The sequence below is a fragment of the Triticum aestivum genome, chromosome 1D (genome assembly GCF_018294505.1).
Source record: "Triticum aestivum cultivar Chinese Spring chromosome 1D, IWGSC CS RefSeq v2.1, whole genome shotgun sequence".
Classification (NCBI taxonomy): domain Eukaryota; kingdom Viridiplantae; phylum Streptophyta; class Magnoliopsida; order Poales; family Poaceae; genus Triticum; species Triticum aestivum.
In genome coordinates, this window is record NC_057796.1 from 369,343,798 (window position 1) to 369,415,886 (window position 72,089).

Below are 72,089 nucleotides of genomic sequence, written 5' to 3' on the forward strand. Positions count from 1 at the left end.
CATAACTGCTGGACAAACACCTGCAGCTGGCATTTTCCTTCATTTTCAGTATAATATTTCCATGATGGGAAGATACGCACATAGGATTTAACAACATCAAATGTGATAGATGCTAAACTACGACTGGCTGGCTGTGCTTCCTCCACAGGAATAGGTGTACTAACTGGTGGAGTTGGGGTTCGCTGTGGTAGTACTGGCGCTTTGGGCACTGGAGCTGCCTTACTAACTGCTCTTGTTTGGGAGCTCTGTGGTGGAGATGGTGCTGTGTCAACAGGAACTGGGTTACTATCTGCTGGGGTTGGGGTTAGACTGGGTGAAGCTAGTTCTCTGTCCATCGCAATAGGGGTACAATCTGCGAGAGTTTGGGTTATGTGTGGTAGGGCTGGTTCTCGTGCATGTACAACCGGGGTGCTATCTCCACCAAGAGGTAGCACTGTTTTATTTGTAGACCGTGTTTTTACTCCGCTAGATACTGGCATCACCCGCTCCAATTCAAATGGCTGATAAACAGGAAACATAGTTGAATGTACAGACATTGTATGAGAGACAGATGCAATAGATAGTGTGGAAAAAAGAGGGCATGAAATAGTTGACATGTATATTGTTTAACTAAAACGGATAGCATGACATAATTTCACATATATGATGTCTATCTAAACTAGATAGCATAGCATAACATAATTCAAAGATATGATGAATAACTAAACAGGATCGCATGACATAATTCACATACATGTTATCTAAGTAATTAGGATCGCATGATTTAATTCACATATGTGATTTATATGCTAAGCAGAGGGCATTCGCATATATGATGTCTGAACTAAGAACATGGTGTTGAATATTGTGTATATGATGTCTAAACTATGCAATGAAAGACACCATATGCATGATATGAGCAGTATAACCGTGCCAATTTAGAGCATACACCTCGGTAGGGGAATAGGACTGGTCATCTGTCTCTGAATCCATCTCTGAGGAGCTATCGGGACCCAGCAAGAGATCTGCTTCGACAGGTAGCATTGTCTGCTCTGAAGGCCTTGTTTTCACTCCAGATTTTTCCATCACCCACTCAAATGGTTGATTCATAGGAAGAGTAGTTTAATGTACAAACCTTGTCGACAAATGGAAATGTAATGAAGAAAAGGATGGGCAAGATATCATTCAAATATATGATGCCTGGTTAAACAGGATAGCATTGCACATTTCACATATATTATGGCTGGCTAAAAGACATGAGTCTGCATAATTCCCATATATGATACAGAAACTAAACGGGTGGCATTATAGAACATGTCTAAACTAAGAAGATGACATATATGATGTCGAAAGTAGGCACTGCAAGGCAACATATGCATGATATGACTAACATTATCATGCCATGTTAGAGCAAACACCTTGGTGGGTAAATAGGAATGGTCAGCTGCGTTTGAATCTGCCTCAGAACAGATATCTTCCTCTGGATTACAATCTGGAGAGGGGGGAGGGTTTGCCATTGAACCCACCATGGAGCGATGTCTGCATGACATTGTATTGCCGCGCAAAACTCTTCTCTTTTTCTCTACATGTTCAGCATGACTGTGTACAATATCTAATATGCATACGAAAAAAAAATGGTGAGATTATGTAAGGAGAGCATGCAGAAATCTAGAGTGATGGTAACAACCAGTGGATGGATTCAAAAATAATGATAGCAGTCTGATGATTGCTTTAATTTAATAAAAAGACAGATGATGATTGCTTTACTATTTGTTTCCCACCCAAGATGAACAACATAGGCATACCCTAGGTGAACCAGATATTAGACAGAGATACTATTCATTGCTGCCTCGATATGTGCCCCACAACTAATTTAGAACTCAAGTTTGAACATTAATTTGGACTTGACTTGGAGTCTAAGAGGTGAACGGGACGATAAAGTAGCAGGTAATATTAAGCAATACATAACATAAGCAGAAACAAAAGAGTGCGACCTCTCTTGTGCACCCTTGTACTCCTCAAGTTCATCTGCTGAGTCGATGATGGTGATGCCGTTGCGGTGGGTGCCGGTGGCAGGGAAGGAGATCTTAGGCGGCGAAAGACGGCCAGGAGTCATGATGTCTGGTTTGGTCGATGCTTCTGTCGATGGAGCAGCTCAGGTGAGGTGGACGACGTCGCGGAAGGAGCAGGACAAACCACACAAAGTTTTCTTCGACACCTACCTGTAATTGAAGTAATTCTGTAAGGGTGCATGATTCTAAAAACGCAGTGAAAACACTGGAATAGGATAGGAATGCACATGGGAAATAGAGCATTTGTAAACACAAGATTTCTGTCAACTTGGATGTTTGGTTCACGGGAATTGGAAGAGCAAAGGAATGCAAAGAAACATGGCCAAAATAAAGTGAAACCATATGAAAGCGTGTACAGTTAGAATGTTATTCTGCCACTAATGCACTTGGTCTTGTTCTTATGCATAGGATTTTGAAAAGTAGGTCCAGGTGGATGTTTTGCTCCATTCCTTTGAACAAAATGCATGAATAATTGAATAGTAGGGTGCCATAGGAAAATTTCCTATTGCTATGTGTCGCAGGATATCCACGGCCACCTATGGGACCAGGAGGCCCCTTGCTGGTTCGGCAGGGGGACGTCGCGTTGCGCAAAGAGCAGACTAGTGCACGGCAGCACGGCAGAGAGCACACAAGCAATTTACCCAGGTTCGGGCCGCCGCGAGGCGTAAGACCCTACTCCTGCTTTAGTGGATTGATGATGGAATGGGGATGGTGGAGTGCGGTACACTTGCCCGGCAGGGGTTGCCCTAGGGCAGGAGCGACTACGCGCGTATGGGGGTGTGGGTTCGTTAATTTTTCCAACCCTTCCTACGGGTGCCATGGGCCTCCTTTTATAGATCAAGGGGTCACCACAATGGCAAAGTAGTCATTATCCACTGATATGATAGGAAACAGTGCTATATACCTAACTCTGCGGGCTGACAGGGTGCATTAAATGCACCGCTTAGTGTCACATCACTGGTTGCCCGGCAAGGCTTGCCGGGCTATCTTGCCAGCTCCGCGCCTATTCTCTTGACACGTCGCAGGACGGGTGTCATTTGTTGGTTTCTTCTATAGGAAATGGCTGCCATGTGGCGAATGCCTGCCACTTAATCACCTTACGGCTCAACACCGCACTGATTGACGACGTGGGTCATGCTTGAGTGGTTGGTGGGGTGGTTCTGCCCCCGCGAGCCCTGGCAGACTTTGCCGGGGTGCCTGGGTTGCCTGCTTCTGGTGGTGGCCTTGCCCCTTGCCGGGCTTGCCTGCCCGGCAAGGGAGGCCCTTCTCTTGCTGATATCTTACTCCTCTGGCTTGATCTTTGTCCCTCTGAACTGCATGTTGGTTCTTTAAATTTCTTGGTCCCTCAATCTCTGACTTAGTCTTGGCCTGTCCGTGCACGAGTCACGGGAAAATGCATACCCCTGTATATTTTCCCCGACATAAGCCCCCGGGCCTGAGCCATATGTGTCGTGTGGCATGTTGGGTTAGGCCCCCAAACAGTGTGCAGACACGTGGCAGGAGAGGGTTGTGCACGCCGTTCCGTCATGGTGGCCAGTTAACCCAATGTCCACTTTGCGCAATTACTGCGCGTCGTGGGGTCGTGGCACTGTTGCAGTTATGGTAAAACGGTAACTTTCTGAAGCGTCGTGCCTCTGCCCCGCTTTCCCCCCCTTAAAAGTAGGGAAAAAACAGAGCGACATGATTCACTTGTCTCTCGCCCCGCTCCTCCATCTTCTTCCTCCGCAAGCCAAGCGACAGTTCCTCATCTCGCTGCTCCCTCCGCCGTCATCCTCCCCAACGAATCCCTCCCCTCCATGCGTTGCCGTGGGAATGGGAAAGAAACCCGCGAAGAAGAGAAAGCCGACGGCCGCGGCGAAGGAGGCCGCCGCCGAGGGGAGCAAGAGGTCGGCGGAGCTGAACAAGAAGCGGAGCAAGGAGGTCGTCTTTGTCCCGTCGACCTTGAGCGGCCCCGTTCTTCAGGCGAAGTACGAATATCTGTGGGGGTGGCCCGTTGAGAAAGGGCATGGGGCGCCCGTAGTCTACGAGGTGGGTGAGGTGGACCCCCCGACTCTTATTGGTTTTTTGTTGCTTACTTCATCTGCGACCTCTGTCCCCCCTTTTCTGGGTTCTTTGAGGCGATTATGAACTTCTATGGGTTCCATCTCCTTGATTTCATGCCCAATGTGATGGCGACTATGGACATCTTTGCGCATTTGTGCGAGAACTTCATCGGAGTGATGCCCAATGTGGATCTGTTTCGGCATTACTTCATCCTGAGGGTCGAGAGCAAAGTCAACCGCTCCGGGATCATCAGCTGGATGCCGCGCTCGCCAAGGAAGACGTGGGATTACCTCCCTGGGTACCAGCGCGAGAGGTGGGATGAGTGGAGAGGAGACTGGTGCTGGATCCTGGACAAGGAAGCCCTCGAGTTCTGCGAAGCTCGGCAGGAGTGCGTTGAGCGCGGCAAGGATTGGAGCTTAAGGGGCTCACTGAGGATAGGCTGCGCCCGACAATCAACAGGATCACCCGTCTGGCGGCTGCCGGGTTAACCATCGAGCATATGGGGGCAGATTTTCTTCTCCGCCACATTTCACCGCTGCAGGAAAGGGACACACGTGCGTGGCTATACGGAGATGCGGCAGATAGGATGAGGTTGCTGCCGGGGCTGGCCAACAACTTATCAGTTTATGGCCACGGTTGGTTGTGTGACCAACTGTTTGGCCGCTTCGAGTTGTTCAAACTCCCAGCAACCGTCATTCCCCCGAACATCAACTCTGCCCAGAATCAGATACTGAAGTGGATGCCGGACTGCAAAGTTGAGGGAGTATCGAGCACTTGGCGGCTCCCTTCCCTCGACGAAGAGCTTCAGTGGTCAAGCGGTCTGGTGGAGAGGGCCACCAGGACTGAGGGTGAGATGTATCAGTGCACTTCTGCTGTGGAGGTGGCGTATATTCTGAAGAGGGTCGAGGAGGACAAGGTGGCCCGCCGCGCAGAGATGGAGAAGGCCGCAAAGGCCAGGAAAGGCAAAGGGAAGGCTGGGGACGGGAGCTCTTCCCAGGGCGGCAGCAAGGCGTAAGCCACGGAAGATGCTGCTGGGGAAGAACTTGTCGGGGATAACTTTGCCAGACTGGACGCCCTAGCCACGGCAGCAACGGAGCTCCTAGAGGGAGAGGAGAAGGAGAGAGAGGAGGACGCGGCAGCGGCCCCTAAAGATGAGTGGATGGCGGCAGGTCCACAAGCCCCTGCACCGGATCCGGACCAGCTCACCCGTCGGTGCGCCATGGCCCGAGGGGCGATGACCTCCAACCCAGCGCCAGCCACCAAGACGGTGAAGAAGACCTCCACCGAATCTACCAAGGCCGAGGTGGCGTGTCGCCAATCCCTCGCCTTGCTCAGGCCAAGGCTCCTTCTTCCAAATGGCCGGTGGCCAAGGAGGCGGAGTCCAGTCCCCGCTCCAGCTCAAGCTCCTCGCAGAGCTCGTCTTCCCCGGAGGTCCTGACGTCACGGCAGGCGCCGAAGCTGCCGGAGAGTTCTACCCTTCTACCTCTGAAGAGAGGACGGGAGTCTCCCCCTCCCACAGAGTTCAACTTGAGCTCCATGCTCATTGCAGAAGAGTAAGGAAGATTTCTCTTTTTGTGGATAACTTGCACATGTCCAATTACTTTTGCCGACTGACCTCTTGTTTCTGTCGCTGTCGGTAGTGAAGTGGAGGAGGACACGGAGACCCTCATTCATCATTCCCGGAAGAGGCTCCAGCGCCTCGGGTCGCTAGAGGGTGCAGAGGGCTCGGCTTCAGCAGGGAAGGACGCAGAAGGCCTCATGCCGAGCCCCCGGCTTAGCCCTCGGCCCGGGAGCGAGGATTTGGCCCCGCCCGCCGGAGATGATGGAGGCAGCCCTTCCTCCCCCACACGGGGAGGTGGTAAGACGACGCAGGGCGAGCCCCTCCCAGAGGGGCATGCCTCCTCTGCCGCTCAAGCCGAAGAGGTCATCATGGAATCCTCCGCGACAGAGACTGTGCAGAAGGTTGCCGATCCCACCCCAGCAGAGGATGAAGCTCGCGACCCGGCAACAACTGATGCCGGGGAAACGGAGACCCCTGCCCGGCAGACTTCCCCGGGTATCTGGTTGAACCCTTCTTTTCTTTTATACTCTGGTTGCCTCCACTAGTTTCTTCATTAGCTCGAGATTTCTGTTTCTTCACTGTTTCCTCCCCCCCCCCCCCGCATGCAGCCCCTCAAACTGAAGAACGAGATTTGCTGGAGGTGGTGGCTGACATAGGGAGGTCTGCCGCAGACAAAGCCACGAGGCTCGCAGCTGCTAAGGGTCAGGATCTTGTCGTTGGGGAAGTTCAAAGTTCCTTGGCAGTGATGGAGCATTCTTTGGCGGACACCTCAACAGGGGGAGCAGCCATCAAAATGAGGATCCCACTCCAAACCATGGGTCCGCTTCCCACCGTCGGGACCGTTGCTGAGATTCCACCACCTTCCTTGAGTACACTGGCAATGGTGTTGTCATTGCCTGATATCGGAGCCCCCGGCCCGTCCTTGGCGGACGCAAAGCTTGACGAGGAGCTTCAGCGCCTTCTGGCGCCACTATATCTGGGAGGCGTTGAGGCCAGTGACTTAGCTGCCATCAATATGGATTTGTCCTTCATGGAATCCATGGCGGCAGGCGTGAAGGAAATGCAGGCCCGGCACCGCCAAAAATGGCAAGAGCTCAAGGAACGACGCGAATCCGCCGGCAAGGTGGATCAGAGGCTGAAGGACAAGTGCCTGGAGCTGCGTGAATGGCACGCCAAGCAGTTTAAGGCGCTCATGAGGCAGCAAGAGACCCTTGAGATGATGAGGGAAGATGTCATGGCTCGGGAGGGGCGTTTGGCGGATCATAAAGTATCTCTGGACGCCAGGGAGCAAGAGATCTCCCTTCGGGAGGAGAACCTTGAAGCTACCCTGTGCGCCAAGGATGAAAATTTGGAGGCCCTGGTGCAGCAACGCAACAAGGAATTGGAGGACAAACATGAGGTTGCTCTGGACACCCTTGCCATTGACCATGCTGCCCAGCTGAAGAAGCTTGTTGAAGATTTGGACGCCGCGTCTTCCGCCAAGGCTAAGCTCGATCGGCAGGTGGCCAAGCTGAACGAAGACCTTGCCGAAAGCGCCAAGAAGGTGGAGGCACTCAAAGAGGAAGCACGACATGCAGAGCTTCACCTGGCTGATGTGCAGTCGTAGCTCTCTTCCAAGACACAAAGCCTTGAGACCGCCAACGACAACATCTCTAACATGAAGGCAAGGATTGGTTCGCTGGAGCAGTCGGCGGAGTCCCTTGAATCCCGGTAGCAGCTGCTGTCCAAGGACTTGGAAACCGCCAAGCGTCTCCGGCAAGATGCAGAGGATAGGCTGAAGAATCGGGTCGACACGAGCAACCTCTGGATCAAGAGCCTGATTGACATTGCAGAACGTCTTGGCGCGCAATCTGCGGCGATGGGCATGGACGGCCCAGTCTACTTAGCCAGCGAGCAGGAGGTCCCGAGTGTCAAGCTGGGGATCTTCTTAAACGAGTTGATGGACAAGCTGAAGGTGCATGAAGAGGGCAGGGCCAAGCGTTTCGCGACCGAGTCATGGAGGCTCGCTCGCAAGGCCCTTTTCATGGTCTTGAGCAATATCGCCTGTCGCCACCCAGAGCTCGATCTTGACGACGACTCGAAGAAGCCGTTAGCTGGTGCTGACGTCGCTGCCGCTGACGAGAAGGCCGCTCCCCACACCGATAGGGTTCTTCGCGTTTAAGCTATTCCACCAGGCCACGGGATCAAGCATCGGGCCTCTGTCGTCACCACGGGGCCCTGTATGAAACATGACATATACTTTGTGTTTAGTCGTTTTATCTCTAGTGTTTGTGTGAAACTGATACTTCTAGCTGAATCTTTAAATGTACGTTTACCCCTTTAACTCTATATGCTCGTGTTCGTATGATCAATTCCTATCCACGCTTTGGATGCCTGCCGATATCATATTGCCGCGATTGTCGTAAGGGTCCGGCCCTTAGCAGTCATCTTGGCGTGGATGCGTCTCGGCAGGATATTCCTAGGTAGCTCTCGATGCAGCCTCTCGACCTGCGAGCATGGCTCTGGACAGGACGAGGGTGCGATCAAAGAAACTAGCCAAGGTTCCATCGCATGAGGAATTTCTTGATACAAACACTCACTAGAGTAAAGGGATAAACGACTGCAAAAATCTGAAACGCATCAACAAGAAGTGATAACGTGGGCTTAGCTTTCGTTTTAAGCCTCTTTTTCTTCTAACGGGCGGCGCGCATTCGATGTGTCTGCGGCGCCTGGAGGAGTAGAAGGCAATCAAACGGTTTCTTTGTTCCCAGCAGGGACCGACATGTATTTCTTGCAGCTGGCGGGCACCGGGACACGGTGTCGGGCTTCTCTGGTCCTCTTCCCTTTTTGCTCCCTTCCCCTCGAGTCAGTGCAGCGGCTGCCGCCGCATGGGTCATGCCAATGCAGGCAGCCTTGCCAAAGCATGCTTGCCAGGGTATCAATCGACTCATAACAGCGCTTTGCTCAGGATTACCCACAACGGAGGAAATACTGGACCGAGCACCGCGTGGTAATCATCGACGTCGACGGTGCCGAGGCTAAAGCAGCTCAACTGCTGACGAGGGGGAGGGACAGGAAGGAGGGAGCTCGCACCCGCACGTCTTGTGCCCCTTCCTCCGGACGGTGCATGAATGGCGAGAACGCCATACGAGCCGCCGGGATAAATCTACCGCCGTCAGCGGCAGTCTTGGCCGTAACCGTTGCTACGGTGGAGCTCAGAGAGCAATAGAACGGCACGGGGGAGGCCCCCCGCTTTGCTTCCGCGTCTCCGCGGGCGCCACAGTTGATGGTGTCGTCGAAGATGAAGATTATGATGAAGATGACGCGCTGCGCATGCTTTCAGGTTCGCGCAAGCGAGCCCCCCTACCTAGCGTGCCAAAGATGTCGCGGGTTATCCACGGCCACCTATGGGACCAGGAGGCCCCTTGCTAGTTCGGTAGGGGGACGTCACGTTGCGCAAAGAGCAGACCAGCGCACGACAGCATGTCAGAGAGCACACAAGCAATTTACCCAGGTTCGGGCCGCCGCGAGGCATAAGACCCTAATCCTGCTTTAGTGGATTGATGGTGGAATGGGGATGGTGGAGTGCGGTACACTTGCCCGGCAGGGGTTGCCGTAGGGCAGCAGCGACTACGCGCGTATGGGGGTGTGGGTTCGTCAATTTTTGCAACCCTTCCTGTGGGTGCCATGGGCCTCCTTTTATAGATCAAGGGGTCACCACAATGGCAAAGTAGTCATTATTCATTGATATGATAGGAAACAGTGCTATCATACCTAACTCTGCGGGCTGACATGGTGCATTAAATGCACCGCTTAGTGTCACATCACTGGTTGCCCGGCAAGGCTTGCTGTGCTATCTTGCCAGCTCCACGGCTGTTCTCTTGACACGTCGCAGGACGGGTGTCATCTGTGGGTTTCTTCTATAGGAAATGGCTGCCATGTGGCGAATGGATGCCATTTAATATAGGAAATGGCTGCCATGTGGCGAATGGCTGCCACTTAATCACCTTGCGGCTCGACACCGCACTGATTAATGACGTGGGTCATTCTTGAGTGGTTGGTGGGGTGGTTCTGCCCCCGCGAACCCCGGCAGACCTTGCCGGGGTGCCTGGGTTGGCTGCTTCTAGTGGTGGCCTTGCCCCTTGCCGAGCTCGCCTGCCCGGCAAGGGAGGCCCTTCTCTTGCTGATATCTTGCTCCTCTAGCTTGATCTTGGTCCCTCTGAACTGCATGTTGGTTCTTCAAATTTCTTGGTCCCTCAATCTCTGACTTAGTCTTGGCCTGTCCGTGCACGAGTCAGGGGAAAATGCATACCCCTGTATATTTTTCCCTGACACTATGTTTTTCCGTTGAACCAAAATAGCCCTAATGGATCGACATGAATGTTGAGTAATAAGTGATGTGACAAGTGTACAACCTCTTTGCCGTAGCCGTGTCGACCTCGGCATCATTGGGTTGGTCGCTGAAGAAGTTGTGGCTGAGGTGGCTGTTGGAGGTGTGGAGGAAGATCTGAGGAATCTGTAGACGGCGTCCATGGCACTGCTCTGTTGTGATGGATAGTTCCATCGTTGGAGCAGCTCCGGCGAGCCGTAAGACGTCGAGGCTGAAGCAGCACAAGACAGACATCGTTAATCTCAAGTTGGATTCCAATAGCATCTCCAATAGATGATGTAAAATACATTACCAAAAAGTGATAGATGTAAAATTTACATCACCAAAAAGCACCTGACTACAACAGATGAGGTAAAAAGTGTTGACTCTGAACTTAACTGTCGAAACTGAAATTTACTGTGGAATCTGAATGTTACTATCGAAACTGAACGCAATGGTAGCAGAGAAGCACTTCACATGTAGTTTAGGGAGGGCCTGCAGTTTATCTTCAACTTGCACCCCCCTGAGCCGCCAGCCACCACCGGCCGAACCGCCGGCCCCCGCTGCTCGCGACCGGCGGCAGTCCCGCCCCACCCCGAAACCACTCCCCACCGTCGGTTCGCCGCCGGTCCGGCCAGCCCTCTAGACCCCCCCTGCCTAGCTTTTTCTCCGGAGATCCCCACGCCACCGCCCCACCACCACGCCCCCACTGCCAGCGACCACCGCCCCCACCCTAAACCCTAAGATAGATAGTGGGGTACCTCTCCGGCAAGCCCCCCTCCTCGCTGCGGGTAGTTCTTCCTTAACTCCAGCGAGCCCCCACCCCCTGAATATCGACTGGCCCAAAATTCGATTCAGTCGACTGAAGTGTAGATAAATCAGAGCAGAGCAGCAGCACGAGCGAGGGGAAGAGCAGCAGCAGATCGCGAGCAAGCAAGCGAGAGCTGGAGCAGCAGCAACGCGAGCGAGCGAGCCAGAGTCAGAGCAGCAGCAGCGCGAGCGAGCGAGTGAGAGCCGGAGCAACAGCAGCAGATCCGGCTGGTATGGATGCCGCCGTCGAAGGGGCCTTGCACTGGGGGAGAGCCGTCGTGGAGATGTCGCCCACGGCGCTGGCTTCGAGGTAGCCGCGCCATGGGGCTGCGGGATGGAGCATCGTCGGCGCCGGTAGGTCGAGTTAAGGAGGAGGTGCGATGCGATGAGTGTACAACCTCTTTGGTGGCGCCGAGTAGGCCTCGGCTTCGTCCGAGGAGTCAGTGAGGATGTTGCGGTTCCAGTGGAGCAGATTAAGGCGGCGCTGTGGGAATGGAGCAACCGCGATAGACGAGGCGATCGTCGGAGCAGCTCCTTGGAGGTGGAGGACGGGGTGGCTGAACCGGCGGGACGATGAGATGGACGACGGATCGTCATCCGGGGAGGTGGACGAGGGACGTCGAGTTGTTGCGGTGGACGACATCATCGGGGAAGAGGCTCCGGCTGGGCAGCGGTGAGGTGGCGGACGGAGGAGGGTGGGGTTTCACGGCTGGAGCGGAGAGGTTATGGCGGCCTAGGATTTCGAATGGTGAAAAGGAGGCGATGGGAGGGGGGAACCATGACTTAGGGATGCGCTTGTCCAAAATGTAGGGTGTGTTACAATAGTACCCCCACCGATTTGAACTAGTGGCCCTTTCGGCTAAGGGTTAGAAGGGGGATTTCGCGTGTCGGGATTTGGCAGCTGGAGGGAGTTTTTGCGCGTGTTGTAATTTCGGGATAGCAAGGCGCGGGTTGTGAAGGCGCAAGTTTTGGGAGCTGAAAGGATCGAGATGGACCTAGAGGGGGGTGAATAGGTACAATTACAAATTTTAATTATTACTTAGCAATTTTAGGCAATAATGCGGAATATGAAAGTGAGCCTAGCAATTGCAAGTATGATGCTAAGAGCTAAGCAAGGTAAACAAGTAACACGACTATGTGAGTAAGCAAGCACAATATGATATAAGTAAGGACTAGGAGACAAGTAACCACAAGTAAAGAGTTAGGGTTAGGAATAATCGCAACTCCGAGAGACGAGGATGTATGCCGATGTTCACTTCCTTGGAGAGAAGCTACGTCACCGTTAGAGAGGTGGATGTTACCACGAAGGCACACCAACGCCATGAAGGCTCACCCTATTCTCCCTTTGAGACAACACCACGAAGGCGTTTCTCAACCACTAGTGGTAGACCTTGGGGTGATCTCCAAACCCTCACAAACTTTCCGGGGGTAATCACAATGATTGATTCCTCTCCAAATGACTCCTACCGCCTAGGAGTCTCCAACCTCCAAGAGTAACAAGAATGATGGTAAATGCTCAAGATCTTGCTCAAATCACGAATTCCTTTGGTGAGTAGAAGGAGAAGGAGTGGATCTATCACTTGATTGGAGAACTTCTCTTAGATGTTCCCAAATCCCTTAGGGATCTAGGATTTGGTGTAGGGGATAAAGAGAGGGAGTGTAATGTGTTCTTGGAAAGCTCAAAGTGAATGGTCAACCTTATCTCATAGAGGGAGGAGGCTATATATAGTAGTAGTGTAAAAACTGACCGTTGAGCCACTTAATGTACTGGAGTTGCCAGACGTCCGGATAATACCAGACGTCCGGTGGCACAGATTGGACCGGACGTCCGACCAGGCCGTCGGTCATCCGATGTCTGGGAATCCACCAGGCCACAAAGTAGCACGAGACACACAGCCACCGGACGTCCAAAATGAGCCGGTCATCCGGTGAGGACCGGAAATCCGTTAATAAGTGTTCTGCTGAGGCTGTACCGGATTTCCGGAGAGAAACGGACGTCCGGTGACCGGTCGTCCGGAGAGGACTGGACTTCCGCTATTTACTTTTTGTGAAGATGCACCGGACATCCGGAGAGATCCAGATGCCCGGTCGGCTGTGAGGGGTCGGACGTCCGTAGAGTTTCGGATGACCGGTGATAACAGAGCACACTAGCTCAGGATCACAACAGACTTTGTGCACAAGGTAGTGGAAGAACTAGAGATGAAGCAGAGATGTTGTGAGAGGATACTTTGTGGGTTTTGAGAAAGTCTTTCACGAAATCCGATGATCCCCTCTTAATAGTGCGGGATCCCTATACTCAAGAAGAAACTGAAAAAGAGCCAAATCTATTGTCTTGTATCTCCTCTCTTGAGTGATATGTATTTGTCTGTAGTCATGATACACACACGACCCTTGAGACTTAACCCTGAGATATACTTGATAAACATGATTAGTCCCCTATATGCATGTTGTCATCAACATCAAAATAAGGTTAAGGGCATGATTGCACTTTCAATCTCCCCTTTTTGGTAGTTGATGACAACATACATCCACTTCTCAATATATATATATAAACTTTGAATATCGAAAGGATTTGTTGCGGAGCTCCCCCTAAACATGTGCATAAATAAAATAAGCATGAGGAGAGCTCCCCCTCAATATGATACCAAGACAACCAAATCTCATAAAGTAAACAAGATACCATAGTACCATAATAGGCTCAATATATAGGTGCATTACTCAACCCATAAAGGTTCATCACTCATAGCATAGTACATAAAACGACAATAAACATAACATGGTTCGATACAAGCTAATATCACAACATTACATAGTAGATAAGTGCCTACTCCCCCTTGGCATCAAGTACCCAAAAGGGGTCAGAACATCATAAAACATCATCATCATCATCATCATGAGCACCACTGCCACCAGCCTCGTCAAGGAAATCATACCACTCAGGACCCGAGGGAAAGCCAAAGTCAGAAGGTGGTTCCTCAGGAAGACGATCATCATCACTCACATCGAAAACTCCGGAGTCTCTCAAACGAGCCTTCGGAGCATTCTTGGAAGTGATCAGGCGAGTGAAAACATCATGATTTTGGGAGCAGTGGAAAGTAAACACCTTCATCATGGCAGAGTGGGCCTTCCCAAGAAAGCGAGCAATGCGCCCAAATGATGCAGATCCGGAAGGAGCAGTACGAGCAGTAGGAGGAATGCTAGTAGCAGTTCGGCGAGCATTAGCAGAAGAGGAAGAGTCCTTGGGGACCCAATCATCCACCATGTGAGCGGGAATGACCCACCGCTCATGCAAGTGAGTGCGGACAATGGGAAACGGAGCCACACTCTCAATGAATGCCTGAAGAAAGGGAGCATGAGGAAAGGCCCGCTTGTGCTGAAGGCAAGTGAGACGGATCTCATGCCACAAAAAATGAGGGACATTGATCTTCCCTTTGGGAGATGCATAGAGGCGATGCATGAGATCGATGCAGTAGCTATTGCAAGACCCCTTGTCACCCATCTTGGGATAAATGGTGCGAATGACACACTGAAAGATAATGTAGAAAGGAGAGCGCTAAATGAAGACTTGGTTCAGACCCTTCTGTTTCTCCTCATTATTCATTTCATCTATGGGTTTGAGAAGATCCACACAAACCTCAATGCCCTTGGGCCTATGGTTGGGGTCATCCTTATGAATTTTGAAGCCAGTATCAGGAAAACCAAGGGCAGCAACAAATTGAGAATAATAAGCCGTAAGCACGGTGTCGGAGGTCATCCAAGTGACAGTGTTATTTGGACCAAATAAACATGTGGCATAGAATTGATGAATGGCAGCTTGGTTAAAATCATGCTGAAATGCAAATGGAGCAGCAAGATTTGACGACCCGATGAGCTCAATAGCCATCGGATATTTCACCGGATGAGCACGAATGTGCTCTAAGTCAATGCACACATGCAGAGACAAACCCTTAGGAATGATGACAGTGGTAAAAATGTCTGCCTGGACGTTAGTGCGAAAACGATCGTCCTGAGAGTCGCTAGCAACCGAAAATTGGTCAACATCACGACGAAGCTTAAGATGGGAACCTCGTTGAACCTTTTAATTTTGCGGACGAGGGGTAGAGGAGGTTCAAGAGAGATGCGACGAGCATCACCTTGAGGTTGCACCAGAGGAGGAGGAGGCTTGAAGGTGGGCCGACGAGTTCCCGACTTGGGTGTAGTGGTGCGAACAGCAACATACTCGGCCTGCTCCATATGTTCCAGCTCATCCTCATAGTCGGATTCCTCCGTTGAGGAGTCGCTAGCAGAGCTGCGAGGTTGGGCGGCATGCTTCTGAGGACGATCCCGCTCTCGTGAATCATCAGAACCACCATGATGAGACGGACGAGAGGACCCACATGGGGCCTGCTTGCGTACAGAGTGCTTGATCCTTGGCATCCCGACCTAGAAGAGGAGGGAGACCCAAATCAACAATCCACCTCCATAGATCGAAGGAGAATTTGATTAATGAGAGGAGGAGAAGAAGGGTGCTACCTCGGAGGGATGAACGAGACGGAGGGAGATGCACGGGGCGGCGCCGGAGGCGCGACCGCGACCGGGGCGACCCAGGCAGTGCTGAGACAATGAGGGGCACGACCAGCGCGCGACCGCAGCGAGGAGGGTGAGCGGCTGCGGCGGACAAGAGAAAGAGGATCGAGCGATTTAGGTTTAGGAAACTGCCCCAAACACACCCCGCCCTATATATACGGGCCAGATAATGACCGGACGACCGATGCGTTACGGACGTCCAGTGCCTGAGAGGAATCGCAAGATGAGCCAGGTACCGGACGACCGGAAAAACCGGGCATCCGACGCGAGGAAACAGAGTTGAAATTAACGGAAGACCGGTCATACCGGACGTCCGTCATGAGGACAACAGAGTGAAATTAACGGATGTCCGGAACGTACCGGACGACCGGAAGCTCTCAGAAATTTTTGAGAAGGTCAAGGAATATTTTGGTGCCAATGACAATGGTAGTGAGATGATGATTTCAGTATGAACATCGGCATTGTAAGAAGAAAAAGACACAATGTTAAGCAGTGAATATCCTACGCCTAAAAAATAAAACATACCGCTTAGATAATGTTCTAACCGATAAGAGCGGTGGCCGATGCCACCATGTTTGAGTATATGTGACATGGCACCGAAAGGATTTGAACTTTGGGTGCATAATCACTACTCCATCATTTAAAGCACCATAGTTCAAATAACATGGTAGCTTTGAGAGTGTTTGTTCTATTTATGCATTACATAGGGTGAGAGTACTCATGAGATGAGTGTCTCCCCCTAAATATATGCCTACATCAAGACAAGACATGATGAAAATGCATGCATGGGTACTAGATTTCACATAATGTTGAGTTCACGCCTAAGTTGACAGAACCTTGCTTCATCCAATGGCTTGGTGAAAATGTCTGCAAGTTGCATATCTGTACCCACATGAGCAATATCAATGTCACCCTTTTCCACATGATCTTGCAAGAAACGATATCTAATATCAATGTGCTTGGTGCGGGTATGATCTTTGGGATTCTCAGCAATATTGATGGCACTTTAATTATCACATAGAAGAGGCACATTTCTATAGGTGACATCGTAATCCTTCAAAGTTGCCTCATCCATAGTAATTGAGTTGCACAACTGGCGGTTGCTATGTATTTGGCTTCGGCGGTGGAGAGGGCAACACAATTTTGTTTCTTCGAGGATCAACTTACCAAGGAGCGTCCAAGAAATTGGCATGCACCGAAGGTGGACTTATGATCCACTTTTTCTCCAGCCCAATCCGCATCTGCGTACCCAATGAGATCAAACTTGGCATCCTTGGGGTACCATAGACCCAACTTTGGGGTGTGAATAAGGTATCTAAGAATATGCTTAACCGCCTTATGATGACTTTCCCTAGGGGAAGCTTGAAATCTAGCACACATGCATACACTGAACATGATGTCTGGTCTAGATGCACAAAGGTAAAGCAATGAACCAATCATAGAGCGGTAAGTAGATGGGTCAAAAGTAACACCGTTTGTGTCTTCAGTGAGTACAATTTTTGTAGGCATGGGTGTCTTACATGGACTAGCATCAGACATTCCAAACTTCTCTAGAATATCCTTGAGATACTTTGCTTGAGATAATAAAATTCCTTCTTGAAATTGTTGAATTTGGAAACCAAGAAAGAACTTCAAATCCGCATTGAGTGACATCTCAAAGTTCTTGGTCATGAAAGCCGCAAACTTCTTGCACAAATGAATGTTAGGAGAACCAAAAATTATATCATCTACATAGATTTGGCATAAGATCAAATCACCTTTGTCCCTCTTAGTACAAAGAGTGGGATCGATCACCCCTCTCACAAAACCATCATCAAGTAAAAACTTCTTAAGATGATCATACCAAGCACGAGGTGCTTGTTTGAGGCCATACAAAGCCTTATGAAGTTTATACACATAGTCTTTGTGATCGAGATCAACGAACCCAGGTGCTTGTGATACATATACTTCTTCTTGTAGAGGACCATTAAGGAAAGCACTCTTCACATCCATTTGATGTAATGTAAAACCATTGAAAGCAGCATAAGCAAGTAAGATGCGAATAGATTCAAGATGGGCAACGGGAGCAAAGGTCCCACCAAAGTCCAAACCTTCAACTTGTGAGTACCCTTGTGCCACTAACCTTGCCTTGTTGCGGATGATTACACCATTCTCATCTTGCTTGTTCTTAAAAATACATTTTGTTCCAATGACATTGTGTTCCGTAGTTGGCCTCTCAACTAATGACCACACTTGGTTGCGTTCAAAACTGTTCAACTCTTCTTGCATAGCAACGAGCCAATCGTTGTCCATCAATGCATCTTGTACCTTGACAGGCTCAAGATTAAACACAAACGAGAAGTGAGCACAAAAGTTTGTCAAATGTTTACAAGTGACTCTACCTTCCGATATGCCGGTGAGAATTTTGTCAACATCAACACGATGGGCCACTTGAGGCATGATGGAGGTTAGGGTTTCGCGAGGTTCAACTTCATGTCCATCATCCACGTCCTCAATATATGGATCCTTAATGTGTGGTGGAAGATCTTCTTCTTCGTATTGCATTTGTTGAGGTTCATCATCAATGATTGCACTTTCTTGTTCTTGCCCTTGATGGTGATCTTGTTCTTGAAGGTTATCATGAAGAGGGACTTGATCATCTTCTTGTACTTGGACTAAGGGCATTGGTTGAGCAATAGGAGCTTGTGGTGGTATGGGTGTTGCAGTAGTTTGATGATGTGTGAAGCTTCCATCTTCTTCTTCATCATCATGAGGTTCTTGTTCCATTGGAAGAAGTGCACCAACACCCATGGTCAGAATATCTTGAGAAGAATCTTCTTCACCTATATCACTTAGATCAACTTGCTCCCCATGGGAGCCATTAAATTCATCAAACACCACGTCACAAGTTTCTACAACACATCCATTTGATTTGTTGTAGACTCTATAGGCGTGAGAGTTTGATCCATAGCCAACAAATATTCCCTCAATTGTTTTGGATTGAAATTTTCCTACCCGTTCTTTTTTGTTGAGGATGAAACATTTGCACCCAAATACACGAAAGTACTTGACATTTGGCATGTTCCCAGTTAGGAGCTCATATGGAGTCTTTTCCAATATTGTGCGGAGGAAGAGCCGGTTTGATGCATGGCATGCAGTGTTGACAGCCTCAGCCCAAAAACTATGTGGCGACTTGTATTCATCCAACATGGACCTTGCCATCTCCACAAGTGTACAGTTCTTCCTTTCGGCTACACCATTTTGCTGAGGAGTGTATGGAGCTGAATATTGATGCTCAATCCCTTCATCACTAAGAAATTCTTCCAAGGTGTAGTTCTTGAACTCAAAGCCATTATGACTTCTTATTGCCAAGATTTCTTTGTCAAACTTGCATTGTGCTTTCTTGGCAAAATCAATGAAGGTGATCTTTGTCTCGTCCTTGGACTTGAGGAAGAACACCCATGTATATCTTGAATAATCATCAACAATGACAAGTCCATACTTTTTCCCACCAAGACTATCCCATGGAGGATTACTAGAATTGACCTTGTCATTTGCTAATCCCACCCTTATCAATGATGTGAGGTTCCACCCCTGTGTCAGATTCAGACCTTGGGAGTCCAATCAGATCCTATCATTTGTTCCTCCTGATGGGCAGTTCAAGCTTATGAGTTATAGGTGCATACATATCTACTTCTAAATCTTACTATTGCTCCTATGTTTTTCCCATCCTAGGCTGTCTGTTATATGTTCTCATCGTTTGATCATAAATAATCAGGGTTAAGAAACTGAAGACCACACCAATTTATGTGAAGCCACGGTTATCATCTGATTCTGGGAATTGCCGTGTCAATGTGATGGTGCGGATACGGAATGATCCTGGAAAACCTATTGATTCTATAACAGTGTAGTTTCAGTTGCCTTCCCTGATTGCTTCTGCTGATTTGACCACAAACCATGGTACAATCGACATCCTTGCTGATCAGGTCAGTACATTGTTTGCCATCACTTCTGTAACTTCACCTATGCCATTTTTCGTCATCATGCGTCAAGCTACGACCTAATAAAGGATGCTCGGAACTAGAAAAACCTAAACGACGTGCTGGTGAATCAATCATCATACACTATTATTAATATGATGTTTGGAATTTTCTAAACTTTAGAACACTACATATACCTCAAAATGTCTGCCTAATAGCATTTTATTTATTTATGCAGACATGTGTTTGGACAATTGGGCATATTCCTAAAGATAAAGCACCATCCCTCTCTGGAAATCTACGTCTGGAGGAAGGATTCGCTCATTTGCATGCATTTCCAACATTTCAAGTGAAATTCAGGATTATGGGGGTAGCACTGTCTGGGCTTCAAATTGATAAACTGGAAGTGAAAAATACACCAAGCGCACCATACAAAGGTTTTCGAGCCCAGACTCAAGCTGGAAGGTATGAGGACAGGTCCTAGGACTTCAAATTTTGCTTCGTGATTCAACATGGTGCCATAGTCCAAAACCGTGGGACTATCAAGGTATTCTTGTCTATCCATGGCCAGCATGGGTCTGTATGATGTCCAGGCTTCTAGACCTGGATCCATTTTTTCATGGTTGTTGTGAAAGCAACATAATCCTGCATTTTGCTTGCAAAGGCGAAGACTGCTGAATGTGTAGATCCTTAGCGGCTGTTACATCAAGGTTTTGATTTCTACTGTACGGTCATGATCACTGCTGAATTCACATAGGCTAGAACTCAATTATTCTGTATATGCTCAGTCATGCCTGACTACCTACGGTTAGAAAACACGGTGGTGTTTCCTTGTCAGGGTCACAGCTATTTGTGTGAAGTTGTAATTCGAGAACAGTTGTACAAAAAAATTAGTGTTGTCTGTATATATTTCCTTTAATTAAAGATAGATCCACTGGTTGTCTGATTGTGGTTGGTTTCCTGAAGGAAAGCCTTCCTATGCTGGTCAACATCTGAACTGAAAATCCGAACGAGTATGCTGAATAATGCATTTTACATGACGGATACATGGCGTCAACTCTTAAGTAGCAGGCCGATGTACAAGAACTGAGTGGTAAAACAAACTATATGGCAATTAAACTAAAAGTGTTTCGGAAAGTTAAATTTTTCAGCAGTAATCCATCCAGGTCTCACGAGCCGGAGTCCGTGACGGAGAAAACAGAACGACGAAAAAATAGGCAAAAAAATTGCTTCTTTAGTATTAGAGAAGATAGTAAAAAAATATAAAAAATAGTATTAGAGAAGATAGATTTAGGACGCCGATAACTGTCACACGTGTGGGCGTTAAGGAATCTGCCCACACGTTCGGTGTGGTGCCTAAGAGGACCAGCCCACACGTCTGTGTGTGGGCAAAACAACTAGCGCCCACACGCCTCTTCTTTCCCTCCCGGTCCCTCTTACACGCGTGCGTGTGGGCGAAATAGATAACGCCCACACGCCCGGTACGTCAAGCCTCGTACCTCGTGGTCCCGCACACCCCACGTGACACTTTACCGCGCGCCCCGCAGTTGCCATGGGCCGGACCCTCGTCCATGTTCGTTTAAGTGCAGTTGCCATGTCGCTGAACTACGGTTGCCATGTTGGACAACTACAGTTGCCATGTTTGCTCAACTGCAGTTGCCATTTCAGGTCACAGTTTCAGATTGCCATTTTTTGGACAACTACAGCTGTTGCTATGTGTGGTCTAGTCTACTGCAGTTGCCATGATTTCAAAACTTTAGGAGTTGCCACCTACTAACACTAGGCAGTTGTCATGTAGCGCTACAAAAAAAGGCATGGCAAAAAACATGTTCAGGTAAAAGAGAGAGTTGCCATGTGCTCACAAGCACGCTAGGGCAGTTGCCATTTAAAAAGAAAGTGTTGCCATCTGCTTACGTGCACGCTAAGGCAGTTTGCGATGTACCATGCAAAACATATGGCAACTGACATGTTCGGGTAAAAAAGAGAGAGTTGCCATTTGCTTGCAATCACACTAGGGCAGTTGCCATGTACACTGCAAAACACATGGCAACTGGCAGCTTGGGTGTGGGAGAGGAGGCGCGCGTGTGGGCGAGATGGCAAACGCCCACACACCAGCCCTTGTGCGTGACTGAAAACTGGTGTGTGGGCGAACTGCTAAACGCCCACACACCGGCCCCTTCGTGTGGTAAAACGGATGTGTGGGCGACCTCTCTCACACATCACACACGCGAGTTGTCCTACGTGGCATACAAAATCAGCTAATTTGTGCCAAGATTCGTGCAGAAGTTACTGGACGGTGATGGAGGCGTGTGGGTGAGTTGGCTAACGCCCACACGTGTGGGCATTACACTTTTCGTAGATTTATTTATCGGTTAATTTAACAAGGGACGTGCCCCACAAAGTAATTCCATCCGGCGCTTCCTGGTATTGGAGAGGGACCAAATCATGTATGCATGCACGGAATCTTTCCTTAATCCGAAACTTCAAAATAAATTATCTCTTAAACCGTTAATCCAAATGACGATCCGTTTTCACCATTGGGTTTGTCTCGATGAGTACTTTAAAACAAAATCTCATCTTAATATGTTTTGATAAACTTTTTTTTCGTCGTCAGTTGCCAGGCTATAATACTGTAGTTACCATATTAGTGATTAACAATTACCATCCAACTAATACATAGTAACCAGATAAATTTTAGATGTTTTTTTATCATAACCATGATGTACATGTCCATATTGTTTCACGAACCTTTTTTTTCGTCTCCAGTTACCAGGTTATAACATTGTAGTTACCATATTAATAGTTAATAGTTACCAGATTATTTTCACATGTTTATTTGTCATAGCGATGATCTACAAGTCAGTAGTGAGTATTCGATCCACTCTGAGCACCAAAAATACGTGATTAGTATCAGAAAAGGCTTACATTGGTAAGCAGCAAAGTGAAAAAAAATCTGGCAACCATTTGATCTTAACCTGGTAAACAACTTGACTATACCTAGTGACCAAGTGATTGTAATCTGGCAACTAGTGTTGAAAAAAAAAGTTATCAGAACATATCAACATGGGATTTAGTTACGAACATCTCGTCGCGAAAAAGCTAACTGTGAAAACGGATCTAAATTTTGACATACGGTTTAAGAGATAAAACATTTTAAAGTTCAGAAATCAAAAGAAATCCCACATGGCAGGTACTGCATGCATGGAGTATTTAACCAAAAACTACCACATCCTATATACCTAAGAGATTCATCCCCACTAATCTATTTATCTTAACATGCAGCCTATCCACCTCAGCAACTATGCCAACTCAGCAAAAGAGAAATAAACTGTTCACACGTCACCATGGAACTGTGCATACTCGATTTATTGCTTTTTTTAGGCAAACTCGATTTATTGTTGCGTCTGGTTGCTTGAGCCCACTTCTTGACTTTTCACATGGGCTGCCCGAGCCAACTTCTCGCACATGGGATGTAGCTCGCTTTCTTTAGTTGTTGGGGTGAGCTGGTTTATTTGGGCGTTTCAAGCCCATCTGAAAAGAACGTAGATGTTCGTCCCTCTTCTCGCCGCCACGATCAACGCTCCTCCATCCAGCCGCCACTAGTCCTTCTGCCATGAGTGAGACTCCGCTTGCCAGTTGTCGCACCTCCGGCTAGCTGCCGCCATGCCCGACACTATGCGGTGAGTGGTCTTCCCCGTTGCACCTCTTATCGCCGCAACAAACCGTCGCGTCCCCGGCCAGCTGCCGTCGATGACGACCGACGTTCTCCCGTCCACCAAGCATCCATAAATGCGCACTAACTCGCTCATTGCTTCATCTTCCCGGTTGCCCCTCTTATTGTCTCCACTATCCGTTTTGCCTTCGCGACGGATGAGTTTCCGGCGGCAGATGCATATGAAACAGATTCACAGAGTCATTCATCGCCCTCTACTGGACCGCCACTACTTTTGCGTTTAAAACCCCCTCTATACTATCATCGTTATCTGGCACACATCGCATCCTCATCTCATAAGCGGCCTCCACTATGGTAGTTTGGTAAATGCGCACTCCATTTTTCCATCCACCCCTTATTTTTACTATCCCGATCTTATGTTCTTAAGAGTTTCATATGCCCGCTGGATCAAAAGGTACTCGCGGTTTTGCTTGATAGGTCTTCTGTTGGTCGAATTGGCTTGATTGCTTCACAGCTCGCTGGACGCTCCCTATTTTCAGGTACACCTGTTTTTTGGTCCTCCGGCTTATTGTTTTTCTTGAATTTGCTAGGTTGCGCTATGGATCGTATGGTGCTTGATGTCCAGCTTCACATCACGTCAATCGGTAATGGCTCCATTGATTCAGAGTTCACTTGATACTCCCAATGGTATGCAAGCTCTCTTCTCTTAGTTTAACTTTTTACAGTTGATAAAACATATTCAGCTTCTATTTAAATAGAATATGAATTTTGCTCCCCTGAAGGTTTTCCATTTCAGAGAACTGGATTCACGATTCAAACCCGAAGGAACACCAATAAACTTTAGAAATAAAAAATATCAACCAAAACTATGGTATTAATTAAGCAAGGGAATGATTAGCCAGAAGGCACTTTCAGGATAACTAGATCGACTATACTGTATCCATCTCGGTCTATTTTTTGTTACAAAGTTGAGGCCGGTATCCACTGCTTCACAAAGAAAAGAAGTAATAGAAATAAATCAACTTCTTCATAAAGTTTAGGCTTTAGAAGAGAATAATGTAACAATCAACTTCTTCAATCTATATTTTCACAAGAATTGGTGGGGATTGGAAGGTGTCGTGCCACCTCTTCAACACGTTCCTCATAGCCTATAATTAAATTCATACATGCGATTGTATTTACTATTCATTTTTTATTTTGTTTCCATGTGTACAGGATAAGAGTTTCAGTGCGTGCAGACATTGTGGTGCTATAGGTAGTTGTGTGGTAAGTGTCACTACAACTCCCATATTCTTTTAGGTTTGGGACATGATCGTGTACACAATTTATCACTTAATTTTGTATTTGTTTCAAAGGTTGCAGATTATGTATGTCTCTCAAGTGATTTTTCCGTGCTAATTCCACTAAAGGGTTGTAGTTTTTCTTCATGTAAATTCATGTTATCCAGATATTCAGCTAATTTGAGTGCGTGTTCCGAAAGAAGCTGACTGGCCATATTAATTAATGATTAAGATGGTGTACCATAGGATGTAGTTCACACATATTTGAGGTCGAAATTGCACAAAAGCAACTCTTTCGATTTGTTCATGATAGATAAAAACTACATCTTTGAGCTTGATAAACCACTGAATATATTTGACAGTGCATAAGCCATGTGACGGTAATTCTTCTTGATGAACCAGCTACAAAAAAGATACGCTAAGGTCGGCTGTTTTTCTATACATTGGTTCTAATAAAAATCGGTTCAGTTATTATTTTTTATCATTGCATTAAATTGTCCTCTAAAAAATCCCTGCGACAATGCACAATTTCTTGCAAGAATATTTTACCTCAATATGCAATCATGCCTTGAAGAATGCCCATCTCAACTTGGATGCATGCAAAAGGCTCAAATGTTTTAATATATTATGCTACTTATGTTCAACAAATATTTTTCTAATTACATGCTTTTCAGTTTTAGTTCTATATTATTATTACAAATATTTATATTCATATAATAAAATCTTACTAAAATATAGTGCAAGCAATTCCCGCAGCAACGCGCGGGGTATCGTCTAGTTTCATGAAAACGTGTCCAAAAATTACTACTTCACAAATTTATGCCAAAAACTACCATTTTTACTAACTCGTAGAAAAAACTATCACTTTCGAAAAATGACCAGTTTAGAAGATTTAAACACGTTTATGACAAGTGGGGCCACCGTCAGGGCTGATGTGGCAAGTCAACAAGCGCACGAGATGACGGTGAGCACGCCCGGCGGCAGCACGCGGTGGCGACGCCCATATCGGGCACTCCGACGGACGCACGCTGCTCGACCGCATGCGGCCACCTAGCGCTAGCTTGCTAGCACCAACGAGCAAGTATGCATGGCCTGCCGACAAGCCAGCGCGAGCACGCATGCATGCGGCTGCGCAGCCAGCGCGAGCACATACGCACGGCTTGGCGACCGGCCAGCGCGAGCATGCGGCTCGGCGACCAGCGCGTGCTCGCGGCTCGACGGCTGTGCGAGCACCCACGGGACGGCTGCGGCGGCCCGCCCGCACTTCTGCACGCGACAGCTATGGCGGCGAGCTCGGATGCCGGCCCGCACGCGACCGCAACGGCGGCTAGCCCGCGCTCCCGCACGCGACGACGACCGGCCAGCGCGACCAGCACGTGCTCGCGCCTTGTGCGAGCACCCTCGCGGGCGCCGTCTCACGCCTGCTCCGGCGCTGCCTCCGTCATCCTCGACCCGGCAGCCTCTGGGCGACATGGACGACACAAGCGCTCGCCGTGGGGCACGAAGACGAGGTGTTCGTTGAAATGGGCAAGAGAATACAGGAGGAGGAGGAAGAAGAAGATAGATACTGACGTGTGGGGCCCACTTGTCATACCGGTCAACTTAACAGTCAAAAAAGGTGTTGACTTTCCTGCCACGTCAGCCCTGACGGGTGGGCCCCACTTGTCTTAAACATGTTTAAATCTTCTAAACTGTTCGTTTTTCGAAAGTGGTAGTTTTTTGCCACGGATTAGTAAAAAAGTGATAGTTTTTGGCATAAATTTGTAAAGTGGTACTCCCTTCCTTTTCGGTTTATAGTGCTCAATTCAAAAATCTCACCAACCAAAGTAGATGGTGAGTGGTGGAATACTTTTTATATTTTGCAAAAACACACAATTAATGCTCTTGTTTTTTCCTCAAAAATTTATGTTTACCAATGTATTAATTGCAATGCATGCATGCATGCATAAAGTACATGCATTGGTCAATTTTCTTTTAATATTTGCATGCAATCATTTAATGCACCTTGAAATATGAAATTATGATGGGGAACAACCAAATTGAGTTTTATAAAATGGAAAAACTAAGATTTTGAGATAAGCCCTATAAACCAAAAAGGAGGGAGTAGTTTTTAGGCACGTTTTCATGAAATGTGGTAGTTTTTGGTTAAATAATGCATGTATTGCTAGGTTACCATATTAAAACCGTGCCCACGGAAAGCTGTCCTAAATTTATTATAGTTGTGGGGATATAAAAGCTAATCGTCGCCGTCTAGTAAGTGCTTCTCCTCGTACTTTTTTTGTCTCTGCTGTTTCGCCCTCCGATCCTCATGGGTACCTCGAGCAGGGAAACTCGAAGTCGGTGTCCTGCCGTATCAACTCCGCCGATCCCCATAGTCTTTCCGCCCGCCGCCAGGTCGGGTTAGGCCCTTCGCCGTCTCAGATCCCCCTCTCCTCACCTTAGCTTTTCCTCCTTGTCTCCGCCCGCCGCCGTCAGGTCTTTCCCACCCCCACGAGGCCGGATTAGGCAGGCCCATCGACGTCTCCTTTGGCATATCTTATTAGTCGCTAACAGAATGATTTATTTTGTCTTTTTATTAAGCAAACTACGCTTGGGGGTTAGCCACCCGAATTCATTCGTTTCTATTAAATGAAATTTATTTATTTTATCTATTATTATGCAGGAGATGATGATATCCAAGATGCATGATATGCTTTTGCCAGTGTTCTCTCTGTTCAAGTTTCATTTGGATGCTCCACGTATCCACAGTATGTTCCTACTCATTTTGATGGGTCCAATTGTGCGGAGCTTGTTATTATGCATCTGTCTTTTTTCAGAACTATTCTAGACCAGATTTTATCTTCAGGATACTATGGCTGGAATAAAATCATGGTGACTAAAAATTATTAGATTGACCTCTTGTGCACTCCAAAATGATCTTTTAGCATTAATTTTTTTGGTAGGCTCCTCACCGCTGTCTTGTCCACCTCATTGTGGAATGTCGTAGTAATTCTCAAAAGTTTGCACGGCAAGTAGCATATGAAGTATCAATGCTAAAGCAGATTTCAATATTTTATCAACAGTTACGTGGCATGGAAATAGTTTCTTGTTGACTTCTTTCCTTTGATTACTATTCATTGTGTACAGTTAAGTGGCATGGAACTGAAACCATACTTTGTTGTTGACTTGTTTCATTGTGGACAGATTTTCCTTGTTAAGTTGAGATATTAGCATCTTACTAGATCTTGATTACTATTCATGTTATGCTGTCTTTGGATTTATCTTAGCTCAGCAGGACAAAGTCATGAAGGGTTCATCCTTACACTAGTTTGATGCCAGCTGCCTACATTTACCAATATTTTTTAATATGGTTTAAGTTCATGCATATCTAATTTTATGAGTTTCAGTAGGCGTCATCAAGTCATGGGCTGTGGCTTCAATCCCCGGATTTTTTGTTTGCATGTGCTGTGCTGCTATGAAACATTGTTTGGCAAACAATGTTTTGGGAATTTCTTCCCGTATCCAGGTTTGTGTTTATTAGTTATATTGTGTATTTCTAAGAATTATGAGCACTATCTGGGTGGTGTTCACTTCAGTTATGGTCAGGGTAGCTAAATTTTTTATGCTCCAATAAATGTCATAGATCTTTTTAGTGAACTTTTGGTGATAATATTGTTAGTGGGTTCGTTTTTAGTTTAATAGTTCAACTAATCTGATATGCATTGTTATGCACAGCACGTTTCCCACCTGCAGATGCTGCCTCCATGCTTTTCATTGCCGACACTGCAATATCTGGTTAGTAATAGAATAGAAGTTCTTTTGTTTGTGCCAAATTACATTTGCGGTTTGTTCTTCTGACACTTGCAATGGTTATAGATATGTGGTTAGTAATAGAATAAAAGTAACATCAGCTTAACTATGACTTGTGCGTGTCCACCTGTATTTATAGTGAGACCTCAGTAATTTTTTTGCATCATTGCAGCTCTTTCTCTTGTTGGTCTACGAGGACGAAATAGTATTTATCAGCATTTTCTTATTCTTGTTGATCTAAGAGAACATTCTATCTTTTGTTTATTCTTTAGTATTAGTACTAGGGAAAAGTGTAGATTTGAAACTAGAACGTTTCCAATTCATGCGCCCTGCTTGCTTGGCTGTTTTACTTGCTCGGTTGCTCTATATGGGATCCATGCCACTCTTTTGCTGTTGCCGGTATGATTAAAAAAAATGTGGCCCAAGGGGCCGAGACAGTATGCACAAAGAAAAACAAATTATTTTGAAGTTTGAACTTCCTCTTGGATTAACTATTGTATTAAATTCTGCATATTGGAGCAGTTGCTGCATCACTCAGCACATAATATGGATTTCTGCTTTTCGGTTCCAGGTATATGTGTTGCACTTGCCCTCTGTATCGCTGTGCCAAGAGCTAGCAAGAACCGTTTCTTTAATTACGCATTTTTGCGATACACTGTAATTATCATCATACTGAACTGGTTTCAATCCACACAGGTGAGTTATGCTACTTGAGTTGCACCTGATATTATCTTGAAAATAAAATGCCTTGTTCTATATGCTCATCTCATCTTTTCTTTCCAGGGTGGGGGCCATCCTGCTCTACAATACGTTGCTTGTGGCGTGATTAGTTTTGTTGATGTTCACTGTTTGTGGAATGTAGAAGTAAAACAGGTAAGGTCGGTCCATATTGTTGTTTGTACTATAGATATGCCTATTGCCAGTCCCAATTGTGTGGTGGTTGATGACATTCTGTAGTGACATATCCTATTTGCTAATATCTCTTTTTTTCCCCTTGCTTGAGGGTGACAACAATCAGCCGATGAGTGAAGTGTGGGATTGGAACATGTATGGAACCAAACTGAAGTTTCATGGATGGTTTATTAACACTGCCAATGAGGATGGTGACGGAGGTGAGGATGGTGACGGAGGTGAGGATGATGCTTCATTTGCCTCGGAGCATTCCGATGATGAAGATTTGACGGAGGTGTCAATTTTACGTGCGGTGCAAGTGTTGGCCATTCGTGCAAACTTCCGTATCAGCCGTATGAATGCCCATGACTGGTACCAAAGTTTTGTCATCTATACGGCGCTCGAGGGGGAAGTATAAGAGGTATACACTAGCTACCGTATGTTATATCTACTACATGCTTTATGCCTCTTTACATGCATTATATATTGTAATAAATTAAAATCCTTCACATTCATGCTTTCATGTGTAGGAAGGAATGGATTTGGTACTCACTGGACCATGTGGGATACTACAGGCTTACGGTGCCTTTTGCTTGGAGGTTTCCACAGAAGACCTGGTTTTCACAGAAGACGATGAGGGGTCTTCTACTGATGATGAGGGGTCTTGGGGCGGTCATTTCCGCCGAGGCTGGGATGTTACTGAGCATGATGAAGTTGATGAATTCACACAAACCATCTATGGAGGCCTTGGCCGCAAGTTGGAGATCACATACTTGGTGATTCCGGAAGCAGTTGAGACCTATGTTGAGGTCAGGTTGAACCTCAAAGACTTCGGTTCGAGAAGCCGCTCTGTGTATGGTAGCGTCAAGGCAATTGCCATTGACTATGGGAGCAAAAGCGTCAATCTCTTCGGTTTTGAACGAGGCAGTAGCTTGTCCCTGCCCTGTGGTTCCACGTGCATTCTTCCACTGGGACCACACATGATTGCATTGCCTGATCGTAGCAAGTACAAACTCCACATAGAGGTGGACCTAAGAGTAATCACAACCTGTGACAGCCAAGAAGAGGACAATAATTTGAAATTCTGTCTAGACTGCAGCCGTAGAATTAGGAGTGAAGAACGTCTAGAGTTACCCCGTAGAATTAGGACTCAAAAAGAGAATTCGATGGTGATCAAGTTGAAGTGAAGGTCATCTGGGTCCTAGAAAAATTCTTCTAGATCCTAGAAAAATTCGTCTAAGAAAGGAGCTAGAAGCGAAATAAGTGAAGGAAGGCATGTGCCACATGTGGAACTTTGTCTATGTTTGCCAGATCATATTATTTATTTCCTTGTGTTTGATCTATTCATGCCATTTTATTTGAACTGAACTTGGGTGAGTGGGAAACCAAGAATAGTAAAAGAGTCTTTCGTATTCATTAGTGAACATTTATATTCGGCAGGGATCCAAATAAACCATTGCAATTAATTTTAGAGAAGCACGAAGCGTCCAAATAAACCAGACCAGTAGACAGGGATCCAAGGGAACCGAATACCTCAATTTTAGCATCATCTTCCTGCTGTTATAAAACTAAAATAATTGTGAAACTGCATGCTACCATTACTCAGCAATCAAGAGTCCTTAATTAATGGCTATATATTTTCCTCTATTGTTGGTCAACCTTGACAAATTTTGACTTCAACAAAACCCTAAACGTGAAGTAAATAAAAATGGAGTGAGTAGCAATCAGGCAATGTTGTTAGAAACGGTGTTGGCTAAGTGCACCTAAAGCTCATAGTTGGACAGCATACCGCTGCATTTTGATTTGATTTGGGAGCTAATTTAGCGACTATCCATATAGTCACTCTGATTTCGTTTTCGCTAATCTGGTCTAAACTCTGATTTCCTTAGCTTTGTGATCAACTTTCCCTCGCTGGATAGCACTTCAACCTTTACATACTTTTTTTTCATCATAATATCCCCGGACTAATTTTTCAAATCAGTTCCTGGCCCACTATTTAGGCTCCGAGTAACAGTTATCTTTCAATATTTAACCATTGGATCCGAACCAATGAACGGCTGTCAATATTTCCAAGCGTTGTAAAATCCCTCCTTATTGTATCAAGAAGAAAAGGAACTATATTCGTAGACTGTTGGATGACAATGGTGAATGGAAAGAGGACAATGAGTCAATGAAGAATCTGACTGTAGCTATTTTGAACACTTGTTCACTTCAGAAGTTGCAGATCCGAATTGGAATGTTATTAACAGGGTGAAACGAAAGTTACTCCCTACATGAATGAGGCTTTAATGGCCCCATATACCGAAGAGGAGGTAAAGAGAGCCTTATTTAGTACTCCCTCCGTTTTGAATTAGTCTACATCCTGACTAGATAATTTGTTCCAAATTAGTCTACATTCTACCAAGGAAGCGCAAACAGTGCTTCCATCAGCGGCCATCGGTGCTACCGTCCGCGTTCGGCCGTGCTACCTGCCGGAGTCAGCATTGCTACCGGCGGTGCTACTTGCCGGAGTCAGCATGCTACCGACGATGCTGCCGGCGTTGGTCGGCGAGGTCCCGTCCCACCTTTGTAGGTCGGGACGATGGTGCAGCGGGCGGCGGTGCGGGCAGCGCGAACAACGGTGCTCGGAGTTGGCTTGTTGCCGACCATGAAAGAGGAAGGTCGGGGGAGGCCCTCTTACAAGTCACACCCTCTTGAGCCTTGACCCTAGAAGGACCACAAAGTGGTATACACGAATTGAATTTCTTCTATAAACCACAAGGCCATACCCGGCATATGTGCATCGGTGCGTCCCGAAACCAACCTCGTTCGTTCGATTCAGTAAACAGTAAAAAATTTCCTCTCACTTTTCACCACAGCGGTCAGATATGGTAATTTTTTTCCCACTTCCTACTTTTCTTCTATAAACCACAAGGCCATACCCGGCATATATGGGCATCGGTGCGTCCCGAAATCAATCCCGTTCGTTTGATTCAGTAAACAGTAAAATCTTTCCTCTTATTTTTCACCACAGCCGTCAGATATGGTAATTTTTTTCCCACTTCCTACTTGGTTGAATAGGTCCATGACATATGGGTCTAAGAAAGTACAGTGCCGCGAGGAGCGGTGAAAACCCTAGCCAATCCTCTCTCGTCCCCGCGCCTCCATTATCCTCCCTCCACGCTATCCTCCCGCGCCTCCCTCATAGCCCCGGCGCGGCGCCGCCTCCACCACCTCCTCCTCTCTCTGCTTGCCTCCTCTCTCGCTCAAGAAGGCGGACCGAGCGGCGGCGGCATATTGTCCGTAGATGGAGAAGGCGGACACGAGCGGCGGCGCCATCTTGTCCGCGGATGGCAGACGTGTTTCTTGCCGCCGCCGCTGCTCCTCTCCCTCGCCTCCTCTGCGACGCTTCCTCCTCTTCTCTTCTCCCGCTCCAGTCATGGCGGTGGCGGCCGGGCCAGGCAGGGCGGCGGCGGCCGGGAACGGAGAAGCGGCCGGGCTGGGAGAGCGTCCTCGTCGCCTTCAACCTCCCCACGCGAGGTCCTGATTTTTTTTATTTAATCCCCACAGATACTCATTTCTGTTTGTTCAGATGCTATTTTATATTTTGCCTACAAGGTGTTTGACAATACTCCAACGTGGCTGCAGGATGACATTAGTCTGCAATTGTACTCAATGAACGATAGCAGTTTTGTTTGCAAATAGGTTCAGAAATTTGGTTTCCTGCACACATCATATCAGTAAGACAATAGCTTGGCAAAGTGTTCTATTCAAATTTGGTCATGACGGGTCTGTTTTCCACTGTAGAGAGGAAAAAGTAGGGACGGTGAAGCCTTGGGTTACATGACAAATGCAAAAAACTTTTCAAACAGGTATACTTTTCTTCGTGCTTTTTGTATATGTATCTATGAGAATTATGCAGTATCATATGGCAATTTGATTATATTCCCAGGTGTGCCTGCAATGGAACATTGGATTTCAGCAATATTATTGGTTCTGCATACAAGGATACTATCAAATGGAGTTGAAATTGTAGCTGCGTTAAGTTTGGTGACATTTGCAAAGGATTGGTTGAAAGAACAGAGTCACAATACAGGAAAATGTAAGCTGTTACCGTTAGCTTGAATAAATGTACACTGCTTAGTTCATATTTGATTCCAGTGCTTTAGCTTTCTTGGATAGTAGAGTTATTATAGAATAAATTTGTGTCAGTATAGACACAGAAACATACATATAGTTGTACAAGGATAGTAGAGTTATTATAGAATAAATTTCTGTCAGCATTTACCTTGACTTGGTTTATGTTTGATATGTAATCTGATTAATGGTTTACGGACTAACAACTATAAAATCTACTTTGATTTGCAAGGTACCCCCAATTTCCATACTCACGGTGTTTTTATTCTCCATTTAGTGCAGCTCCTTCCTAGATAATATTGCTTGGTTTGTTGTCGAGTCCTATATTTGCTTAAGTGACGAATAGACCAAGTTCATCTACTATAGATATTTTTTTTCCCAAAATGAAAAAGATTGACTTTGAGCATGGAATTAATAATCTATCTGCTAGAATTTATCAAGAATTATGTTTGTGTTGGATGTGCAGAATAGTAAAACACGCAACAAAACATATATCTGGAAAAGTTTACGCCGTACTGATGGGTTAGTTATTCTGCTCTTATTCCATGTTAGTTAAGAAGCAGATGTTTCGTGTCGGTTCCGGATATATGCCTAAATGTTTTTCGCCGCAGAAATAGGTCTTATATTTAATGCGACCTACTTTTTTCTCAAATAATGATATCTGCATCCCTTGATGTTGTAGGCCATGGCTTGACTGATTATGGCCAATTAGAGCATGTATATCTATATATCTTGCTTTTTTTTTCTTTCTTCGGTTATGGCGACCCAGGATATTTGTTGGTGGTGTTGCAATGGTCATCTTGCTTATTCTTGTGTCTGCTACTACTTGTTTCTTGGTTCCTTACTACCACTTCTGGCCACATTACTTTGCCTTACATGTGTAGGGTTATGCTGTTGTGGGCTGGTCAAGCAGTGACCGGGTCATTGAGTTCCTGGTGTCCTTAGTTTACTGCAGGGTACCCTGGTGGCGACAACTCCTTGCCTTAGTTTACTGGACTGCAACTTGCCCAAACCATACCCTGATCCGCAACTCTACTTTTCTCTTCAATTTTTGCTCCTGGTGCTTTGGAACTTGGTCGCCTAGCGCAGCTTGCCCCCTTAGAGCCTAGCATAATTTGTATTGGAGCAGACTTTAATTAATTAGATGTGTGATGTGTCTGTTTACAAAATATTTGTTGTTTTTTTGCAAGTTTATCATGTTCCAGGGGCTACACATGCCTTGATAATAGCACCACAAATGTCCAGGTTCATATGCAGTTTTATTTTAGGCATAATAGCAACCTTATTTTATAGGGGAAGGTAAAAGAGCTTCCTGCTCAGGCCTGACTAGCCATTTTGTGATCTCTGTAATATGATATGATTGTTGTTTTGAAGTTGATTACATTAGTCCCCTATTTATTTTGAAGGATCCTTCGTCCGTCTGATCATTTTTGCGTCTTCACAGGTTGTTCTCCTGTTTTTGACTGCATCCTTGTGCCGTCGTTACAAGCGATTTCCCTTCACTACAGCCCCTTTCATGTCGTCGTTACAAGAGATTTCACAGTTTCCCCTTGTTACCATGTTCTCAGTTAAAATGCAGTTGTAGTGCTCCAAAGGTGAGACAATTTCAAATTCTACATCATCACTCTTTTCTTCTGTTTTTCCTGTGCAGTTTTGAACTGTGTAAAGCCCATACGGTCAGACAAGAGCTTGTACATGTTTCTAGATATCTATTCGATGTGGTAATCAAGTGTTAACCTAATTTTGCAATCTCATAATATTAATTGTTGTGGTGTTAGATTTCTGTTTTACAAATAGTGGTTCCATATTTTGTTCCTATTATCTTTGCATAATTGTGATAAGTACCTATTCAACGATGTTGGACATTGCGGTTGGTGGCTACATATTTCAAAGATCATCTGGGTTCATATCAGTCATCTTTATCTTGAATTAGTGATATGCAATTTTTTGCAAGTACTATAAATTAGAGTGGTCCATTGTTTTCTTGATGGGCATTTGATTATTCAGATTAGTGTTTTTTGCTATGCCCTGGTTTGGTCCTCTAGAGAGGGCCAAACCTACTGATCTGCTAACATAATAAGCCTTGGGGTATGAAAGCCTTGTGGTATGAAATAGTTCCATCCCATTTAAAGCATTGCTTTTTCAGTGTCTGCTCTGAAACTGAAACTGTTTTTAAACGTTGCTGTGAAGGGCAGAATGTCCATTGCAACACCATGGTTGAATCAGCCTTAATAGTTAAAAAGCATGGTTGTATTGCTCACTTATAAGGCGTTCTATTTTGTTTAAGTGCATTTAATCTATTTTCTCTTAATTTTTCAATCGGTGTGCATAAAGTTGTCTTATCTGATACATCATTGATTAAGAGTTTACAACTAATCTCAGAAGTATCGTCTATAATAATTTCTAATGGTGTTCATATATCCTGATGTGATATTGTGTGTTTTGGTGTCCACACCTTGGAGTACTTTATTCTGATTTTAGTCTACTTTCACTACTTCTTCAAATAAGTTTCTTGTATTATGATTTTGGATGCACAACCTATTGATCAATTTTTTAAATAAGAAAGAATCAACATTCATGATGTTCCGCGGCTTTGAAGTATTTGTTATTACCCTGACCCTATTGCAATTGTTGCAGGCTAAACCTTGAAATCAAATGTAATTTTGAAGCCATTCTTGATTATTTTGCCAGCTGCGGTACATGATCAGAACTAAGGCGACAATGGCCAGACTAGATAAGTTATTCATTCAATGTTTTTCTACATCCCGATTAATGGGCAGTTTGGAGAGCGTTGTGTAATCTCTACTTTAATGAACTATATTATATCGGTTATTTTATTCTTCCTTTTTTTATTCATTGGCTTTACTACTTTATAGGCACCTACCAGAGGCTATAAGGAAAGTGAGCTTGAATTATGGTGCAGGATGTCAGTAAAATATGTGAATGGATCAAGAATTGTGTATGTAGATATTGATGCAAGTTGGTTGCATTTTAGAGATTGAACAACACCTGCTTCGTGTTTGTGTAGAAAGAGGATGGCATACTTTGCATAAACTTGTGTAATATATCATTGTTTTATTTCTGGGTCAGCATTGATTTTTTTCTCCATTCAAAGAAATTGTTTGCTAAAAGGGACAAATAACCATCTTATATTTCTAGATAATATTCAGATTCATTAAAATAGTGGTTTCAAGTGTCGCATTCAATACTAGAGTAGTAAGGATTAAGGTACAGAACTTTGTATGTTGTGTAAGAATAAAACCATTTGTTTATCTTGCCAAGTTTCAGTATTATTACTTATGATATCATTCTACCAATTGATGATAAGACAATTGCCTAGAAAGAGCAGCGATAAGACAATGTACAAAGACACAATATAGTTATATTTTGCATTTCTAGGGGAAATTGCTGCTCATTGATATTTGTTTGAGCTTCTAATTTCTGTTTCCCCTAGAGTATTGTTAATGCTTTACCTTTTATATTATATAGTTCAAGCACTCAGAAGAACTTCTCTTGTCGTAGGTCTGGTGCATAGATTTAATTGACACATTGCCAGTTTGGACAACACCTTCAAACATTATCTCGGAAAGAGTTCATCTGGTAACGACAACGTCAAACATACAATTGATGATAAAACGATTATGCAGCCATTCTTGCACGCCATTAAAGAACTTTTATAGGACCTAAATGTTTTCTTTTCTAATTCGAAAAAACTGCCTTATTACCTGATTTCTGAAGTTTGGGTCGTATCAATATTTTTTTGCTTTTATATTGATGGACAGTGGAGCAACTCCGAGCTTACCTGTTCCTATAATAACCTTTATGCTATGCCAATACATTCATATAATATCCTTTTTACATAATCATATTGTCTCTTTTCTTGGCAGCACAACAAGACTTGGATGGAAAGGCCTTTCTGCCCCAGCACAACATAACTCCTGGGGTCATATTCGGCCTCCCAAGGTCCTACTAGGGTTGTTCTTTCTAAGGGTGAAGCATTGACTGTTGTGCCAATGGTAGGATGATACCTATTCTCAAATTTATATTCTAACAAGGAATGGGTTATTTACAAATCGTATGTTATATTTGTTTCAGCCGGGCAAAAGGAATAGCTCTCTTGAAGGACAAAATGCTGTAACTCCTCTTCATATACAAGATAGAACTTATGACTTCAATTCCGGTATAATTTCGCCACTTGCGCCTGTGGCGCAATGGGTCATATATTCTCTGAGGTTCCCTAATGTTCCTGAAAGCTGCCCTCATGTTTGCTAATGTTTGATTTGTGCTGTCGCAAGTAGCTTTTGTTTGCACTACTGGACGAACTATGTTGAGCTTTACTTCTAGGAGGCAAATTACTCTTTAGCTTAAACAGACACTAAGATTTTACAGGACATTTTACACGGCTCTTTGATCACATCTCCTGGTATTTTGGGTCTTTCAGGTGATAGAAATAGCCAGATGGATCACGAAAACATTGTGAAGATGGTGAGATATTGCAAGGAGTCTGATCTGTTCTGAGGAATGCTTGTCTTTGAGTACCAGCCAAATGGGACCCTCTACTAGCATCTTCACGGTAAGCCGATATGGTCTTGGCACTGCAACCTTGTGCATATGATGCCATTTGACTGAAAACATCTTAGCTTTGTTTGTGGTCTTTTGGGGGTTTCAGATGGGAAAGGATGTTAACTATCTTGGCCATGGCGGGCGAAGATTGTGCTCAGCATCACGCGCATTCTAAGACACTTGACACTTAACCGATGGCTCTGTTCGCGCTCCCCGTGTTGACGGCCAGTTCAGTCTATTAGTTATAACATGGCTTCTTCACTGCAGTTGACAACGAAGACTGCAGGGTGAAAACCCCACAGCAAATTTATTGATTAGTAAAGTCATATACAAAAGATTTGCAAAGGTTAGAGAGTCAGCTAGCTATAACAGAGAGTCAATCCATATTGCAAACTGTTGTGAGTACTTGGCTTTCACCCTATGCAAGTGTAGGGTGACCTCATGCCTAAATTTGCTTCTCCAGGATCTAAAAGATGGCAACAATTCTGAAAAGGTAAACGTTTGCTGCCGGTCGACCGGCTAGCGATTGCGCCGGTCGTTGCACGCGCATCTACCTCTCACGCAGCCACATGCTCAATCAGGCCCACACCATCGCCCGTGTCCCTTGGTTGCCTTATCTTCTCACGCGTTTTCTCCCCACGGGGGCATCTTCCACCTCCCGCAAGCACCATTCCCTTCTCTCTCTCTCTCTCTCTCTCTCGTGGCGTGTTGCTGTTGCTCGCGCGCATCTTGTCCCTGGCAGCAAGGTTGTCGGCGTCTGCTCCTCTCCGGCCGCTGGGTGCCCGCGCAACGAGCTTTTCCCGTGGCGAACGCGAGCAGCTCCCGAAGCCATGCGACCCGGCTGCGTCCGAGGATGCTGGAACCGTCCAGTCCCGGTGCTGTGACCCATGAGCACCTGTGCTTCTGCCGGCTGCGTTTGCTGCCCTCTCCCAACCCGCCTGCTACAACGGCGCACCCGACGGCGGTGTTGCAACCAACACCAGCCGGAGCTGGAGACGATGTCCATAGGTGTTGCAACCGGCACCGCACGATACTGGAGTGAGGTGTTGTTGGTATGGCAGCTAGTCAAGCGTGCTTCAACCGGCTTGAAAAAAAGCTTCAACCGGCATCGAAAAAAGCTTTAACTATGAAAATAAGCTACAACCGGCGCAGAAGAAAGGCTTCAAACATTGAAAAAAAGCTTCAACCGGCGCCGAGAAAAGCTTCAACCGTTGTGAAAAAAAGTTTCGATCGGAATGGGAAAAAGCTTCATCCGGTGTGGAAAAAAGCTTCAACTGGTGTGAAAAAAAGCTTCCACGGTGAAACTTCGAAAACGGGCGCCGACGGAAATCTACGGGAGGACGGCGAAAGCTGCAACGACAGCTACAAGCGTCTATGGAAAAAGCTTCAACTGACCTGAGGATGCTACAAACATGGCTGAGGATTCTGGAGCCAGCTGCGAGCATGCTACAACCAGGTCTAACTAGAAAGGACGGCAAGCTGCTGGCAGCGTTGATGGCCGGAATTCGGCATGCCGCGACAACGGTTGGGAGATAGCGCACTGTGCGAGGCGATTTTTGCTACAGGTCACAACGAGCGCGCTGAATCAACGGCGACCGCGACCGGCGGCGAGGGCGGCGAGCTGCTACCGGTGGCGGGGGTGTGGCCGGAGGAGGGCGGCCGAGGCATGCGAGGGAACTGTTTCTCGTTGACAGACGTGGGGGGTAAGTGAACGCGGGCGAGTAAAGGAAGAGATCTGGGTCGCTCAATCTCAAACGATCCTACGATCCAGGTGCGACCAGCCCAACTTTGGGCCGGCGCACCGGCGCCTAATAGTGCCCTTCTGAAAAATAGCTTCATTTCTCTGTTTCCAAATTGCCAGGCAGCCAGAATAACAAGCTCAGTGAAGAATGGGTGACCAAACTGCTGCTTTGTCAACATAAAACTCTGCTCAATGGAGTTACCCTGCTGCCAGTGAATCTGTAGATAGTTCCATATCCTGATGCTAAAGTTGCAGCCAAAAAAGAGATGCATCCAATCCTCAGTGCACCTTGTGGGACACAACACACAGCGAGACATTCTCCAAAAAAAAACACGCACAGTGAAAGACATCAGTGACATTCCAGTGTCTTCTGCGAAGCATGTCTCTGGTATTTAGTCTATCACTGAAAAGCAGCCAAGCATGGTATTTTCAATTTAAATCATGTAAGTGTGGTTTGTCATGGATGTGATACTCCGTGCTGCAATCATTTGGCAATCATTCTTGCCATGAAGAAATCGTAGAGATTACCACCTTTGAGAAGGTTAAAGATACAATATGTTCTCCTCGAGTAAAATTAGTTCTGTGCATTCTGAAATAGTAGTTATGTCTTGCAACTTCTGGTCACTGCTCTTTGCTATAAGAATCATTGGTTGTTCAGGTAAAAAAAAAAGAATCATTGGTTGAATGAGCATTCATAGGGCATATTGTGGTGTTTAAAATCTGAATAGTCAGTTGCTCTTTTATTTCTTTATTGCAGCTACCATCCCATATTAAATCCCTTTGCATGTATTGACTATTTGTTCTGGATTCTGGTCAAAACAAGAACATTAATGTTGGAAACTAAATATGCAATTTTGTCTGCAAGAAATTTAACTAATGTCATTTGTATTTCAATCAAATAACTTAATAATGGTTTAAGCTCTGGACTGCTGCTTTTGCCCGCAGAAGATTAATTTTCCTTTTACAGGTTTTTGTACAGCTGTTGATTGTGCAATGCTCATGCTTTTGTAGAGTGAAAGATAGAATCTTGCCATTTCCGTTGGATGTCATGAATTTTTGCAGATGTGTGAGTAGAAGAAATCCAAAAGGGATGAATAGTCGTTGATGTATAGCGATCACATTGGAGCCCTCATAGTCGTCGATGGAAACACTGAAGCGAGGTTTCATACTTATAATTCGTACTAGCAATGTGTCCGTGCATTTCAACGGATCCAAAGTAGAATAATGCATGTTTACAAACTTGAAAGAAAAACACTCTAGTTTTGGCGCGCGCGTGTGCGTGCGTGTGTGTGTGTGTGTGAGGTTTCATTCTATATTCCTCGTGGCTGTTTTGAAGAGGTGAGGGAGGGATGTGATTGGTTTCAAGATATGAGGGGTTTTCTGTTAATTGCAGCAGAGAAGTGGGGTCTTGTTGCAAAAATACCACAGCTTATCTCACAGTCGTTAGATGTAACGATACGGATCTGATGGTCAGGAATGATAGAAGGCAGACACGCCATCATCACAAACTCAGTCTTTTATAGAAGTAGAGATATAGCTGCAACGATTTTGAATTTGTAATGACCTCCTTATATTAAGGACCGACAAGGCAATAACACATTGTTGACCTTCTGTTATTTTTGACACTATTGAATCAATACACTTTTATTCTGATGGTAGTTCTGATGGAGAACAAATATGTTTGACATACGTGATTGATTTCTTGTGAAACTGTGCCCTTTTAAACCTATCTTAGATGTGCTGTGTTTTTTATCATCAACACATGATGCCTACTTTTTGTATGATAGTTCTAACGATCACATAGTTTCAGTTTGTTTAGAGTACATGGATGTTCATTTAGCGCAAAGACTATGGTGCATGTTTCTTTTGAGATGTAATGATTGGAGATGCAAGCAATCAAAGAACAGAAAGGGTATCAACTCAAAGAAAAGAGATTAGCCGGCATAATGCATAGTAATTCATTCATTTTGATCTATCTTGACATAAAAGGGCATGGATTAGTTGACTTAGTGGAACCATTAATGGCTGACTTTATCTACCCAAAATCAGCTTTAAATTGTGTGAAGCGAAATGCAATGCAGTGAAACAAGCTAAAATTTATGGATTCAGTTTTGTCTCGACTTCGCCACCTTCGCCAGTGGCGAAGTACGCAAAGGCGACGGAGGCGCCACCTTCATACTATTGGCGCAAACAAGTCACAAAATTAGAACCTTTGTTCATACAAGTCAAAAAGTTAGAACCTTTTCCATTGGCACCATTGTGGCCATAATTTTCTATGCAGATGATAATTAGAACCTTTGAGGACGGGGCGTCGACCCGTTGGCTGGGCAGCTGAGGTTGCTGCCAGCCCATCCGAGTTCAAGTCCCGGCACGGACGCGCGGTGCTCACGGAGTTTCTTCTATAAAGAAAAGCCAACGAGGGTTAGCCCTTGGGTTGGTCTCATTTTTTTTTTATAATTAGAACCTTTGTTCCTACTTCGTACCATTCTTTTTTTACATCATGTAGAATATCCCCAATTAAAATCACTCGCGGATATTAGTCCTATAGTCAATGAATCTCAATAACGATATGGATAGCAAAACAAGTAAAAAAAATTTATGTCCACAATATTATTCCACTTCCGGCTTTGCGCCCGGGTCATCTAGTACTACTAAATGATAATTGGCACCCCTATTTTCCACTATGTTTGGCAGATTTTTTTTCTTGGAATATATATATTGGAGTACAAAATAATTCAGAAAAGCGGAATTAGCTCAAGTACAGCTATGGAAACTATGCACATCATACGAAATCAGTATAGACTGCAGCACATCAATTGACAACGAATATAAATCTGCGTATAGTAATACAATTTGGCAAGGGGCTACCCATAATCATCATGACAGTCTCTTGTACATCAAATGTGCAGTTTGTACACAACAACAACATACTAAATATAATTGTGCATAATTCAAACACTCTTATTATAATTCAAACACTCTTAATATGGAACAATTTGTTGCCACGCAAAATTGCCGCGCAGCTCCACGATAACCGTCGTACTTTCGTGACGACGTAACGATTGCTTTCCGAGGAAAGCAACAAAGATCCCCTTGCTTTCGTAGAGGAGAGACGGCCGCTTTTCAGCGCAAAACGGCAAAGATGGACCAAATCCTAGGGCTGCTAGGGATCGGCAAGATAAAATGATAGTAAAAAATACGTAAAAGAATAGATGTGTATTTGTTAAATGTCGATTGGCTGATTCAATCGGCCGTAATACCTACGTTATATATGCATGCATGGTCTTTGCGTACAGGGGAGGGACACGGGACGTTTCCGTGACTTGCAAGCTGAATTTAATACTTCTAAATCTCTAATCAATACGGCCTAGATTAGTTTGGTACTAGCACGTACGAACAGGGTAGGAAATATTTGATGCATCATGCACTTCCGTACGTGACTGAGCATGCAGGGTAGGAAATCTTGACGTGCTTCCGGCCGTGACTAAATAGCCTGAAATCCATGTCTTCTACACCATCGACCGAGCCCTGTTAGGACTTGTCCTAGGCATCTGCGTTTTAAACTAGCTCATCTTTTGCTCTGAATTTTTTTACACAAGATTGATATACAAATTGCCTACGTTGTCTTAATTTTTCAGAATTTTTGGAGTTACATAAGTATATGGAGTCTTCAGATTGCTACAGACCGTTCTGTTTTTGACAGATTATGTTTTCTTTGCATTGTGTGCTTATTTTGATGAATCTATGGGTTGTATCGCGGGGTATGAGCCATAGCAAAGTTGAAATACAGTAGATATAATGCAATAATAAAATATGAATAAGTTTGCAACAATACTTATAGTAGTGATTTGCTTTGTTATACTAACGAATCTCACGAAGGTTTTGTTAAGTTTTGTGTGATTGAAGTTTTGAAGTTTTCGGTGAGATCACGATGGATGAAGGAATAAGGAGTAACAAGAGCCTAAGCTTGGGGATGCCCACGGCACCCCAAGGTAATATTCAAGGATGAACAAGCAGCTAAGCTTGGGGATGCTCTGAGTGGCATCCCCTCTTTCTTCTAATGACCATCGGTATTTTATTTGGAGCTATATTTTTATTCGTCACATATCATGAGTTTTGCTTGGAGCGTCTTGTATTATATGAGTCTTTGCTTGTTTTGTTTTTTATTTTGTGTCAAGTATACTTGCTGAACACACCTATTCGAGAGAGCCAAAATTATGCTATGATTTGTTAGAATTGCTCTATGTGCTTCACTTAATTTTTTTGAGCTATGGGATTGCTCTAGTGCTTCACTTATTTTTTTTGAGCACGGTGTGCTTTAATACTTTTGAAGAAATGCTCTCATGCTTCACTTAGATTTATTTGAGAGTTAGTAATTTTTGAAGAAATTCTCTCATGCTTCACTTATACTATTTTGAGAGACGAAAATCTTTATACTCATATTCTTCACTTAGATTTGTTTGAGCTATCAAAAGCAACATATGAAACTAGTCCCAAAGTCATAGATATTCAAGAGGAATATAATAAAAAAAATTCATGAAGATCATTGGACAAAATAAACTTGATTCTTTGTAATAGTTTTGAGATACGATGATAGTGATATGTGAGTCATGTTGATGAGTAATTGTGATTTAGTAAGAATATTGGTGTTAAGGTTTGTGATTCCCTATGCAAACACGAAAGTCAATAGTTATGCAATGAAATTACATCCTACTTGTGGCGCACTATTCGGTGTTAATTATACTTAATGCTCACTTATGAGATTTTTCGTTTCTTGGTTGGATGCTTCTAAATCTTTTTGCTAGCCTTCACTTGTACTAAGTAGGAATACTACTTGTGCATCCAAAATCCATGAACCCAGTTTTGCCTTATGAGTCCACTATACCTACCTATATGCGGTATTTTCCGTGCCGTTCTAAGCAAGTTTGTATGTGCCATCTCTAATTTTTAAAATAAATTTCCTTTTTGTGTGCTCGTACCGCTCATGAAACGGTAGGGGGTGGTTGACATTTTTCCATGCTAGATGTGTTATTCTAAAGATGAGTGTTTATTCAATTGTCATTGCACGAGAGTACGGCAAAGGAATTAGGGATGCCCAGTCCTGAAATGAAAAATGAATTTACTTTATGTTGTCAAATAGTAAATTCCTTGGAAAGTGTTGGTATGGACGGCACCTGTGGATACGGGTAGCAGTGGAATATGAAAGTATGGTGGAAAAAGAAATAAACTTTATTTTCTGTTTAGGAACCGCCTATGATATATCTAGCATGGAAAGTATTGGGAACTATTCTATCGTTTTCGTTGACAGGAAAAGGATGCCACCCAAAAATTTTATCTCTCAAGTTTTGAGCTCTGGCACCTCTACAAATCCCTACTTCCCTCTGCGAAGAGCCATTCAATTTACTCTATGCAATTTTTATTTTTATCTGAGTCTCCATCTTCTCTTATAAAGCACCAACTAAGGGGCACTATGATCGTACTTGAGCATTGGATGTAACTAATATGCGAGTGTGTTTCATGAATGGATCAATGATTCAGCATAATGGGCTAGGGATAACTTGCTTTAGTGTTGATATTTTGGAAGACATGGTTGCTTGTTGATATGCTTGAGTATTGAAATCTTCATGTCAAAACTAGACTATTGCTTTGAACCATATAAAAGTCCAAATGTCCATGCTACAAAAGAAAAGAATGTGATGACCATGTTAGGCAGCATTCCACATCAAAAATCCTGTTTTTATCATTTACCTACTTGAGGATGAGTAGTAATTAAGCTTGGGGATGCTGATACGTCTCCAACGTATCTATTTTTTGATTGTTCCATGCTGCTATATTATCATTCTTGGATGTATTACAGTCATTTTATAGCAACTTTATATCATTTTTTGGACTAACCTATTGACATAGTGCCTAGAGCCAGCTGTTGTTTTTTTGCTTGTTTTTTACTTCACAGAAAGTCAATACCAAACGAAGTCCAAACGCAGCGAAACTTTTTGAAGATTTTTTCTGGACCAGAAGACACCTGTTGGGCCAAAGAAGTACCAGAGGAGGCTCCGAGGGGACCACAACCCACCTGGGCACGCCTGGGGGCCCAGGCGCGCCCTGGTGGATTGTGCCCACCTCGGCCGCCTCCCGCACCGCCTCTTTGCTCTATAAATACCCCAAAAATTCAAAAACCCTAGGGGAGTCGACGAAACACAATTCCAGCCGCCGCAAGTTCCAGAACCACCAGATCCAATCTAGACACCATCACGGAGGGGTTCATCATCCTCATTGGTGCCTCTCCGATGATGCGTGAGTAGTTCATTGTAGACCTACGGGTCCGTAGTTATTAGCTAGATGGCTTCGTCTCTCTCTCTCTCTCTCTCTCTTTTGATTCTCAATACAATGGTCTCTTGCAGATCTGTTTGATGTAACTCTTTTTGCGGTGTGTCTGTTGGGATCCGAGAACTTTGAGTTTATGATCAGATCTATTTTATCCATGAAAGTTATTTGAGTCTTCTTTTGATCTCTTATATGCATGATTACTTATAGCCTCGTCTTTCTTCTTCACATCTTTGGTTTAGTTAGGCCGACTAGATCGAAAGTGGTGCTTTGTGATGGGTCCGGTCATGCGATGTTCTTTCCCAGTGACAGAAGGGGCAACAAGACATGTATTGATCGTTGCCATTAAGGATAACAAGATGGGGTCTATTCCTACATGAATAGATCTTGCCTACATCATGTCATCGTTCTTACTGCATTACTCCATTTCTCCATGAACTTAATACACTAGATGTATGCTGGATAGTGGTCGATGTGTGGAGTAATAGTAGTAGATGCAGGCAGGAGTCGGTCTACTAACCTTGGACGTGATGCCTATATAATGATCATTGCATGGATATCATCATAATTATTTGAAGTTCTATCAATTGCCAACAATAATTTGTTTACCCACCATAAGCTATTTTCTCGAGAGAAGGCACTAGTGAAATCTACGGCCCCGGGTCTATTTTCTCATCATATATTTTCAGATCTATATTGCTATTTGCCTTTTTATTTATTTGCATCTTTTATTTTCAGATCTATATTATCAAAAACCCAAAAATACCTCGCTGAGTTTTATTTGCCGTTATTTGCATCTATCAATCTATCACAATTTTTATCCCGTCAACGTGACAATTTCTGGCACCGTTACCCGAAAGGGATTGACAACCCCTTTTACACGTCGGGTTGCAAGTATTTGCTTTTTGTGTGCAGGTACCGTTTACATAGTGTTGCTTGGTTCGATAACCTTGGTTTCATAACTGAGGGAAATACCTACCGAAGATGTGCTGCATCATCCCTTCCTCTTTGGGGAAATACCGACGTAGTTCAAGTGACATCACACGACCATGTCTTTCAGCATGGGTCTGGACAAGCCCGAAACCTACCTTTATAACTACTCAGTTACGGAGCAGCGTTTGGTCGGCCCAAAGCAAGTCTGTCACCATCCCGAGTACATGCATCAACTCAGGTCTTAGGACATAGAACGTATGTTGTACTAGAGACTCACATATGACATATTGTTGCGTCTCATAGTTGGGTCTTCCCGACTCGGACCTTATCTTGACTCGGATCCGACTATGTCGAATCCGACCAGACTTTTCCAAGTCCATATTATCTGGTTAGCATCCAATGCTCCATGGCTAGTGAGATCGAGCCATCCACCGTGTCATATGATAGTCTAGTCAGCTACGCGTCCACACAACCCTTGCCACTAGGGACCTTTTAGGACAGTCATCATACAATGCATAGTCCCACAAACAAGTCACGTACTTGTTGATATACATCATTGATAATGTCCAAGGACTATCTTTATTCATAAACACATAGGAAATATCATCATACATGATTGCCTCTAGGGCATATCTCCAACAGTCTCCCACTTGCACTAGAGTCAATCAAATAGACATCGTATGCCCATAGCTCTTACGTGCCCCTCATGCTTGGGTTGTTTGCATCTGTGTGAATTTTGCATAACTCTATATCACCACTCTTTACGATCTTTCATATCAGGTGATATTTCCGATCTGTGTGTCTGGTCTTGTGGTGGTTCCTCGGCTCCTTGGCTTGTGTGATGGCACCAGAATTATCACAATAAAGGTCCAACGGTTTCACCGAGGCTGGGAAAATACCAAGATCATCCAGAAAGTTCCGGATCCAAACACCTTCCTTTGCAGCTTCACAAGCCGCAATGTATTCGGCTTCTGTGGTAGAATCGGCAAGCGTATCTTGCTTGGAACTTGTCCAGCTCACTGCTCCTCCGTTCATGACATACACGAATCCAGACTGTGATCGACAATCATCTCTATCGGTTTGGAAACTAGCATCGGCGTAACCCTTTATGATGAGCTCCTCACCTCCATAAACTAGGAACATCGGGTTAGTCCTTTTCAGGTACTTCAGAATAGTCTTTGCCGCCGCTCGGTGACTCTCACCTGGGTTGGCCTGGTATCTACTTGTTAGGCTTATTGCAAAAGTAACATCAGGTCATGTACATATCATGGCATACATGATGGATCCGATTGCCGAGGCATACGGAATCCGACTCATACTGCTTTGCTCATCAGATGTCGAAGGACTCTGAGTCTCGCTTAGCCTTATACCATGTGAGACAAACAAGAACCCTTTCTTGGCTTCACTCATGTTGAACCGCTTCAACACTGTACGTGCTCTGGCTCAAGCCGAGCAGCCTCCTCGATCAATCTCTATAGATCTTAATGCCCGATATGTAAACTGCTTCACCGAGGTCCTTCATCGAAAACTTTCCATTCAATGATTCCTTGACCGAGTTCAGCATTGAAACATCATTTCCGATCAGCAATATGTCATCCACATATAGTATCAAAAACACTATCGAGCTCCTACTCAACTGCTTATACAAATAACCATCCTCTTCGCTTTTGATGAAACCGAGACCAGTGGCGACCTCATCAAACGAATATTCCAGCTCCGAGATGCTTGTCTCAACCCATAAATGGATCTCTTGAGCTTCCATACCTTACTAGTGCTAGTCCGATCAACAAAACCCTTGGGTTATATCATATACACGTCCCCGGTTAAATTTCCATGAAGGAAAGCTGTTTTGACATCCATCTGCCATATCTCGTAATCGAAATAGGCAGCTATAGCTAGTACGATCCTCACCGAATTTAGCATATCTACCGGCGAGTAAGTCTCGTCGTAGTCAATTCCTTGAACTTGTCCATAACCTTCAGCGACAAGCCGAGCTTTGTGGATCTGAACATTTCCATCCACATCGGTTTTCTTCTTAAAGACCCATTTGCAACCTATGGCTTTTACGCCAGGTGGCAGATCAACCAAGTCCCAGACTTGATTTTCATCCATGGACTTTAATTTGGACCTCATGGCCTCCAGCCATGCCTCAGAATCTAGGCTTACCATCGCTTCCGCATACGTAGCCGGCCGTCGCTTTCTAGTAACAACACATCGCTCACTCTCGCAATCTTTCCGACCTCCATGGTTCCGGTGCCGCTTCCACCTCGGGTTCCCTGACAGACTTCGGTATGATCAAATCACCCACCGAGTTGTCCCCAAGTGGTGCTCGAACATCTTCGAGTTGCACCTGCCTCCCACTGGCCTCCCGCCCGAGAAACTCTTTCTCAAGGAAGACCACGTTTCGAGCAACAAACACTTTGTTCTCTTCGCGGTTGTAGAAGCTATATCCCAAGATTTCCCTCGGATATCCCACGAATATGCATTTATCCGACTTGGGTTTAAGCTTATCTGACATAAGTCGCTTGACAAATGCTTCACAACCCCAAATCTTTAGAACAAACAACTTGGGACTCTTCCCAGTCCACATCTCATGTGGCGTCTTATCTACGGATTTAGATGGTACTCTGTTGAGTGTTAAAGCTGCAGTTTCTAGAGCATATCCCCAGAATGACAAGGGTAAATCCGATTTGCTCATGATAGAGCGAACCATGTCCAACAAGGTACGATTCCTCCGTTCTGACATGCCATTTCTCTGTGGCGTACCCGGAGGTGTGAGTTGAGGTACTATACCTTGGCTTTTCAGATGATCATCAAACTCCTGGCTCATATACTGGCCTCCACGATCAGATCATAGAAGCTTTATAGTCTTGCCAAGCTGATTCTCAACCTCATTCTTAAACTCCTTGAATTTTTCAAAAGTTTCTGACTTGTGCCTCATCTAATAGATATAGCCATATCTACTCAAGTCGTCGGTAAAATTCACGAAGTACTAATAGCCACCTCTAGCAGTCGTGCTCATTAGACCACACACATCACTATGTATAAGCTCCAACAGCTCAGACGCCCTCTCGCAACTCTTTGCAAAAGGAGACTTAGTCATCTTGCCTAGCAAGCATGATTCGCATGTCTCGAACGACCCGAAGTCGGATGAAGTTAGGATACCATCATCATGGAGCTTATTCATGCGTTTCAGACTAATATGTCCAAGCCGGTAATGCCAGAAGTATGCCGGATTTATCTCATTAGGCTTATGCCTCTTGACATTCATATTCTGGACATGTTTTGTTTCCAGATTCAAAATAAATAGCCCATCTACTATGGGTGCATAGCCGTGGAACATACCATTCAAAAATATCGAACAACCATTGTCCTTTTAATTGAATTCATAACCCTGACTCATCAAACATGAGGCAGAAATAATGTTCCGACTAAGTGCAGGAATGTAATAACAATTATTCAATGAATCCGGAAGGAAGCTGGAGTTGCATCGTGCCGACTTCTAACGCAGCAACTCTTGCTTTGTTGCCGACCCTGATGTTGATCTTCTCTTGTGCCACACGCCTAGTTCTTACTAGCCCCTGCATCGAGTTGCAAATATGAACAACCGATCCGGTATCAAATGCCCAAGAGCTACTAGGTATGTCAGCAAGGTAAATGTCTATAATATATGCAACAAGTGTACCTTTGCCTGAAGTAGCATTTCCGGCCTTCTTGCCATGCTCTGCAGGCCACTTGCTACAGTTCCTCTTCCAGTGACCGGTCTCCTTGCAATAATAGCAAACGGTCCCTGAGTTTGGTGCAGACTTCGGCCCAGCGGCGGAGATCACCTTCTCCGTGCCCTTTGCCTTAGCCTTTTTCTTAGACCAACTCTTCTTGAACTTAGCTGAGTTCTACACCATCAACACTTGATGTGTGCCTTTCTTTATACCCTACTCTACCACCTTAAGCATACCATGCAATTCAATGAGCTTCTTATCCATGCCATGCATATGATAGTTCGAGATGAACGCCCCATAGCTAGGTGGAAGAGAACCCAGAACTGCATCTGTAGCCAGGTCATCCAAGAGCGGGAAGCCTAACCGACCCAGGGCTTGCACATATGCGATCATCTTGATCACATGTGGGCTCAGTGGATCACCTTCCTTCATCTTACAATCCATCAAGAATCGCCAGACATTGAACCTTTCGGCCCTAGCCTGAACCCGAAACATGCTCTTGAGACTCTCAATCATATCGAAAGACCCTACATCTTCGAAATGCTGCTGCAAATCGAGCTCCATACAAGCCATCATGAGGCAGCTGATCTCGTTTGATTCATCAACGAGTTTCTGGTAAGCATTCCTGGTTGTGGCATTAGTAGTATCGGCAGGTTCATCTGGAAGTGGATCCTCTAGAACTTGTTCTTTCTTATCATGCTTGAGAACAATTCTCAAATTTCTATACCAGGTGGTAAAGTTTGTTCCATTAAGTTTATCCGTTTCCAAGATTGATTTCAATGCAAAGTTGGGTTGAGCAGGTGGTGCCATTGATCTACAACAGAAAGATATGCATTCACTAAGCAATGTGTTTATGTAGAGTAATTCAAACCTTAAACAGAAATACTCCCACTGAAGTCAGCATCCCTCCGCAAACTCTCAGTGATTCAGGATCCGACTAGCGCATGCGACTAGTGAGCTTTAGCATCACTTCTAGACAACATGCCTATCCGGTAAGCAACTCCTTGCTAATCGTATCTCTATATGACTCCTCTCGGTCGAGTTGGTATCTCATACCCCGGCTCCCGACCTCCTTTGCCACAAGGCCCAAAACCGTTTTGATAGCCTTGTCAAGTTAACCTGATGCAGTGCATGTCCGTGTCCAACACGAACCCTTTAGTTCAGGAAACCTAGTAGCACCCCAATTTTATGAGCCCACTACTAGACGTACTTTACGTGCGAATGTGCAACATCAGGAATGACAATTTACTTGATATTCATGATGGATTTTTCTATCATTTGAACATGCATAGAAACTAAGAAGCATAACAATCACAAATAAACATATATTGTGAAATAGTATGGCTCCTTCATGGATGTTCTTCAAGGTCGGCTCCGACTCTGATGACCATCTAGGAACTCCATCTTGTTTGTCACGCCGGAACGCCAAGCCACCAATTGTTCTCTATTATCCCACTACTACAACTAGTAATGAATTTTACATAGAGTCACAAGTCGACACGCAGGTCGTTATACATTATAATGACATCTCTTTGGTTCCTGCCGGCTAACAAACATGACGCGCAGGCCATGTATAATTTACACACATGCATCACATACACATGAGCCATACTATTCACATCAAGCCTGCAAAACAAAGTTATGCATAGAATCGCATTCTACCGGTTTGAGTGATCGTGTATGAAATACAAGGCGCTACACACATGGCGGTCCCGCTAGCCGGTTAGCGGGCGGGGTTCGAAGGGGCAGGTCACTCAAACTCCCGGGTAGATGTAGGGATAGTGAGAGATAGTCATACTTAGGGGGGAGTGCATGTGCCTATGATGGAGTGAGACATTATGGTACTTAGGGGGGTGCGTGTCACATAGAGAGAGAACAAGGGCGGAGAGTGTTAGATGGGTCTATGTAGTGCGAGCGAGATATGTGTATGTGTGAACCAGGGAGATATAAAGTTTGAGAGAGATAGAGGAGCCCCGACATGGCTGAGAGTGGTGCGTCAGATAGCTGAGAGAGGGAAAGAGTACTCCTTCCGTTCGATATTGTAGTGCATATAAAAAATTTACAAGTCAAACTTTGGAAACTTTGACCAGGTTTACACAAAATATTATTTATATCTACAATACCAAAGATACAACATATGAAACCACATCTTGTGGCGAAACTAATGACATATGTTTGCCGTTCTAGATGTAAATGTTTTTCTCCACGTACCTGGTCAAACTTTGTGAAGTTTGACTTTTAAATAAATCTATATGCTATGGACTGAAGAGAGTACCTAAGTGGAGAGAGATCAAGTGCGTGTGAAGGAGAAAGAGTGAGTGTGCAAAAAGAGAGTGTGTGTGAAAGAGAAAGGGACAACAAACGATAAAATAGAGAGAGTGTGTGTGCGTGTCTTATGCAAACATATCACGCATGCATCTCCGAGATAGAAAAGCGAGGTGAGGAGATACACGGAGATAGCTAGTGTGTGGTTGTTTGCAATGGAGAGAGGCCCCCCTATAGCACATGTCCAATAGAGGTCTGGCCAACAAGGGACAGAGGTCAAGAGGGACGTATGGAGAAGATGGACACATGGGGAGGGAGGGAGGGAGGGTGGGTTTGTGATAGAGAGATCCCCTCGAGATCGTGAGGGGACTATATGGGTGGGAGATCGAGGGACGAGGTGTGTCTGCAATAGAAAGATTGTCACAGCCCTAGAAATCTTCTTGTAATTAGTGGCCTTGCATCCATGCATCATTTTCGATTTCAATTAATCTTGAAATGGGGATGTTAAAACCCTAGAACTAAATGAAATACAATTAGGGTCAAATTAAATCTTTTCGATCTACCCAAAATGGCCTTCAGAAAAGTTCATCAATTTTGGAATGGGTGAAAACTTCTCCCAAAAATGATGCACACATTTCTAGGACATTTATGGATCTTGGAGTTAATTCATAAGTATTTGAATTTGGACAATTAAATTCTATAAATACTCTTAAATGTCCAAATAATCTTGAAAGAACTTGAGGGCCGTGGAAAATAATTTCCCAAGCGCCGCAAATATTTTGAGCATTTTACAAAGTGGTTTGGCATTTTTGCTAAATCGAACCAATTGCAGAAAATAGAAAACAGAAAGAAATAAAAAAAGAAGCAGAGACTTACCTGAGGCCCACTTACCTGGTGGCCTAGCAGATTCGGCCCAGCCCACCTCGTCCTTCCTGTCGTCTTCCTCCCCAGGCCAGTAGGCAGAGCGCGTGGACGCAGCGCGCCGGCACGCGCCCCGGCCACCTCCACCCTGCCTGCGTGCGTCCCCGTCACCCTGGATCTCTCCCGCGTCGCCACGCACCCCCTGGGACTCTCTCACTCTCTCCCGACCTCCTCCCTCTCCTCTGTCTCTCTCCATCGCTCTTCCCCTCACGTGCCTGAGCACGCCGCCGTGAACAACCGCGGCCACCAGCATCCCCGCGGCCATCCAACTAGCCTACAAGCTCCGCCTCGGATCCATGAAGCTCTAAGCCGACGCACGTGACGCCGGAGCGCCCCGCAGCGCCGCTATCGCTGTTGTCTTCTTCCTCTGCTCCGAGCGCCGCCCCGTTCGATTCGTCACCGTCCGGGCTTCCCCGACCTCTCCGACGACGCCTTAGAGTTCACTGTGAGCTCCTGTTGCTTCCCCCTCGCTCTCCCCCTCTGTTCTCGTCCCCTAGCCCCGTCTTCCGACCGAGCCCGAGAGCTCACCGCCGCCGGCCATGACGCCGCCGTGGCCACTGTCACATAGAGCTGCAACCGAGCACATAGCTGTGCTCAGCGCAACACCCGAAGCCCAAAACCCCCTCCAGCTGCTCCTGCTGTGCTTCGCAACACCGAAACCGCCGAGAACCGAACTCTGGCCGCCGCATTCGTGCTCGCCGCCGTCGACTTAGACCACCCCAGCTCCTCCCGCTTGGCCTACTAGATGCGCGCGAGCCCCAGCTACGCGTAGGACCAAACCGCGGTCGATTTGGTCGACCGTGGGCAAATCCCGAGCCCCTCCGCCGTCCCGGGTTTCACCGGCAACGAGCCGTGGACCAAGTCCGGCGGGTTTGACCCTGCTTGACCGGGGTTTGACTTCCCCCTGACCCACTGACGTGTGGGCCCATGCTCCTAACTAAACTAGATTAGTATTAGTTTAGCGCTAATTAATCTGGATTAGTTAGGTTAGTCACTGACAGACAGGTCCCACGGGTCAGGTTTGACCCTGGCCAGCCCGTTGACTCGCTGACGCAGTGATGACGTCAGGCTGACGCAGTAAAGCATTATCTGGATTTAAGTTTATTCAGAAAATTCCAGAAACTGCCCTAACTTCTAAAATTCATAGAAATTCAACCGTAGCTCCAAATGAAATGATTTATATATGAAAAATTATCAGAAAAATCCAAAGAATCTGTTTATGGCATCCTCATGCATGTTTGAACAACTTACAGCCACTGTATATGACAATTTGAATAAATGGCATTTGAAATGTCTTATATGGAGTTTGAATTTGAACCTAAGGTTCAAACCAACTCCATTTAATATGTTGCTAGCCGCATTAGCTCAAAACACATTCATATTGCCATGTCATGATCATGCATCATATTGTGCATTGCATTGATTGTGTTTCCTCTCTGTTGCCGGCATTGTCCCCTCTCGATAGCCGTGTTTCCGACGATGAGTTCGATGACACTAATGAAGACTCAATGCTATCTTCAGAAGTGCCAGGCAAGCATAACCCCCCTTGTTCATTCCGATACAATCCCACTCTCTCGCTCCTGCTCTCTTTACTACATTAGGACAACAACGATTCAACTGTTACATGCTGCGGTAGTTGAACCCCTTATCCTCTGCATGACCTGTCATTGCCACAGTAAATAGTTGAAACCCACTAGCATGAGTAGGAGTTGTTTGAGCCCTGATGTGCCTACTCATTCATGCTTGTTTGTCATGCCTGCTACTGCTTAGAGTTGAGTCGGGTCTGATTCATCGGGGATGAATTGGAATGGTGATGAACATGTCCTACTGTGTGTGAGCTAAGTGTGTGAACACGATTTGGTAAAGGTAGCGGTGAGAGGCCATGTAGGAGTACATGGTGGGTTGTCTCATTGAAGCCGTCCTCAGGAACTGAGTTCTGTGTTTGTGATCCATGATACAGTTACTACCACGCATTGGGCCCGAAACCAATGGACCCTCTCGGCTTCTTAATCACCCTTGTCCTCTGTCCAGGAGTTGCAAGTAGTTTCTGGTGTTTGTAGTATGCTGGAGGCCGTGGACAGCGCTGACCGAGGGGTGGGCTGTGATGCGGTAGGCACGTGGCACGGTGTACCGGGCGCCCGTTTGGTGTCTCGGGAACCCTGCACACATCGTTCAGGGCCGTATGTGGAAAACTCGGCCGGACTCCCTGCGGATGGAACCTGAATAGGCGATAAACCTGGACTAGAGACTTGAGTGTTTAGGTAGGCTGTGGCCGACTCCCTCGCCAGGCTTCCGCTTGAAGGTTGCCGAGGTACACGACGTGTACATGGTGGTAAGTGGCGAGAGCGTGTGTGTCGAAGTACACCCCTGCAGGGTTAACATCATCTATTCGAATAGCCGTGTCCGCGGAAATGGACTTCTGGGTTGCCTACAACAGTTCATAGACAAGTGAAAGTGGATACCCTAAAATGCGCAAGATAAGCGTGAGTGCTATGGATGGCGTTCTCGTAGGGAGACGGGAGCGGATCCATAGTGGAGTATTGATATGGTGAATTTGTGGACTCGTGTGCACCACCTCAAAAGAGTTACTTGCAGTCGTAGTTCAGGATAGCCACCGAGTCAAAGCTGGCTTGCTGCAGTTAAACTCCACCACCCCCCTTTTGTTGATACCGATGCATATGTAGATAGTTCTGATGTAAGTCTTGCTGGGTACATTTGTACTCACGTTTGCTTATTTTATGTTTTGCAGAGAGACGTCAGTCTCGCTAGTAGTTCCGTGTGGACTTCGACGTTTAGCTTGATACCTCAGCTACGATCTTGTGCCCTCGGCAGGATCTGGTAGATAGTCAGGCTTCTCAGCCTTTTCCATTTGTAGATGTCTGTACTCAGACATGTTAAGCTTCCGCATGTGCTTTGACTTGTATGCTCTGAATGTTGGGTCATGAGACCCATGCTTGTAATATCTGGCTCTTCGGAGCCTAATGAATAAATACTCTGAGTCGTAGAGTCTTGTTGTGATGCCATGTTGTATTTGCACATATCGAGCATATTGCGTGTATGATTGAAATGCTTGGTATGTGTGGGATTCGACAATCTAGTTGTCTATCCTTAGCAGCCTCTCTTATGGGGAAATGTAGTCTAGTGCCTCCTTGAGCCATAGTAGTCCGCTACAGCCTGGTTCACCGGAGTCCTGCTAGCCCAGCACTACTGCTCTGGACACCTGACTGGCCGGCATGTGATTCATATCGTTCCTGTGTCTGTCCCTTCGGGGAAATGTCACGCGGTGACATCCGGAGTCCTGCCTAGCCTGCTACAGCCCGGGTTCCCGGAGTCCTGTTAGCCCAGTGCTACAGCCCGGATTCGCACGTTGCTGACCGACACGTTCGATGTTGATTCATGTATGCCTGTCCCCATACGTTAGTGCCGCTTTGGGTTCACGACTAGCCATGTCGGCCCGGGTTCTCTGTCATATGGATGCTAGCGACACTGTCATATACGTGAGCCAAAAGGCGCAAACGGTCCCGGGCCATGGTAAGGCGACACCCGTGGGGATACCGTGCGTGAGGCCGCAAAGTGATATGAGGTGTTACAGGCTAGATCGGTGTGACTTGGAATCGGGGTCCCGACAGCGTTGCCCCGAGAGAAATCGAGATAGACCAAGTGAGGTAAAGAGCAATGTGTATGTTTGTGATGGAGACTGAGAAACCGACATTGTCACGGGATATCCGCGACCACCTAGGGGACCGAGTGGCCCCTTGCTAGTTCGGCAGGGGGACGTCGCGTTGCACAAAGAGCAGATCAGTGCATGGCAGCACGGCAAAGAGCACACAAGCAATTTACCTAGGTTCAGGCCGCCGCGAGGCGTAAGACCCTACTCTCGCTTTGGTGGATTGATGGTGGAATGAGCATGGTGATGCGTAGTACACTTGCCCAGCAGGGTTTGCCTCGGGGCTGCTGCGACTACACGCGTATGGTGGCTTGGGTTCATCAACTTTCCAACCCCTCCTACGAGTGCCATGGGCCTCCTTTTATAGATTAAGGGGTCACCACAATGGCAAAGTGGCCATTATCCACTGATGTGATAGCAAATAGTGCTATGATACCTAACTCTGCAGGCTGACATGGTGCATTAAATGCGCTGCTTAGTGTCACATCACTGGTTGCCCGGCAAGGCTTGCCAGGCTATCTTGCCAGCTCCGCACCTGTTCTATTGACACGTCACAGGACGGGTGTTGTCTGTGGGTTTCTTCTGTAGGAAATGGCCGCCATGTGGCGAATGGCTGCCACTTAATCATCTTGCGGCTTGACACCGCACTGATTGACAACGTGGGTCGTGCTTGAGTGGTTGGTGGGGTGGTTCTGCCCCCACGTGCCCCAGCAGACCTTGCCGGGGTGCCTTGGTTGCCTGCCTCTGGCAGTGGCCTTGCCCCTTGCCGGGCTCGCCTGCCCGGCAAGGGAGGTCCTTCTCTTGCCGATATCTTGCTCCCTTGTCTTGATCTTGGTCTCTCTAGACTGCGTGTTGGTTCTTCAAATCTCTTCGTCCTTCAATCTTTGACTTGGGTTGGTGCTTCAATCTGTGCACAATCTGGGCAACAGACCCAGGGTTTGTTGCACCGACAGACATATACATAGGGGGGACTGCGTGTGCCTACAACGGAGTGAGAGACAGTCATACTTAGCTAGGCGTGAGGTTGTGTGTGTGTGCGTGTGCGATGGAGAGAGAATGAGGGAGAGAGAGTTTTAGATGGGCCTAGCTAGTGCGAGTGAGATATGCATGTGTACGTGTGACCTAGGGAGATGGAGAGTTCGAGAGATAGAGAGAGAGAGGGAAGAGCCCCGAGACGGTAGAGTGGTGCGTGAGAGAGTTATGTACAATGAGCTAGGGAATTTGTGTGCGTACGATGAGTGCACCCTAGGTATTTAGCTTGGACTAGAGAATCATAGTCTGCCAGAGAGACCTATACATGGAGTGTGCATGCGAACTAGAAAGACCGACAATGATATATATATATATATATATATAGAGAGAGAGAGATAGGGACCGACAAGGTTTGTGTTTGTATGCGTGCGACAGAAACGAAGTTTGTCGGCTAGATAGAGAACGAGAAACAAGAGTCCGGGAGAGGGGGAGGTCGCTTTTATGCATCCAAGACTTATATAAACAAGGTTTAGATATAAATTGCATTCAAATATTTGAATTGGAGAACATGGTGTTTGCAATCCACACATGAACGGAGATATGCGTGTCAAACAAGTTCATTAATTTGACTTTCAGCATGTTCATGGAGTACTATAATACAACATGCTACTCAATTGAGGTGTTCAATTTTGGATTTAGTCCACAATTTTGTCCGGGTGAACGAGCTATTTCATTGAATCGAGATATTTCATTTTGGGTTTGATTCCTGTTTTTGAGTGGGTCAACTATTTGTCAAATAGTAAATCATTAGCAACGAGCATGTAAAAGCACATTAGTCCCGAGCATCATCTCACCATCTAAAAAAGAAGTGGCAAGCTAATATTTCCAAATTTGATTTGAATCGACTTGGTAATGTAGACGTGGATGCTCGTTCTCCCAAAAATTGAATGAACCGCTAAACACCCTCTGCTCGATGGAATTCGCCCAAGCAAATAAATGGGAGACGCAAAATTACCGGCATATGTGGGACACGCATCAATTGGCCCGTTGTACATCGAGGGTAGGTTTGTAACTTCATCCAAGCGTGCCCCCTCCTCAACCGAAATGATAGGTGCCGGATAATTCATAAACCATGGGCGGCAAAACACCCCCTTCTCGGCCGAATTGCTCGCGCCCACTATTTCAAAACATGCCCTCCTCGGCTGAAATCGCTCGCGCCCACTATTTCAAAACACGTCCTCCTCGCCCGAAATCGCTGGCGCCCACTATTTGGAAGAAGCAAAGTTACCCTACTACCCCCGACCCTCAAGACACAGACCCAAGCCCAGAAGCCAAAATGCAGGGGTAGAACTGCAACTTCCCCCACATTTTAGACATATGCGTCCGTAAGACATGGTTCCCCCTCCCAATTCCCCATTCATACAGCGCGGGCGCCAAATCACCTTCTTCCCAGCCTCGAAACCTCAGCCACTCCTCCATGGCGCCCCCACCGCACCAAATTCACCGCCGGCCTCCTCCCAAGTGCCGGAGCGGCTGTCCGTTTGCCATTGTGCACTGGGCCATGTGCCTCTTACTCCGTGCTGCCAGAGCGACCTCGACGACGACCGTGTGAACCTTACATGAGCCGATTCACCCATGCCGTTGTGCACGGCACCGGAGCGGCTCCAACTTCGGGCACGTCGAGGGCCCTGGCACTGCTTCCCCGTAGCCGTCGACCATCGCAATCTCTCTACTTTCCTGCCGCCTGGAGCGACCGCAACTTCGCCGGCCTCATGGACTCGGTAGCTGGAGCTGCCTACTTCACCGGGCCGCAAGACAGGTCGTACATGATACGTCTCCACCGAATCTACTTTTCCAAACACTTTTGCTCTTGTTTTGGACTCTAACTTGCATGATTTGAATGAAACTAACCTGGACTGACGCTGTTTTCAGCAGGACTACCATGGTGTTATTTTGTGCAGAAATAAAAGTTCTCAGAATTGGACGAAACATTTCGTAGAATTTTTACGGAATAAAAGAAAAATACTGGAGCAAATACCCACCTGAGGGGGGCCCAGCTGCCCACTAGGCACTAGGGTGCGCCACCCCATCCTGGCGCGCCCTGGTGGGTAGTGGAGCCCACGAGGCCCCTCTGACCCTAACTGTGCCACTATAAATTCCTTTTTTGGAGATTATATTCATCATGTAATCGAGTTAGTTTTGTTAGGGCTTGATCCCTAGTATCCATTATGTTCGGAGATTGATGTTGCTATGACTTTGCTATGCTTAATTGAAAGGATCGAGAAGAGGTGTCTAGAGGGGGGGTGGTGATTAGACCCTCAACAAGAAAAAGTAGCAGTTTTTAATTTCTTTAAGTTGAGGTGGAGTTTTAGCACAAGTTTAAGCATTCATAATACATTTCAAGCAAGCATGACAAGAGTATGAGCAGCGGAAAGAGTAAAGCATGCAATTTGCAAGAAAGTAAAGGGATGGGATTGGAGTGTGCAAACGCAATGAGGACACGGAGATTTTTGGCATGGTTCCGATAGGTGGTGCTATCGTACATCCACGTTGGTGGAGACTTCAACCCACGAAGGGTAACGGTTGCGCGAGTCCACGGAGGGTTCCACCCACGAAGGGTCCACGAAGAAGCAACCTTGTCTATCCCACCATGGCCATCGCCCACGAAGGACTTGCCTCACTCGGGTAGATCTTCACGAAGTAGGCGATCTCCTTGCCCTTACAAACTCCTTGGTTCAACTCCACAATCTTGATGGAGGCTCCCAAGTGACACCTAACCAATCTAGGAGACACCACTCTCCAAAAGGTAATAGATGGTGTGATGATGATGAACTCCTTGCTCTTGTGCTTCAAATGATAGTCTCCCAACACTCAACTCTCTCTCACATATTTGGCTATGGTGGAAAGATGATTTGAGTGGAAAGCAACTTGGGGAAGGCTAGAGATCAAGATTCTTGTGGTTGGATTGGAACGTCTTGGCCTCAACACATGAGTAGGTGGTTCTCTCTCAGAAAATGAGTAGTGGAAGTGTAGGCACGTTCTGATGGCTCTCTTTTGAATAGAGAAGGGGTGGAGGGGTATATATAGCCTCCACACAAAATCTAACCGTTACACACATTTGACCCAACTCGGTCAGACCGAATACGAGAACTCGGTGAGACCAATTTAGTTCAAAATGTGAACTTAGGATTCTCGGTGGGACCTACATCATCAACTCGGTGGGACCGATGTGCTAGGGTTAGGGCAAAACCTCATCTCGGTGTGACCGATTGCATGAACTCAATGAGAGCGATTTCAACAATGAGCAAAAAGAGAGTTGGTCAGGCAAACTCGGTGGGACCGATCGCTCATTTTGATGAGACCGAAACATTATGAAGGGAAACAGAGAGTTTGCATTGCGAACTCGGTGGGGCCGATCGCTCATTTTGATAAGACCGAAACGTTACGAAGGGAAACAGAGAGTTTGCATTGCCATCTCGGTGAGACCGAGATCCCGATCGGTGAGACCGAATTGATTAGGGTTTCTGGTAGTGGCTATGTCAAAGGAACTCAGTGGCGCCGGATAGATCAAATCAGTGGGGCCGAGTTTGACTTTAGGTTTTGGACATATTTGGAAATGAGAAAGTGGTTGAGGGCTTTGGAGCATATCACTAAGCACTTTGAGCAAGTAGACCATTAAGCAACACCTCATCCTCTTTTAATAGTATTGGCTTTCCTATGGACTGAATGTGATCTTGGATCACTAAAATAGAAATGAAGAGTCTTGAGCTTTTGCCAATCTTTGTCCTTAGCATTTTGAAGGGGTTCCACATCCTCTTATCCATGCCACGCCATTGTTGAACTTTCTGAAATATACTAGATAAAGATATTAGTCCAACAAGAGATATGTTGACATTAATTACCAAAATCACACAGGGAGCACTTGTGCTTTCAATCTCCCCCTTTTTGGTAATTGATGACAACATACATCAAAGCTTTAGATAAAGATATGAAGAGTAACAAGTAAAGCTTTGGAAAGACATGTAACATGCATAGGCTCCCCCTAAATGTATGCAATCATGTAAAGATAGAATATGAGAGCATGTGAATGCATAAGCATGTCAGAGCAAGCAATGAGTTACATGTGTCTTGGCTATATGCATCAAAGCAAATGATGTAGATACATGAAGTGTACCCTCATGTTCATGAGTCCTTCTTGCAAACAATATGTACATCAGCAAGAGATCATCATGCACATGAGTGTGATGCATATACCTACCTTGTGGTCTTGAGCTGGCTTTGGAAGTGATGAGCTTGAGAAAAACAAGGTTAGACAACACAAAAACACTACTAATCAAAGCAAGTTTATAAAACCACAAGAGTACCAAGACTGGGATGACATGTATTGAGTGAGTACCTAGTACTCTATTTGGATATAGACATGTCCCCAAGGATAAAGATATGCAATGAATTCCAAAGATTTTCCTCCCCTAGATATGAACTCTTTCTCTCCCTGAATCTGATATTGGATAATGGGAGAAGGTAGGGTAAGAGAAAATCATAGCAAAGCAAACATAATCAGAGCAAGAAATGGTACAAACAACCATACAATAACATTAACATGTCTTTCCCCTCTTAAAGACATGTGACTTCTCTCCTCTATTGTTAATGAGCCTCTGGAGAAGCTAAGATGTGCTTTCTCTCCCATGTGATAAGCTTTGATGTGCTCTCTCTCTCCCGCTTTGACATCAATTTCCAAGAAGGGATCTTCTGGAGTATGAGTCAAATAGGTTTGGTCCTTGAGACACACTACAAAGCAGCATGTAGTTTAAGATGCGGGTAGAGGATAAGAATCATCGAGTGGAGCTGGAGAAGAAATGAATTTTGTAATGGCAAAATGTTTTCTTAGTAGTGAAATCGTTAGCGCCGATTCATTTTCATCGGTGACACCGAGTTAGTAGTGTCATAGATGATGCATATCGGTCAGACCGAGTTAGTACTTGTCGGTTGTACTGATGAACTGTCTACAAGGTATTGTTGTAGTTCGGTCTAGCCGATAGGCATGAGTCGGCGAGGCCGAGCACAATACAGAAGAAAATTTTTGTCACCTCAGCTCACTTGGCAATCAAGATCTCACAAAGATTTGCAAGGAATTAACTAAAGAATTTGCAATGAATTAGATGCAGAGAATGCAGAGAATAACATACATAAGGAAAGAGATCTAGATGAAACAAGATAGCAAGAAGCATATGCAAAACACAAAAACAAAAAAACACTAGAGAACTTCATCTAGAAGGGGTCGGCGACAAAGTCACCTATGTTAGAGTATATTGACTGAGGAGTCAAGTGATAACACTTGATCGTAGGTCATACTCATCGTTTAAGCTCAAAATGGGGTTACCATTTTTCGTTTAAGCATTTTGATGTATTCACATCTTGTTGAGCTACTTTGACCCATGACTTGGGGTAAAGCTTCTCTAAGATGGAATAACATACCTTGGGTTGTGTTGATCTTGATCATCTAGTTGAACTTGTGTGGGATGCTCAAGGTTGGTGTAGTCCATCAAGAGTTGAGAGCACCACTTGTAGTTTGAGTTCATCTTCCTACATGGGTTAGTCTTGCAAGGAAGAGCACTTGTGTGTCCAAAATGACAATCATGAAACTTGATACCAAAAGAAATTTGATATATAGAAATTTTCAAAGGATATGTTGAGTGAGGTCTTCCTTCCTTGTATTCCACAACCATATAGTAGAAACTTGGTGATGTAGAGATTGCTCAAGATATGAGTGACTTGCAATCTCATAGATTTGAGCTCATCCAAGTACCTACAAGGGTTAGATAACATCCAAGGGTACAAGTATAGATCCAAGACATATGATCATCATCATAAGAGAAATATCAAGGATTAGTCATAGAAGGCTCATGCCTTGCATGCATCTAGATGGAGTTCCTACTCCAAGTTTGAGGCATCAATAATGTTAAATTCACCTCTCAAACGACAAAATACTTTCTCACCAAGCGGTTTGGTGAATATATCCGCCAATTGCTTATCGGTACGAACATGATTAAGATTGATGTCTCCTTTAGCAACATGATCCCGAATGAGATGACGAACTTCAATATGCTTAGTCCGATAATGTTGCACGAGATTGTGAGTAATCTTAATAGCACTCTCATTATCACAAAGCAATGGAACATGTTTCACATATATCCCATAATCCTTAAGAGTTTGGGTCATCCAAAGTAATTGAGCACAACATGATTCGGCGGCAATGTATTCTGCTTCGGCGGTGGATAAGGATACCGAGTTTTGTTTCTTGGAGGACCAAGATACAAGAGATCTACCAAGAAATTGACAAGTACCCGAAGTGGACTTTCTATCAACCTTGTCACCGGCATAGTCCGAGTCGGAGTAGCCAACAAGATCAAAAGAAGACCTCTTAGGATACCAAATGCCAAAGTTTGGTGTGTGGATTAAGTATCTCACTATCCTTTTCACAGCCTTAAGAAGACATTCTTTAGGGGCCGCTTGATATCGTGCACACATGCACACACTTAGCATAATATCGGGACGGGAGGCACATAGATATAACAATGAACCAATCATAGAGCGGTAAACCTTTTGGTCAACCGGTTTGCCATCCTTAGTCAAGTCAAGATGTCCACTAGTAGGCATGGGTGTTTTCATACCTTTGCTTTCTTGCATGTTGAACTTCTTGAATAAGTCCTTGGTATACTTTGTTTGGGAAACAAAGGTACCCTCCTTAGTTTGCTTGATTTGCAAACCAAGAAAGAATTTGAGTTCACTCATCATAGACATCTCAAACTTCTCCGACATTAGCCTTCCAAACTTTTCACTAAAATGAGGGTTAGTTGAACCAAATATGATATCATCCACATAAATTTGGCACACGAATAATTCTCCATTAACCCTTTTAGTAAAAAGTGTAGAATCAATTTTTCCAATCTCAAAGCCTTTTTCAATAAGGAACTTAGTCAAGCATTTATACCATGCTCTAGGAGCTTGTTTAAGACCATAAAGAGCTTTGTGAAGTTTGTAAACATGATTAGGTTTCTTGGGATTAACAAAGCCGGGAGGTTTTTGAACATAGACTTCCTCCTCAATTTCTCCATTTAGAAAAGCACTTTTAATGTCATTTGGTATAGAGTGATATCATGGTGATTGGCATAAGCAAGTAAGATGCGTATGGACTCAAGTCTAGCAACGGGGGCATATGCCTCACCATAGTCCATACCTTCGACTTGAGTGTAGCCTTGGGCGACGAGACGGGCCTTGTTGCGTACAACTTGTCCATCTTCATCTTGCTTATTCCGAAACACCCATTTGGTTCCAACGACATTTTGGTTGCCGTCCGGCTTTTCTACCAATGTCCACACTTGGTTCCTCTCGAAATTGTGTAGCTCTTCATGCATGGTGTTCACCCAATCCGGATCATCAAGAGCTTCTTAAACCTTCATAGGTTCAATACTAGAAATGATGAGTAATGTTCACAAAAGTTAGACAAACGAGTTTTAGAGCGAGTAATTCTCCCGGTTTGAATATCATCAAAGATTTGTTCAATGGGATGATCTCTTGAAACTCTTGCTCTAACTCGTGAGAGCTTTTGTTTGGGTCGGGGTGGAACATCCTCTTCATTGTCTTGTTCTTCCTCTTGTCCTTCTTCATTGTTGTTGGCGTTGTTGTTCTCTTGTGGTGGTGGAGAAGGAGGTCGATGAGGTTCATCTTGTTGTACTTACGCATTTCCTTCATCTTGACGTGTTACACTTGTGGATGCCTCCAAGTCAACTTGTGGTCCACCTTGGTGTGAAGTTGAGGCTTCCACTTGAACGGACGAGGTACTTTCCTTCACCTCCGTTGGGAGAATCTTGCCAATAGACAATTCTTGAATTGCTTGCGAAGGATCTTTGTCTCCTACATCAATTGGCAATTGCTCTACTTGTGAGCCGTTAGATTCATAAAACTTCACATCTACCGCCTCTTCAACCTTTCGGGTGAAATTGTTGTAGACATCGTAAGTGTGAGAGTTTGAGCCATAACCGAGTTGGAAACCTTCATGAGATTTAGGGGAAAATTTCGAACGACGATGCTTATAAAGAATGTAGCACTTTGAGCCAAATACTCGAAAGTATCCAACTTGGGGTTTGTTACCGGTGAGAAGCTCGTATGCGTCTTGCCGAGCAGCTTTTGAAGATATAGTCGATTAGTTGCATAACAAGCTGTCTCAACCGCTTCTGCCCAAAAGTGTTTTGGCGTCTTGTATTCATGAAGCATCGTTCTCGCCATCTCAATGAGTGTCCGGTTCTTCCTCTCAACAACTCCATTTTTTTGAGGTGTGTACGTAGCCGAGAACTCATGTGAAATCCCTTCTTCGTCAAGAAAGGTATCCACATTGGCATTCTTGAACTCCGTTCTGTTGTCGCTGCGAACCTTCTTGATCTTCACTTCAAATTGATTTTGGGCCTTCCTAGCGAAGTTTTTGAAGATCTTTTGGACCTGCGATTTATCATCAAGAAAGAACACCCACGTAAATCTTGAAAAATCATCAACAATGACCAAACCGAACGAGTTACCACCGAGACTCTTGTAGGCATTGGGACCAAAAAGATCCATATGAAGTAGCTCAAGCGGTCTTCTCGTGGTCATAATGTTTTTCACGGGATGACTTCCTCGAACTTGTTTTCCTGCTTGACAAGCACAGCAAAGTCTATCCTTGTCAAATATAACATCTTTAACACCGGGGATATGATCACCTTTAATAAGCTTATCAAGATTTTGCATGCCCACGTGATCTAACCTTCTATGCCACAACCAACCTTTAGATGATTTAGCAATTAAGCAAGTTCTAGGTTGAGCCTTTTTAGTGAAATCAACAATGTATAGATCAGCTCTACGTATACTGGTAAAGACCATTTTATGATTATGTCTTCAAAACACTTGGCAATCTATCTCAGTAAATAAGACATTGAAACCGAAATCGGCTAGTCTAGATATGGAAAGTAAATTATAGCCAAGAGATTCAACGAGCATAACATTTTGGATGGAGCTGTCATGTGAGATGGCCACCTTACCAAGGCCAACCACCTTACCCTTTGAGTTATCACCAAAAGTGACATACTTTCGGGGGCCGTTGTTTTCAGCAAGCTCACGGAACATGTCCTTATCTCCGATCATATGATCAGTACATCCACTATCAAGAACCCATTCCTTTCCTCCGGCCATGTAACCATGAAGGTTAGCCATAAGACCAAAGTGTCTCATAGACTCATCAAGATCAAAGTCACTATCATCATCCTCATCATAATATCCATGTTCAACCTCGTCTTGTGATTGATCATCACCTAGAGAGAGTGATTCATTAGATGTATGACAATGTGCATCTTTATGGATTCTAATGACTTGAGAGATGATGCTACTAATGATTCCAACATCTCCTTTGGCACGCATAAGGTCACGAACCTCAAATAGACAATCATCAAATTTAGGGTCAATAGATTTCATTTTATGAAAAGCAATGGACTTTTGAAGAATCTCATTTAGGTTGTTCAAGGAATAGTTTGAAAAACGTTCCTCAAGATATCTCCATATGGTGTAAGCACATTCAAGTCTAGGCAAGCATACAATCAAGTTTCTAGGCAATCCTTTTATGATAAGATTAATAGTTCTAAGATTGCGGATCATGTCAAGAGACTCATCGGGGTTAGGATGCAATGGATCAATAGGAGGCGCATAAGGGCTAGTAATATACTTGTTCAAATTATATTCATTTAAAATCTCAAGCATATCATTTTTCCAAGCACTATAGAACTCTCCATCGAGCATAGGCACTCTATGTCTAATACTCCCACTCGTAGACTCATCCATCTTCCTACAATAGTGATTAAACCAAAGCAATGGAGACCAATGCTCTGATACCAATTGAAAGGATCAAGAATAGGTGTCTATAGGGGAGGTTGTTGGGGATATAACTATTGGGTATGACCCGCCCAGGAGGGCCCGGGTCATATTACTGGCGGTTCATAATAACAAAGCCTATGAAGATGTTGAAGATGGCGGTTCACGAAGCAGGCTTACTGAAGGCCTGAAGCCCAAAGGCGACTCGAGGCCCACAGGTGTAAACCGCCATATATGCGTGACTTGTATTGTAAGGCATGTATAGTTAGTCACCGAGCCAGATATGTTGTGTATGAGCCGGCCGGGACTCCATGAGCCGCTGGGCGTCAACCTGTGTATATAAAGGGACGACCCGGGGGCGGTTTAGGGCAAGAAAACAAGAGATCGAAAGCTAGGTTAAGCATATTCGCTCCCTGGTAATAGAAACCTAAGCAATATGACCTCAAACTGGATTAGGCCTTTACCTTCACCGCAAGGGGACGAACCAGTATAAACTCCCTGTGTTCTTTGTCCCGTTTAACCCCCTTTAAGCTAACCTAGTTGCGATGGCTCCACGACTAAGTCCTTCTGCTAGGACATCTGCCGTGACAATTCCACGACAGTTGGCGCCCACCGTGGGGCTAACGCACGGTGGTTTCGAGTTCTTGAAGGGCAGCTTTGAAGGGATCAAGGGATACGCTATGGGCCAGATGACCAAGAGTCGTCGCGGCAAGCTCTACATCGACTATGCAGGCTGGGGCCCCGAGGCCGGCTCAATTGAGTACGGGTACTGGGTCCCCTTCGGCGGAATCCACGTCTTCATCAGCAAGATCGATGAACCGGACCTTGAGCCGGACACCTGCACCGACATCATCGAGACGGCTCAGCGTGCACGACCCGCCCGTGTTCAACCCGCCATGAAGCGCGCCTTTGTTGGATTTATCCATGGAGCAGAATTTGAGGAAGGATCTGTGTCTAGCGATGAGACGACCATCTATTCTGATGGTGAGTCGTCCACAGGTGAGACTACTTCATTGTATGAACTGCAAGATGGCCGGCTTGGGGGTTGTTCCGATGGCGATAGTATTCCGGACGCCTATGAGCCGCCGAACCGGGTCGCGATCTTCATGGCCGGCACACAGCCGGTGCTTGGTACATCAACCACCGCGACTATGACCTCAAGTTAATGGCTGCGGTGGCGGCTGGTGCTAGCTGCTCTGCGCGCCCGTCGACTCAAGTTCTCACAGAGTTGTTGGAGGATCTGGTGACTTTGATGGGGGTAGAGGTGACCCCAGACAACCAGGAACAACATAAGGTTGATGTGGTGAAGCTGCGAGATGAGATCGCTCAAGCCAAGCAAGAGCCGGCGGCTGAGAACGCTAGGATGGATGCAGAACGGGCTGCTTTGGACGCCCAGGCACAGCGGATTCAAGCGGATTCCTTCCGGCTCACATTGGATCATAACGCTTCAAATGAAATCATGAGGAGGAGACATCAGACTCGTTTACCTTCGGTCTATGAGGCGAGAAACCTCTTTAACACGCGTGGAGCAGGGACCAGTAACTCGCCGGTGGTGAGCCAGGCGGCCGAAGCGCCTGGGACTGGAGCGTCGGTTCAGCCACGAGCGATGGACCCGCCACGTTTGAATAATACTCCGCCTCAGTATGTTCCGACGCCTCCGGGTCATTATTCTAACCCGTTGGATAATATGATTGCTGCGGCAACATGACTGGCGGCTCTACCAGTTGAAGGCGAGTCCCCGACGGCAATAGAGACGCGGAGGGACAGAGAACTTCTTCAGACAACATTGGAGCAGCAAGCGTCCTATTCTTATAGTCACGAGCGGGTTCATTCAACCCCTCGTCCAAGCCGGAGTTACAGCAGACACATTGACTCCCCGGCGGTCTCAAGCAGTGAACAGTGCCGTAACCCGCCTCGAGGACATGACCCAGCACGCGGTGGTGCTAATACTCAGGCTCTGGTGGATCAGGGTAGGGCGTGTCGGGAGCCTGAGCTGGCGGCTCAGTACGTGGCTCATCAACATTCTCCGGCTTATGCGACGACTTCGGTAGAGGCAGGCGTGACCTCTAGAACCTTGGGTGTGCCATGTTTAGTGCTGGCTCTGCGTAACGAGCGTTTGCCCAAGGATTTCAAGGGTCCTCGTAAGGTTCCTAACTACACAGCTGACCTGCCCCCTAAAGCGTGGGTTGAGAGTTATGAGATGGCCATGGAGCTGCTGGATGTTAGCGATGCTGCGTGTGCTAAGTATTTCACCATGATGTTGGATGGGACGGCCCGTACTTGGTTGAAAGGGCTACTTGCCAATTCCATTGGATCATGGGCCGAGTTAAAAGCCCGGTTTATCCAGAATTTCAAAGATACATGCAAGAAACCTATGTCAATTGTGGATTTGGACTCCCGTGTCCAAGAAGAGGGCGAGTTAACAACCCATTGGGTACGTCGGGTCTCAGCTATCCTGCACTCAGCGGATCGCATCAATGCCGGCTTAGCAGTCTTGATGTTAGAGAAGAATTGTCGTTTTATGCCCCTTAAGCAGAAGCTAGGGCGGCTCAAGCGCCACTACAGTGACATGGGGGAGCTAATGGTGGCTCTGGTTAAGTATGCTGACTCTGATAGTACCAAGGACCCCGAGTCTGATGATGAAAGGTCGGGAAAGGGAAAGAAGAGTAGCAACACCAAAGGGCAGCAGCATAACCCGGCGGGTCAGGGGGGCAATAGTAAGCGCAAGGCTGATAATAGTTTGGATTTTGTGGCTAACACCAATACGCAGAATAATGGTCAGCGTCGTAAGGGAAAGCTGCTTCCTCGGTTTGGAGGGCCAAATTTCAATCTTGAAGAGCTGATGAATCAGCCCTGCCCGAAGCATGGTACACGGGAAAAGCCGGCCACTCACCTCTGGAAGGATTTCTTCATCATGAAGGTGTACAGAAATTCCGATTTTTTCCAGAACAACCATGGGCCGGATGGCGGCTCAGGTTCTGGCTCTCACGGTCTGGGTTACGGTGGTGGCGGTTCTAATTCCGGTTTCCAGGGCCAAGGCAATCAAGGTGGTTTTAATCAACAGTTGGGTCAGGGGAATCGGCAGCAGCAGTCTGGTTATCAGAGCAACCCGAAGCAGTTGAATAGTGGGCAGTACCACATCTTCACCACAAGTTTATGCAAGCGGGATCAGAAGCTCCATAAAAGGGCAGTGAACGCCATTGAGCCGGCGATTCCCCGTTACTTGCGATGGTCTGAGCAGCCCATTGTGTGGAGTCGTGAGGATCACCCGCCCCGAGTTGATAATCTGGGTCACTTGGCGCTGGTGGTGGCACCTCAAGTCGGAGGGTACAAGTTCACTAAGGTACTCATGGATGGAGGCAGCAGCATCAATATCCTTTACTATGATACTTTCTATCGCATGGGATTAAATGACAAAAATCTTAAACCGTCCAATACTCTTTTCCATGGAGTGGTGCCTGGTAAGTCGGCATACCCGGTGGGCAAGATTGCTTTGGAAGTAGCCTTTGGGGATGAACACGATTCCAGAGCGGAGACATTAACATTTGAAGTTGTTAAGATCGAGAGCCCGTATCATGCTCTGTTTGGACGGCCGGCTTATGCTAAATTCATGGCGAGGCCGTGTTATGTTTATTTGCAGCTTAAGATGCCGGGTCACAAGGGCAGTATCACGGTGCATGGAAGTCGCAAGATAGTCTTGGAGTGTGAAGAAGGCGATGCTGCTTACGTTGAGTCTGTTTGTGCAACAGAGGAATTAAAATTTTACAAGGATAATGTTGACCCGGCAGATATGACGTCTCTGAAGAAGCCAACCACAGAGCATGACCCCTTGTTGAAGTACAAGTCGGCTGATGACGCTAAGCTAGTTGACTTCATTCCTGGCGATTCATCCAAGCAGTTCAGCATCAGTGCTAATTTGGATCCAAAATAGGAAAGCGCGCTCATCGAGTTCATCCGCGAGAACCGGGACATCTTTGCATGGAAACCTTCTGATATGCCAGGT

At 45.6% G+C, this 72,089-nt stretch overlaps 1 long non-coding RNA gene across 7 annotated transcripts; it reads left to right on the forward strand.

Annotated features, from left to right (window-relative positions):
- The first annotated feature begins 32,062 nt into the window (after window positions 1–32,062).
- On the forward strand, window positions 32,063–38,043 carry LOC123182151 (uncharacterized). Of its 7 annotated transcripts, none has more exons than XR_006492041.1 (11): window positions 32,063–32,490; window positions 32,599–32,690; window positions 32,758–32,822; window positions 32,903–33,052; window positions 33,554–33,609; window positions 34,532–34,682; window positions 35,725–36,687; window positions 36,975–37,103; window positions 37,183–37,267; window positions 37,529–37,660; window positions 37,757–38,043. It is a non-coding gene; the product is annotated as an uncharacterized lncRNA (long non-coding RNA). The 7 variants fall into 7 exon arrangements; XR_006492042.1 differs by having other exon boundaries at window positions 32,064–32,490; window positions 32,599–32,655; XR_006492037.1 differs by lacking the exon at window positions 33,554–33,609 and having other exon boundaries at window positions 32,067–32,490; window positions 35,725–36,046; window positions 36,610–36,687.
- Window positions 38,044–72,089: the final 34,046 nt, after the last annotated feature.